General features: G+C 38.7%; 1 long non-coding RNA gene across 4 annotated transcripts; it reads right to left on the reverse strand.

The window, feature by feature from the left end:
- Positions 1-13040: 13040 nt before the first annotated feature.
- LOC128241558 (uncharacterized) lies at positions 13041-52319 on the reverse strand. Of its 4 annotated transcripts, none has more exons than XR_008262397.1 (8): positions 52147-52319; positions 48418-48498; positions 46439-46563; positions 38661-38754; positions 36636-36739; positions 34301-34460; positions 33675-33902; positions 13041-15600 (listed from the first exon to the last, which is right to left on the reverse strand). It is a non-coding gene; the product is annotated as an uncharacterized LOC128241558 (long non-coding RNA). The 4 variants fall into 4 exon arrangements; XR_008262394.1 differs by having other exon boundaries at positions 13041-15612; XR_008262396.1 differs by lacking the exon at positions 52147-52319 and adding an exon at positions 51446-51716 and having other exon boundaries at positions 13041-15612.
- Between the last annotated feature and the right edge of the window lie 19770 nt (positions 52320-72089).

Raw genomic sequence — 72089 nt, forward strand, 5'->3', positions numbered from 1 at the left:
ACACAGGGAGTGTGTATAGTGACAACACAATATCTTACACAGGGAGTTTGCATAGTGACAACGCAATATCAGACACAGGGAGTGTGTATAGTGACAAGGCAATATCTGACAAGGGAGTGTGTATAGTGACAACGCAATATCCGACACAGGGAGTGTGTATAGTCACAACGCAATATCCGACACAGGGAGTGTTTACTGACGACGCAATATCCGACACAGGCAGTGCTTTAACTGACAACGCAATATCCGACACAGGGAGTGTGCATAGTGACAACGCAATATCCGACACAGGGAGTGTGTATAGTGACAACGCAATATCCGACAGGAGTGTGTATAGTGACTTCGCAATATCTGACAAACGGAGTGTGTATAGTGAAACGCAATATCCGACATAGGGAGTGTGTATAGGACAACGCATATCCGACACAGGGAGTGTGTACAGTGACAACGCAGTATCAGACACAGGGAGTGTGTATAACGACAAAGCAATATCTTACACAGGGAGTGTGTATAGTGACAACGCAATATCTGACACAGGGAGTGTGTATAGCGACAACGCAATATCTTACACAGGGAGTGTGTATAGTGACAACGCAATATCAGACACAGGGAGTGTGTATAGTGATAACGCAATACCTTACACAGGGAGTGTGTACAGTGACAACGCAATATCCGACACAGGGAGTGTGTATAGTGACAACGCAATATCCGACAAAGGGAGTGTGTATAGTGACAACGCAATATCCGACACAGGGAGTGTGTATAGTGACAACGCAATATCCAACACAGAATGTGTATAGTGACAACACAATATCCGACACAGGGAGTGTATATAGTGACAACGCAATATCCGACACAGGGAGTGTGTATAGTGACAACGCAATATCCGACACAAGGAGTGTTATAGTGACAACGCAATAACCGACAGAGGGAATGTGTATAGTGACAACGCAATATCCGACACCGAGAGTGTGTATAGTGACAACGCAATATCCGACACAGAGAGTGTGTATAGTGACAACGCAATATCCGACACAGGGAGTGTGTATAGTAACAACGCAATATCCGACAATGAGTGTGTATAGTGACAACGCAATATCCGACACAGGGAGTGTGTATAGTGACAACGCAATATACGACACAGAGAGTGTGTATAGTGACAACGCAATATCCGACACAGGGAGTGTGCATAGTGACACCGCAATATCTTACACAGGGAGTGTGTATAGTGACAACGCAATATCCGACACAGGGAGTGTGTATAGTGACAACGCAATATCCGACACAGGGAGTGTGTATAGTGACAACGCAGTATCCGACACAGGGAGTGTGTATAGTGACAACGCATATATTACACAAAGAGTGTGTATAGTGACAACGCAATATCCGACACAGGGAGTGTGTATAGTGACATCGCAATTTCTTACACAGGGAGTGTGTATAGTGACAACGCAATATCCGACACAGGGAGTGTGAATAGTGACAACGCAATATCCGACACAGGGAGTGTGTATAGTGACAATGCAATAACCGACACAGGGAGTGTGTATAGTGACATTGCAATATCTTACACAGGGAGTGTGTATAGTGACAACGCAATATCTTACACAGGGAGTGTGTAAGTGACAACGCAATATCCGACACATGGAGGTGTATAGTGACAACGCAATATCCGACACAGGGAGTGTGTATAGTGACAACGCAATATCCGACACAGGGAATGTGTATAGTGACAACGCAATATCCCACACAGGGAGTGTGTATAGTGACAACGCAATATCCGACACAGGGACTGTGTATAAAGACAACGCAATATCTGACACAGGGAGTGTGTATAGTGACAACGCAATATCCGACACTGGGAGTGTGTATAGGGACAACGCAATATCCGACACAGGGAGTGTGTATAGTGACAACCCAATATCCGACACGGGAGTGTGTATAGTGACAACCAATATCTTACACAGGGAGTGTGTATAGTGACAACGTAATATCTTACACAGGGAGTGTGTATAGTGACAACGTAATATCTTACACAGGGAGTGTGTATAGTGACAGCGCAATATCCGACACAGGGAATGTGTATAGTGACATCGCAATATCTTACACAGGAAGTGTGTACAGTGACAACGCAATATCCGACACAGGGAGTGTGTATAGTGACAACGCAATATCCGACACAGGGAGTGTGTATAGTGACAACGCAATATCCAACACAGGGAGTGTGTATAGTGACAACGCAATATCCGAAACAGAATGTGTATAGTGACAACGCAATATCCGACACAGGGTGTATGTATAGTGACAACGCAATATCCGACACAGGGAGTGTGTATAGTGACAACGCATTATCCGACACAGAATGTGTATAGTGACAACGCAATATCCGACACAGGGAGTGGGTATAGTGAGAACGCAATGCATAGTGACAACGCAATATCCGACACAGGGAGTTTGTAAAGTACAACGCAATATCCGACACAGGGATTGTGTATAGTGACAACGTAATATCCGACACAGGGAGTGTGTATAGTCACAACGCAATATCCGACACAAGGAGTTGTATAGTGACAACGCAATATCTGACACAGGGAGTGTGTATAGTGACAACGCAATATCCGACACAGGGAGTGGTATAGTGACAACGCAATATCCGACACAGGGAGTGCTTTTACTGACAACGCAATATCCGACACAGGGTGTGTGTATAGTGACAACGCAATATCCGACACAGGGAGTGTGTATAGTGACAACGCAATATCCGACACAGGGAGTGTGTATAGTGGAACGCATATCCGACACAGAATGTGTATAGTGACAACGCAATATCCGACACAGGGAGTGTGTATAGTGACAACGCAATGTATAGTGACAACGCAATATCCGACACAGGGAGTTTGTAAGTGACAACGCAATATCCGACACAGGGATTGCGCATAGTGACAACGCAATATCCGACACAGGGAGTGTGTATAGACAACGCAATATCCGACACAGGGAGTGTGTATAGTGACAACGCAATATCTGACACAGGGAGTGTGTATAGTGACAACGCAATATCCGACACAGGGAGTGTGTATAGTGACAACGCAATATCCGACACAGGGAGTGTGTATAGTGACAACGCAATATCCGACACAGGGAGTGTGTATAGTCACAACGCAATATCCGACACAGGGAGTGCTTTTACTGACAACGCAATATCCGACACAGGGAGTGTGTATAGTGACAACGCAATATCCGACACAGGGAGTGTGTATAGTGACAACGCAATATCTGACACAGGGAGTGTGTATAGTGACAACGCAATATCCGACACAGGGAGTGTGTATAGTGACAACGCAATATCTGACACAGGGAATGTGTTTAGTGACATCGCAATATAGTGACAACGCAATATCTTACACAGGGAGTACGTATAGTGACAACGCAATATCTGACACAGGGAATGTGTATAGTGACAACGCAATATCCGACACAGAGAGTGTGTATAGTGACAACGCAATATCCGACACAGGGAGTGGTATAGTGACAGCGCAATATCTGACACAGGGAGTGTGTATAGTGACAACGCAATATCCGACACAGGGAGTGTGTATAGTGACAAAGCAATATCTGACACAGGGAGTGTGTATAGTGACATCGCAATATAGTGACAACGCAATATCTTACACAGGGAGTGTATAGTGACAACGCAATATCGACACAGGGATGCGTACAGTGACAACGCAATATCTGACACAGGGAGTGCGTACAGTGACAACGCAATATCCGACACAAGGAGTGTGTATAGTGACAACGCAATATCCAACACAGAATGTGTATAGTGACAACACAATATACACAGGGAGTGTGTATAGTGACAACGCAATATCCGACACAGGGAGTGTGTATAGTGACAACGCAATATCCGACAAGGAGTGTATAGTGACAACGCAATATCCAACACGGAGTGTGTATAGTGACAACGCAATATCCGACAAAGGGAGTGTGCATAGTGACAACGCAATATCCGACACAGGGAGTGTGTATAGGACAACGCAGTATCGACATAGGGAGTGTGTATAGTAACAACGCAATATCCGACACAGGGAGTGTGAATAGTGACAACGCAATATATACACGGGAGTGTGTATAGTGACAACGCAATATCTGACACAGGGAGTGTGAATAGTGATAAAAATATCTTACACAGGGAGTGTGTATAGTGACAACGCAATATCCGACCAGGGAGAGTGTATAGTGACATCGCAATATCTTACACAGGGAGTGTGTATAGTGACAACGCAATATCCGACACAGGGAGTGTGTATAGTGACAACGCAATATCCGACAAAGGGAGTGTGTATAGTGACATGCAATATCCGACACAGGGAGTGTGTATAGTGACAACGCAATGCAATATCCGACACAGAATGTGTATAGTGACAACGCAATATCCGACACAGGGAGTGTGTATAGTGACAACGCAATATCTTACACAGGGAGTGTGTATAGTGACAACGCAATATCCGGCACAGGGAGTGTGTATAGTGACAAAGCAGTATCCGACACAGGGAGTGTGTATAGTGACAACGCAATATCTGACACAGTGAGTGTGTATAGTGACATCGCAATATCTTACACAAAGAGTGTGCATAGTGACAACGCAATATCCGAGACAGGGAGTGTGTATAGTGACATCGCAATATCTTACACAGAGAGTGTGTATAGTGACAACGCAATATCCGACACAGGGAGTGTGTATAGTGACAACGCAATATCCGACACAGGGAGTGTGTATAGTGACAACGCAATATCCGACACAGGGAGTGTGTATAGTGACAACGCAGAATCCGACACAGGGAGTGTGTATAGTGACAACGCAATATCCAACACAGAATGTGTATAGTGACAACGGAGAATCCGACACAGGGAGTGTGTATAGTGACAACGCAATATCCAACACAGAATGTGTATAGTGACAACGCAATATCCGACACAGGGAGTGTGTATAGTGACAACGCAATATCCAACACAGGGAGTGTGTATAGTGACAACGCAGAATCCGACACAGGGAGTGTGTATAGTGACAACGCAATATCCGACACAGAATGTGTAAAGTGACAACGCAATATCCGACACAGGGAGTGTGTATAGTGACAACGCAATATCCAACACAGGGAGTGTGTATAGTGAAAACGCAATATCCGACACAGGGAGTGTGTATAGTGACAACGCAATATCTGACACAGGGAGTGTGTATAGTGACAACGCAATATCCGACACAGGGAGTGTGTATAGTGACAACGCAATATAGTGACAACGCAATATCTTACACAGGGAGTACGTATGGTGACAACGCAATATCTGACACAGGGAATGCGTACAGTGACAACGCAATATCTGACACAGGGAGTGCGTACAGTGACAACGCAATATCTGACACAGAGAGTGCGTACAGTGACAACGCAATATCTGACACAGGGAGTGCGTACAGTGACAACGCAATATCTGACACAGGGAGTGTGTACAGTGACAACGCAATATCAGACACAGCGAGTGTGTACAGTGACAACGCAATATCAGACCAGATGGAGTGGGTTTGAAATCATCCTCTTATAGAATGGCTTCATTATGTTTTTACATAACAAAGGACACGTGACTTCACAAGCTGTTAGTCGAATTCTGCAAAAAGCAATAAGAATCAGATACTACCCAGATAACGAGTATGCGCAAGTCAATTGTTACTAGCCCGGGGAATATCGGGGACTTTGATTTTCGGTCCTCCCGGATCGACGGGGCCAACTGGAAGGTAAAAACACGTCCGATTTCCCCGGATATCCTCTCGGACCTGTTGGGGGCATGGTAACGATTGACTGGTGCATTACGACCGCAGTACTTATAACCCTTTTTGGATATAAATTATTGTTTTTAATCACAATCGCAATATTGTCTTTTTATATGACCTGATAATAATAACGCTTCAAATATCACTTCATTAAAAAAACGCTATATGACCTGTCTGTGTTAAGATCGGAAACAGGATATGTCGTCATTATATATCATGCGCAGTCGCAACAGCTCGGCTAGTATCCAACAGAAGCTTGCCGGAATTGGTCGAGTTGTTACGAAGAATAGCATGCGGTTTCATGACACAGCTTTCGTCCCGGCCAAGGATTTCTTGGTCGATATGACATGATATTTCACAGTTAATAATTGCATATTGAACTACACCGATTAAAATTCGGTAAAATTTATCAAAAACTAAGGAATACAGTGCATGGACGTCCAAATGCGTTCGTGTTCGTGCGCTTTGCGCGACTGATATGGAAGGCATAGAAATGATAACCTTATAAAGAAATGACTACATATGGGCTGTGACAGTTCCAGGTCAACCTGGTGCATAACCTTCAAACTCATTGGTGATACGGGTATTACCTTTCAGAAGAACTCTGTAAAATATAAGTCAACGTCTTTAAATCTGCAGATTCATTCCATACACCCAGATTCGTCTGTGCACATCAGGACTTCCGTTGAGGGAAGTTTGGAAGTATAATACTCCCTAGAAAAGTACATTCGAGAGACTTCAAACTTTCAGTATTCATACATCCAGTTTCAAATACAAACAAGAGGGCCATGATGGCCCTAAATCGCTCACGTGAGTAAAAGAGTTTAACCTTTGTAATCAATATAGCTTAATATTTGTTCTCAAAGAATATTGGCTGGTCACTTTTCATTAAGTTAAATGGATGTTGCACTAATTAGTACGCCATTCAATATCTCTGTACGGTTCCATCAATATGCAAATATGAAAATAAAAGAGACCACACAAAATTATTTTAATACATTTGAGAGAAGTCTATGCAGGGGTGCTTCAGACCAAATTTGGTAAATATCCATCAAGAGGTTCACAAGAATAATCGTTTTTTACTCTATTTTTAGCTAAAAGGGGCCAAACAAAATTATGTGAACAAATTTAAGAGAGGTCCATGCAAGGACACTTCAAACCAAATTTGCTGAAGATCTATCAAGGGGTTCATGCGAAGAAAATGTTAAGTTTTTTTTACTAATTTTAGCTCTGGTGGCCCTTAAAAGGGGCCAAACAAAATTATTTGAAAAGACCTGACAGAGGCCCATGCTAGGATGCTTCAGACTTGAAGATCCATCAAGCAGTTAATAAGATCAAGTTGTTTAAAGGTTTTTCTATTTTTTGCTCTGGTGACCCCTAAAAGGGGCCAAACAAAACCATTTGAACAAAGTTGAGAGAGGACCATGTAAGGATGCTACATATCAAGTATGGAGTCATTCTGACCTTTGCTTTCAGAGGAAAAGATGTTTAAGTGACAAGACAATGTAAAAACAAATGACCCCTGAGCAAGGCCAATTTGACCCCGGGACAATAATTTGAATACCTTTGGTGTAGGTCCACTAGGTAACACTATATACCAAATATGAAAGCTCTAGGTCTTGTATTTTGGAGAAGAGGATTTTTAAAGTTTTATTATATAAGACTATATAAAAATATTGAAAACCTAAGCCTATGAACACGGGGCGTGGCCAATTTTGACCCCAGGGCTAAAGTTTGAACAATCTTAATAGTGGTCCGATAAACAATGCTTCATACCAAATATCTAAGGCCTTTGCCTTTTGGTTTCGGAGAAGAAGATTTTATAAGTTTTCATCATATACATATATAAGGAAACCCATGACCGCCCGGGTGGGGCCATGTTTTTACCCCAGGGCCAAAGATTGAACAATATTGGTACAAGTCAACTAGATGATATATCATGCCAAATATCTAAGCTCTTGTCACTACTTGATTTTACGTGTGTATCTATATATGTATATTTGTTATTAATTGTTGTATGTGGCCCATATTGAAAATTGGTATGTGTACTAAATATGTTATCCAGTTTAAATTAAGACGTTACTTGTCTTTATGAGTTCAGAGGAGAAGATTGTTCACTATAACACATATAGAGAAGTCCCTACCCCCCCTGGGCGGGGCCAATTTTGACCCCAAGGCCATAATTTGAACAATCTTTGTAGAGGTCCACTAGACGATGAATCAAGCCAAATATCTAAGCTCTAAGCAATGTAAGTTCAGAGGAGATTTTTTTTTTAATATAAACATATAGAGAAAACCCATGACCACCCAGGGGCGGGGCCAATTTTGACCACAGGGCCATAATTTGAACAATCTTTGTAGAGGTCCACTAGACGATGAATCATGCCAAATATCTAAGCTCTAAGCCACGTAAGTTCAGAGGAGATGATTTTTGAAGTTTTCACTATACACATATAGAGAAAACCCATGACCCCCGAAGGGGGTGGGGCCAATTTTGACCCCAAGGCCATAATTTGAACAATCTTTGTAGAGGTCCACTAGACGATGAATCATGCCAAATATCTAAGCTCTAGTCCAAGTAAGTTCAGAGGAGAAGATTTTTTTGAAGTTTTAACTATAAACATATAGAGAAGTCCCTACCCCCCCTGGGCGGGGCCAATTTTGACCCCAAGGCCATAATTTGAACAATCTTTGTAGAGGTCCACTAGACGATGAATCAAGCCAAATATCTAAGCTCTAAGCAATGTAAGTTCAGAGGAGATTTTTGATTTTTTTTAATATAAACATATAGAGAAAACCCATGACCACCCAGGGGCGGGGCCAATTTTGACCACAGGGCCATAATTTGAACAATCTTTGTAGAGGTCCACTAGACGATGAATCATGCCAAATATCTAAGCTCTAGTCCAAGTAAGTTAAGAGGAGAAGATTTTTGAAGTTTTAACTATAAACATATCAAGTATACCCATGACCCCCCGGGGCGGGGCCAATTTTGACCCCAAGGCCATAATTTGAACAATCTTTGTAGAGGTCCACTTGACGATAAAACATGCCAAATATTTAAGCTCTAGTCCAAGTAAGTTCAAAGGAGAAGATTTTTGAAGTTTTCACTATAAACATATAGAGAATACCCTAACCCCCCGGGGCGGGGCCAATTTTGACCCCAAGGCCATAATTTGAACAATCTTTGTAGAGGTCCACTAGACGATGAATCATGCCAAATATCTAAGCTCTAGTCCAAGTAAGTTAAGAGGAGAAGATTTTTGAAGTTTCAACTATAAACATATCAAGTATACCCATGACCCCCCGGGGCGGGGCCAATTTTGACCCCAAGGCCATAATTTGAACAATCTTTGTAGAGGTTCACTAGACGATGAATCATGCCAAATATCTAAGCTCTAGTCCAATTAATTTGATAGGAGAAGATTTTTGAAGTTTTCACTACAAACATATAGAGAAAACCCATGACCCCCCGGGGCGGAGCCAATTTTGACCCCAAGACCATAATTTGAACAATCTTTGTAAAGGTCCACTAGACGATGAATCATGCCAAATATCTAAGCTCTAGGCCAAGTAAGTTCAGAGGAGAAGATTTTTGAAGTTTTCACTATAAACATATAGAGAAAACCCATAACCCCCCGGGCAGGGCCAATTTTGACCCAAGGGCCATAATTTGAACAATCTTGGTAGAGGACCATTTGGTGATCCTACCTACCATATATCAACGGCCTAAGCCTTGTGGTTTGGGAGAAGAAGATTTTTAAAGTTTTTCCTTTCCATTGCCATGGCAACCAGAGTTCTGCATGGAATTCAATTCTTTGAACAATTTTCAAAGTGGACCACCCAAGGAACATTCCTGTGAAGTTTGGATGAAATTGGCTAAGCGGTTTATGAGGAGATGTCGTTTAAAGTAAAAGTTTACGGACGGACGGACGGACGGACGACGGACGGACGCCGGACAAATTGTGATCACAAAAGCTCACCTTGTCACTATGTGACAGGTGAGCTAAAAATGGAAGCTTTGCACATATTTCCCAAGCATTTCCTTGATAACAATTGGTCGTTTAAGTCTAGACTCGGACTCTTAATAATAAAAATACTTTTTTTGAAGAATAAACAAATCTTTAATCCATTTTCTATTACATATTAATATGTAATTTATAATAACACATTCAAATAGCAACATAATTCAGCAGCCTTGAACATTAGAAAAATTATTGTTCAAGTAGCACTCAAAACACGTAACATAAGGAAAGGATAAGCTAGCTAAACAAACAACATTAGAATGTGGTGCTGACTCGCAATTGAGTTCAGTCGAGCCCCGTTTGCAAACATCGCGGTCTGTGATTCGAACCAAACTAGAACGCTTAAAGCACATGTACATCAGATTGGCACAAAAAAGTTTTTGTAGGGAATCTCAGGAGAATTATTAGATTAAATGTTTTACTCTTTGATATCATAATTGTAAAAAACACCAAACTGATAAAAATCAAGTCGGGGACCGGGTTCAAACCGGTGTCGCCGAAATTGAAGCAAAGAGCTGTATCCACTGTGCTACGAAGGCTTACCATAAACTGTTGGAATATTTAAGCCATATACCTAACTTGGTAATCTCACGTGATAACATCGACTAACAAATCACGCATACGATATGAATTCTACTAGGTAGACATACATAGTAATCATTTAAATGGAAAAAAATATGAAAAAAACTGCGAAAAAAATAAAATAAATTATAAACCATGTGGTAGTTCAGTAAGTAAGTTTCAATGTATTGTAAACATCGATACCAAGATTATGTCAATTTTCGACAATTTTCTTTTTTTCGCTATTTCATCAGTATGAAGATATCGGTCCTTTACACCCACTTTGATGAAACGAGGAATTCGAGTCAAGCGAGTTCGAGCAATCGGGGTTCGACTGTATTTCAAAAGAAAATTGAAACAGTGACTGTCCCAATAGTTTCTCCAAGGCCGGTCCATACATATAAATAGTGCCGTGATGACGCGTTTTTAGAAACACTTAAAATGTTACATTAGTTCAATGTTTACCCCATACCGAATATTTCCTCACAGCACATTAAACTGAGCAAACCATTAAAGAAAGCCAGTTTCCCACATTTTTGCACAATCAAACAGGGTTGAAGTTTAGAACTTGAACCTATTGTTTTGAATAGGTCGACGTCTTTCCCATAATGCTATGTAACCTAAAAACTGTAATGCCACAGAAAGTCAATCATAGTACCGTTACTCTCAGTTAATGTTCACAGCAAAATTCTTGAACTATTTCCATGCCCACTTATAATGTATTTTAGGACACAGCAAAGGGAAGTAACGGCTATCACTACAGTATGCTGATTGCAAAGTAGTTACCTTCCTCAAATAACCACTAAATAGTTTCACCTATTGACTAGAATTTTTAGGAAATATGTGTAATTATTGACAATAAATGTGGTATTAACATAGTCGGAGTCAAAATTAATCAGTTCATCCAGTTCTGATAAATATCTAAGCTTTATAATATCCAAAATATATCGGTACTCTGGTTAAGTAGGAGTCATAGTTTCCCCGCGATTTTAAACCTGGGCAGACTTACCTGCTTTGCGTGGCTATATGCACAGTATTAGCAGTTTACTTTATCCTGCAGAGCCGTCTTCAGTCTTAAGTAACGATTCTTAATAAATACGAAACATTTTAAAAATCTAGCCCCCTGATTGGCTGACAATGTTGGGTAAACACTATCTTTGGGCTATAAAACTAGTCTTAGCTATAATGCCCAAACACATTCTGACAAACTATGTATACTTGTTTAAAAAGCTACAAGGGGCCATAACTCCTACATTATTTAAGTTGGATTATATAACTTGTACAAAAGAGCACATTGTTACTGTTCAGAACTTGAATTAATCAAGTTTGAATTTGAGATATTCAATGATTGTTAAACAATAAATGGATTGTATTTAAATTACATATGAAAAAACCTGTTTGATAAGATTTTGACCTAAGGTGACCGTTATTGACAACCGTTCAGAACAACATATTGGCCCGGTTGTTGGAACATTCGTTAAATACATAACGATAAAATTTAGCGTTAAAATGACTAAAATTGCTAAAAATTCCTTAAATACCTTCGTTTTATTTATTTCGCTAAATTTCGGTTGTTGGAAATTTTAACGATAACGAAACCGTTAAATCAGTCGTTAAGTTAACGAATCAGTTAATGAAAACCAAAATGGCTGCAGTAATTGGCCGTTTAGTAAATAATATTTACACCTCAACTTCCATTCCTTAAATGAACTGCCTTTCGGCAATTGCGTTCATCAATCGATGAACGCAACATCTTCGGATATGTTCGGATCGCAATTCATCGCATAACAATATACATGGAAACTATTGATCTTGTTATTGTTTGTATCGTGTCAGCAGGCCCCGTAAAATATGAATCAACATTTTAGAAAATGTTAAGTTATTATATTTTAAACGTTTTGTTGCCAAAAGTGTTTCAATTTTACGTTTAAAAGTGATTAAAGTGGTTGATCTTTTCCCGTTATTGTGACGTCATTTAAAAAAATGTTTCCGGTATCAGTCGGGTCGTCCTATTTACAGAATGGGTAAGAAAGGATTACTGAAAGATAATCCGAAATGAAATGAAGTACATTTTTAACGTTTCTTGAATAAAATAATGAACTATTAGTGTAAATATTAGGAATTAATTGCGGGGTTGATGTCATTATCGGGGATATGAACGCAATTGGGCTGGTCAAATTACACGTGGAGTCATTCGGACTCCTTAATTCCTTAATTGGACCACTTTTATCGAAATCTGGATAAGAACCACCCAAGGAACATTCCTGCGTAGTTTAATTGATCTTGTCGTAGTGGTAAAGTTGTTGTTACGATAAAATGTTGACGACGAACAATCCCTCTATCGCAAAAACTTAAGCTCAAAGAACTTTGCCAGATTTGCATTATATGCAATCCAGAGTGAGCAAACTGTATAAGGTTTCAAAACAATACATGGATTAGATGTTAGATTGAATTTCATATGCTAACAAGCAAAACCGTAAGCAAAATTATGACTGTTAGGGCGTCTTTTTTATAAAGTGTAGTACATGATGTAATTGCTGAGCTATTGAATTAAATGTGATAACATGCAAAACCTAAACCAGACGGAGGAAATTGAATAAAAAAGGAACAAACACTACTTAAAAGACAGTAGGGTACCTTTGTATTAAGTTTCAATGCAATTTATCAAGTATGCTATGTTTTCTTACATGCACAACTTAAACAATTTGTTTTGACGTACAAGCCATAATCAACCCAATAGAACTATAAAATTGGCCTAATCAGAGGTTGGATAGTTGAGTACAAATGTCACAAATAAACTTGGTTATTTGATTGGGATGAACGGTTGAGTATCATGGTATAAAGTCGAAATACAATCAATGCATCAACTAATGGCTGATATGTGTGCTTACATGCAAAACCTTAATCAGAATGTCCATGTCAACAGAAAAATGTCCATAATTTGCTTTGTTTTCCTATACGTATAATCAAACAGAATCATTAATAATTATTAAGTTATGTTGGGAACACATATAATTTTTTTCAATCAATACATGATATACTTGCTTAGATCTTGAATGTATTGTTGCTATTATGCAAATCCTTCAACAAACTGAGACACCAACCGGCGCTAGGGAAAGAAGTGAAGCATTCATTATTATTCTAATATTCCCTAAAACAGAGTTGTTAATTAAATTCCATCGAGTAGTATTTAAGTTTTCCGAACAAAAAAAGTGACAAAGGGCAGTAGCTCTGCACTGAGCTGAAATAGAGTTATGCTTTTCATACAGTGCATTTCCGCTCTTTGTGCTTTAAAAAATGTTTCATAAAGTTTCATCAAGTAGTTATGTTCCGGACAGGGGAATAATGCCATCTTTATAAGGTATAATAGTGCTATGTATACTTTACTTCCTATCACTGTGCTTTACAATTGTATGTAGTTTAATTAAGTTCTAACCATCACTGTGCTTTACAATTGAATGTAGTTTAATTAAGTTCTAACAAGTATTTTTAAGTTATGGACAAGGAAAAATGTCATACATGGCAATAACTGCGAAAAGCTTAACTTGACTAATAGTTCTTATATAATATACTTCTCTCATTCAATTCTATCATTGAATGAAGCTCCACTGAATTTGATCTAGAAATGTTAAAGAAATGCTCTGGCCCCGAATTCTCGAATCTTCTGAAGTCCCTTTAAACAGGATTAAGCTAAGCTCACTATTTTTGGATTACAATAAATTGCGTAATGTTTACTTCTTTAAGATATTTTATACTTGAGAAAGGAATTATCATCATGATTATCAGAAGAGGTTTTTATGATTTATCAAAATCTTGTTAAGCATATATTTTGGCATTTTGAAATAAGCTTCTTAAGCCTGTAAATCTTAAGTAGTTTCGAGAAATCGGAGCCAGTTGGTTATGAAAAATGTACAAAGGGCAAACGATCTGTTAGTAGCTTTAACAGTTTCTTGTACACTCTACTTATTCTCATTGTGCTTAACTGTGGTGTGTAGACAGTAGTTGAAATACATCCTGTAGTTTTCAAAAATGGTTCTGATCAAGAAATGTAACACAGGACAATAACTCAATTTGCTGAAAGGTCCTCAGGAATATGATATGGCTGTTTGTGTGTCACTAAATATTGAGATGTAAAGGTCTCCAGGAACATGATGTGGCTGTTTGTGTGTCCCTCTATGTTGAGATGTAAAGGTCCTCAGGAATTTGATGTGGCTGTTTGTGTGTCCCTCTACGTTGAGAGGTAAAGATCTTCAGGAATACGAAGTGGCTGTTTGTGTGTCCCTCTATTTTGACTTGTAAAGGTCCCCAGGAATATGATGTGGCTGTTTATGTGTTCCTCTATGTTGAGAAGTAAAGGTTTCAGGAATATGATGTGGCTGTTTGTGTGCCCCTCTATGTTGAGATGTAAAAGTTTTCAGGAATATGATGTGGCTGTTTGTGTGCCCCTCTATGTTGAGATGTAAAGGTTTTCAGGAATATGATGTGGCTGTTTGTGTGTCCCTCTATTTTGAGATGTAAAGATCCTCAGGAATATGATGTGGCCGTTTGTGTGTCCCTCCTTGTAGAGATGTAAAGGTCCTCAGGAATACGATGTGGCTGTTTGTGTGTCCCTCCTTGTAGAGATGTAAAGATCCTCAGGAATATGATGTGGCTGTTTCTGTGTCCCTCTATTTTGAGATGTAAAGGTCCTCAGGAATATGATGTGTCTGTTTGTGTGTCCCTCTATTTTGAGTTGTAAAGGTTCTCAGGAATATGACGAGATTGTTTCTGTGTCCCTCTATTTTGAGATGTAAAGGTCTTCAGGAATATGATGTGGCTGTTTGTGTGTCCCTCCTTGTAGAGATGTAAAGGTCCTCAGGAATATGATGTGGCTGTTTGTGTGTCCCTCCTTGTAGAGATGTAAAGGTCCTCAGGAATAAGATGTGGCTGTTTGTGTGTCCCTCCTTGTAGAGATGTAAAGGTCCTCAGGAATATGATGTGGCTGTTTGTGTGTCCCTCCTTGTAGAGATGTAAAGTTCCTCAGGAATATGATGTGGCTGTTTGTGTGTCCCTCCTTGTAGAGATGTAAAGGTCCTCAGGAATATGATGTGGCTGTTTGTGTGACCCTTTAGGTTGAGAAGTAAAGGTCCTCAGGAATATGATGTGGCTGTTTGCGTGTCCCTCTATGTAGAGATGTAGGGGATCCTGAGGAATATGCTTATGAAAGTATAAAACAGATGTATTATTGAATCATCAGAGGCAAATTAAGTGTTCACTTCGAATATACATTTTATCAACAATATTTAATTAATTACTTTTAGTTTGAAACAGAAGAAGACACAGTGTTTTTCTTAATATATAGAAGAAAAAACAACAACATATAAGTGAAGAAATTGTACCTTTTAATATTTTTTGTTAAACCAACCAAACGCCCATTTTTTCCAAATGTAAGAATGAACAAGAAATGCCGCAATGCGACGAAACCAGGGTTTTAATGATTGACAGAAGAACTTCAGCTTGTGTCTGTTTTCCTATTTTTAATAACAGTGACCTTGACCCTAGGGGCCCAAAATGCAATCGATTGAAAGGTATCCATAAACGCTTCCTTTATACCAAGTTGGGTCAGGATATGTCAACCCTAACTTATGTAATTCAGTTTCAACCATTTTTTCTATTTTTATAACAGTGACCTTGACCTTGAATCAAGGGACCCCAAACGCAATCCCATGAAAGGTATCCATAAACTCGTCCTTTATACCTGGTTTTGGTCAAGATATGTTAACCCTTACTAAAGTTATTCAGTTTCAACTGTTTTTCTATTTTTAGTAACAGTGATCTTGACCTTGACTCTAAGGAACCAAATGGCAATCCCATGAAAGGTATCCAAAAACTCTTTCTATAGACCAAGTTTGATCAAGATATATCAACCCTTACTAAAATTATTCAGTTTCAAATGTTTTCCTATTTTTAGTAACAGTGACCTTGACCTTGAACCTAGGGAACCCAAACGCAATCCAATGAAAGGTCTCCATAAATTCTTCCTATAGACCAAGTTTGATCAAGATATGTCATCCCTAACTAAAGTTATTCGGTTTCAACCGTTTTTCTATTTTTATTCTTTTTTTAGTAACAGTGACCTTGACCTTGACCATAGGGACCCCAAACGCAATCCCATGAAAGGTCTCCATAGACCAAGTTTAGTCAAGATATATCATCCCTAACTGATGTTATTCAGTTTCAACCATTTTTCTATTTTAATAACAGTGACCTTGAACCTAGGGACCCCAATCGCAATTCCATGAATGGTCTCCATAAACTCTTCCTATAGACAAAGTTTAGTCAAGATATGTTATCCCTTACTCAAGTTATTCAGTTTCAATCGTTTTCTATTTTCAGTAACAGTGACCTTGACCTTAGGGACCCCAAACGCAATCCCATGAAAGGTATCCATAAACTCCTCCCACAGACCAAGTTTAGTCAAGATAATTATGTCATCCCTAAGTTATTCAGTTTGAACAATTTTTTTATTTTTAGTAACAGTGACCTTGACCTTGATCCTATGGACCCTTAACGCAATTTCATGAAAGGTACCCATAAACTCTTTTTATAGACCAAGTTTGGTCAAGATATGTCAACCCTTACTAAAGTTATTCAGTTTCATAGGTGAGTTTGACGCCGCCCGGATGCCGGCCCGAACAACGACGTTCGTCATTCTAATAACCAGGTTTCACTATGTAAAAGCCCTGGCTATGAGAACAGTGATACAGTACCTAGACATGTAAAAGCCCTGGCTATGACAACAGTGACACAGATTCTAGATACTTTGAAACCCAGGCTATGATAAAAGTGACACAGTACCTAGACATGTAAAAGCCTTGGCTATGATACCGGGGGTAACAGTGACACAATACCTAGACATGTAAAAACCCATGCTATGGTAACAGTGAAACAGTACATGTCTAGTTAGTTATGTTGAAACCGAGGCTATGTAAACAGTGACACGGTAAATGTCTAGTTATAGGAAAAGAAGCTCAGAATTTGTTTATACAGATTTCAGATGCCATTCATGTTTTCAATGGGTACAACTCTGTATAAAAATGTTGCAATTAAAACAAATCTTTACTGATAATGATGCCTAAATTTATATTTGTGAAGGGTCATGCAATAAAGCTACCTGTATAGTTTATTAAATTTGGCCCGGTAGTTTCAGAGAATTTTTAAAGCAAAAAAGTCAGCAATTGTGTTGTTGTTTATGATCAATCTCAATGCCTTGTTGTATTTTTATAGAGTATGATGCAATGAAGCTTCCTGTAAAGTTCCAGTGAATATGGCCCTGTAGTTTAAGAAGAAAGATTTCTTTTAAAGCAAAACAAGAAGTTTGCCAGAATGTTGTTTGTATTTAATCAATCTCGAAACCTTAAATTTTTGTAGAAGGTTATCCAAAAAGGTTACCCTAGGAAGATTCCTGTATAGTTTCATTGAATTTGGACTGGTAGTTTTAAAGATGTTTTTTATAAAGCAAACAGGAAGTTGGTCATTTTGTAAATGTTGTTGGTGATCAATCGTGACTCTTTGTTGTATTGTTTGTAGAAGTTTTATTGAATTTGAAGTGTTAGTTTCAGGGGATATGCTTTTTTAAGCAAAACAGGAAATCAGCCATTTTGATGTTGTTGCTTTTGATGTTGTTGATAAATCATGATTCCTTGTTGTATTTTTGGGTCACCCAAGGAAACTTTCTGTAAGGTATAATTGAATTTGGAGTGTAAGTTTCAGAGGAGATGCTTTTAAAGTCAGTCATTTTGTTGTTGCTGTTGTTGTTGTTGTTTATCAATCGTGATCCCTTGTTGTATTTTTGTAGAGGGACACCCAAGGAAGCTTTTTGAAAATTTTAATAAATTTGGCCTGGAAATTTCAAAGGAGATTATTTTTTAAGCAATTGTTGATTTTGGACGGACAGACCACGGACAAAGACTGATCAGTGATCACAATAGCTCACCTTGGGCACTTGTGAGCTAAAAGGACTGGTATATCAATGGTTTCTTTTGAAATAGGTCTATCAACACAGCAAGTTATATAAGTGTGTGACATTATGATCTAGGAATATGCATGCAATTACTTGAATAAAGCCACAGCAGCACAAAGAAAGGACTTTTATATTTTAGGCTTTTCAGAGTGAAGTGAGAAAAACATGAGTTCACTATATTGTGAACTGAATTCTGAAATTCACACGATTAAGTTTAAATCTGTCGAAACTTTGTTATGACATACATTTATTTTATAAAAAGGCTCCAATCATCTAATGGATATTTTGGCTTTTCCCTACTCTCAACTCTAGTTGTGAAGATGTAGGTAGGATAATTATTTCACTTCCTTACTTCTTTATTTCACAATGACCAACACAATTAATTTAAGCATTGAACGTTATTTTCTGTTGGATGGTATAAGGCATACAACAAGAGCTGTCACAGAGACAGCGTGCTCGACAATTCCGCCGCTTTTCAGTGTAAGGATTGAAAAGTTTTGGCCAAACATGCATGGATCACTGTTAGATTAGATTTCAATGCAATTCATGATGTGCTGAGATAATAACATAAATGTGGTCACATGGAAAATTTCAACCACATTTTTTAAGTCTAATAATAAAGGGCAATTATTTGCAAAATACAGTTATATATCTTGGTTATTCAATTATGTTGAGTGGTTGAATACCATTCTATAAAGTCTCAATTCAATACATCGAGTAGTTGCTTAGAAATTAACCTGTGTGCTTACACGCAAAACCTTAACCAGAATTTCTATGTCGAATAATAAAGGGCAATTATTTGCATAAAATAAAACTAGAGTTATCTTACATGGTTAATTAAGTAGATTGGATGGTTGAGTACCATTGTATCGAGTCTCAATGCAATACATCAAGTACTTGCTTTGATATTGAAATAATGTGTGCTTGCACACAAAACCTTAACCAGAATTTCGAAGTCGAACAATAAAGGGCAATTATTTGCATTAAATGCAAAGTAGATTATCTAACTTGGTTAATTAATTAGGTTGGATGGTTGAGTACCATTGTATCAAGTCTCAATGCAATACCACAAGTAGTTGCAGAGATATTAACCTATGTGTGCTTGCACGCAAAACCTTAACCAGAATTTCCAAGTCGAATAATAAAGGCCTATTATTTGAATAAAATGCAAAGTAGAGTTATCTAACTCGGTTAATTGAATAGGTTGGAAGGTTGAGTACCAATGTATCAAGTCTCAATGCAATAACTCATGTAGTTGCTGAGATATTAATCTATGTGTGCTTGCACGCAAAACCTTAACCAGAATTTCTAAGTCGAATAATAAAGGCCTATTATTTGCATTAAATGCAAAGTAGAGTTATCTAACTTGGTTAATAAAGTAGGTTGGATGGTTGAGTACCATTGTATCAAGTCTCAATGCAATACCTCAACTAGTTGCTGAGATATTAACCTATGTGTGCTTGAACGCAAAACCTTAACCAGAATTTCTAAGTCAAATAATAAAGGCCTATTATTTGCATTAAAGGCAAACTAGAGTTATCTATCTTGGTTAATTGAGTATGTTGAATGGTTGAGTACCATTGTATAAAGTCTCAATGCAATACCTCAAGTAGTTGCTGAGATATTAACCTATGTGTGCTTGCACGCAAAACCTTAACCAAGGGGTGACGCCGACGCCGACACCGACGCTTTGGTGAGTAGTATAGCTCTCCATATTCTTCGAATAAGCGAGCTAAAAATGAACTTTTTAGTAAGGATTATATCTTTTTCAAAACAGGGTACTTGTATGTAGGCTTTTTTCAAATGAAATATTTCGTTTTCTATTATGCTTTATGTAAAAAAGTTATTATCAGCATTAGGTAAGAGTGTTCAAGTAACTTTAATGGTTTCAAACTATGTGTTTAAACACACTTATGAACAGGAGGCCAATAAGGGCCTATGCTCTAAGGGCATGGCTCTTGTGATAATTTTTAATCCAGAGCATGTATGCATGGGTAAAAGGCAACATACATATAGTTCACGTTATGTGTTTTGGTTACATAAAAATGTTGCACGATCAACATCTGAGGTCAGTTAGTGTTGTTAGCAGATCTCTATTTTTCTCTCTGCATAAACTATTTGAATATGTGCCAAGTAAAGGTCATCTGACAAAAAATTGCTTAATATTACTGTATTCATGGTCAAATTTTCTGTAGTTTTAAAAATAAGAAGTTGGTCAAAAGGTCAATTATTAAGTGCATTCGAGGACAACATTGGTTCTCATTTGCAAAACTGTAGACATGGTCTAAAGATCATTGCTGTAGCTTTAAAAATTAAAAAAATCAAAAGGGGTGGGGCCAGCTTTAGCTCAATGGGCATATTTTCAAATGCTTTGCTTGACAGTCATCATATGATGCTCCACAACAAATATCAAAGGTACGAGCTTTGTGGTTTGAAACAAGAGGATTTTGAAAATTTTCTTAAATAAGTTTCTAGAAAAATTGTGACCCCAGGGGGCAGTGCCAGCTTTGACCCAATGGTCATAATTTGAACAACCCTGGTAGCAGATCACTAAATTGTGCCTTATTCAAAATAGCAAGTCCAAACCTTTGAACACGTTGGATGACCAGTTATAACCCCAGTGGCATAATTTGAACAAACATTCACAGGCAATTATGCTGAGATGGATGCGCGAAAACACGAACAGTTTTTCAACATTTCCCAAATTAAGTGTACAAACTTGTGAACACTTGGTGTGGGCAGTACTGACCCCGGGTGCATAATTTGAACAATTTGCGCGAAATACAGACAATAGAGCTAATAAATTGGCCTTATGGCTTTCAGCAAGAACAAGGCGGAGTAATTGACAAAATCAACTGCAGAACCAAAAAGCAAGTTGTCTCCCTTTAATCCTAGACCTGACTTTACATGTTAACATGGCTACAAATAGAATTCGCTCATGCAGACCTGACTTAAACTAGGTTAGCTAAAATAGCATTTTTTTAAACTATCAAGGGCAATACTCTTGGCATTGTTTTGAAAGGAACCAAGCTCAAATATATATTTAAACACTGTACAAGTTTCATAGAAATACAAGCAAAACTGAAGATTGTATCGTGTTCACAAGCAATTGTTTACAGACGCATATACTACGTAAACATAACCATCTCATAAGCTCTTTGGCCAGTAGATCTAAAAACAACAAAGTATAAAAAGGGAAAGGTCAGTGCCTATTTGGTATGTTGGGTTGGGTAGGCAAAACTAATGGGTTGGGTTGCCAAAACTAAATGTTTTTTTTTGTTTTTTTCCGAGGCCTAATTGGTCAGGAATTCTTGTGGGCTTATTTGTTTTTAAATAATAAGCAGGGATTTTTATATGTTTTGTGGCCAAGCTGACAGAAAATGTTCTAGTAGAAGAGAATGTGTAGTAGACATATATAGGACTGCAGGGACACACCCACTACATGGAAGACACACGTTAAATGCAATCCAATTACCTTTTAGTTCTTGAAAGAAAATCTAAATATATAAAGTGTTCTTTTCTAATGGAGAAATATAAGTTAAAGCAGAATGGTTGCAAAATCACTCAATATATGTTTCAAAAACTAGGACAAAAAACCCCAAAAATATGGCAGTGATTAAAAATATATTAACAAATTACATAGACCATGGTTGCCAGAGACTATTAATATTAACTAATGCTTAAAAGTCACTCAACTGCAAAAATGTAAAGAGATATAGCTTGTTACCTATAACATAAAACAAACAAAACAATGTCATATAAATCATGACTCCAAACCAAATAATAAGAATAGCAAAAAGAACAGGCTTCAAACAAATAACAGAACTACCAAACAGAGCCAAAATCAAACCTTAAAACACTGACTTCACGCATTTAACATGTCATACATAAAAGAGCTAAAACCAAACTAAAAATATACCAGCCTTCATATTTACAGCATGGTTGCCATGGGGAGCCAAAAACAAACTAACAATACAACAGACTTCACATTTATAACAGGGCTGCCACGAAGAAACAATAAAATCTAACAATACAAATGGCTTTAAAACCATATGAATTTTACAACAAAAAGAGAAAAACAAATTAACAATACACAATAATCCATACATATAGCAAGACAACCATAAAAAACAGCAACATACAATCTTGCAATACACCAAACCATACATATAGCAATCGAGGCTACCTAAAAACCAAAACCAAACTAACAACACAACAGTCTTCATACATATAACAAGAATTAACTAAAACAATCAAATTACTTTAAACATATAAAAAGTTAACAAGCAGACCATTAAAACACTCTAACAATACAACAGAACGTGTGTATAAAGCATGGATTCTGTAAAGAGCAAAAAGCAAAAACAAATACTTCATAAATTATATGGCATGGCTATTTTACGATTACAAACACAAATCAGCCTACGATTCCATAACATGACAACCTTAGAAAAATAACAAAGAAACAAACAAAAACAATACAGAGCCAAAAGAAGACAAAAAGTTCAACAAACTACATACAAATAGCATTGCTATAATTAAAGACTTATATTACCAGATTTCATACAACTAGAATGGCGCACTACTCTAAAACAACACTTAAAAATAGTTACAATTTCAACACACTTCATACCCATCATGGGTACCATAACAGACAAAAACAAACTAATATTACTATATGCTCTTAACAAGGAAGCTTACCATAAAAAAAACATAATAAAAGTACCAACACATTTTACCCGACACATGTGGCCATAAAAGGGGAAAAAACAAACTAAAAAATCACAATACACATACATATAAAAAGACTTCTATTTCATGATCAGATTAACAATACAGTGTCACACACAATAAGGTACAACAGACCTTATGCATGAAACATGGTTTTAATAATGTAACACCAATTAACTAACAATATATTAGACTTTATACTATTTGCATGGCTTCTTCAAAGAAAACAAACACTAAAATACACACAACTTCATATATAATTGTTTTAAACAAAACATGACAATTTAACATATCAAATACATAATTATGGCTTTGCTTCTAATAAACCCCAAAACAAAGCTATCATAAAAAAGACAAATAAGCAATTCTCAAGACTTCTTTCAAATAGCATGGCTGAAATAAAGAGCCAAAACAAACTTACAACACAGCATACTTCATATATACAGCATGGATATAATAATAAGAATAAGAATAAACAACAACAATTCAACACAAATCATACACACACAGGAAAGCTTTCACAAAAATAGCAACACAACAGATTAAATACATGTTACATGGCTACGAAAAAGACACTAAAACAAACTAACACTACACCAAACTCCATACACAGAAACTGGCTTTCATAAAATACAAACAATATAAAAATACAACATATTTAACCCATGTTACAATGAAGCATGGCCACTATAAAGATAAAAAGATAACAATACATAAGCCTTCATATGTTTAGCATGGCCACAATGAAGAGCCAATAAGATAACAACAATACACATATTGCAAAAATAGGGCATGCTACAAGATGGAGCCAAAAATAAACAAACAACAAAATCAATACATGTAGCCTGGTTATCATAAAAAATAAAAACCTAACAATGCACCATCCTCCATACATATAGCATGGCTGACATAAACTGACAATAATCAAACAGACAATACACAAGATTTTATACATAAAGCATGTATACAATAAAGAGCAAAAACTATTCAAACAGTATTCCAGACTTCATACATATAGCCATAAAAATCAAACCAACAATACACAGGCACTTATATAAATATATAATTGTTATTATATATTAAAACACAAAATAACTAACAACACAACAGATAACAAAGCATGGCTACCATAAAGAGCCAAAACAAGCTAACAAGGCTATAATAAAGAGATAAATATACAATACACGAACAATATACCATACTTCATACATTTGATGTAGCATGCCTACAGTGAAAGGTCAAGCACAACCTATCAATACACCATACTTCATATATATATATATAACATGGTTATATATAAGAACCTAAAACAACCTAACAGTACACCAGACTTCATTCATTTAATATGGTTACAATAAAGAACCAAATACATGTACATCCTAACAATACCTAAGACTTCATACAGGTAACATGGCTACCATAAAGAGCCAAACATAATCTATCAATACAACATATTTCATACATAGAGGAAGACTATAATAAAGAGCCCAAAACAATCTCATATTGCCCCAGACTGAATACATGTTGCATGGCTTTAATAAAAAGCCAAAACAAACAATACACCAGGTTTAATAAATAAAAACGATAACATTCTAATAATACAATATTATAATACTTCATACATATAGCATGGCTGCAATAACATGACAATTGTAGTCAAACTTGCACTACAACAGACGTTATATGCATAGCATGGCTACAATTCATAGTTTTTAAAACTTAAAAAAACAAAAAACACCAAACTTTAAACATGTAGGATGGCTACCATATAAAGCCCAAACAACAAACAATATGCCAGAATCTATACATAGATATTGCATGGCTACAATGATAGTACAAAAGCAAACTTACAAGACAACATACTCCATCCATTTGATATGGTATTAAGGTAAAAATAAAAAAAAAACTGGGAGGGAGTTTTAAATAATCAACATAAATCAAAACATATACCATAAAATATGAAGATCTAAAACATCAGTATGGAGCCAAATCAAACGTAAGAATAATGTGTATAGGTTGTAATGGCCTATAAGAAGATGCAAAGAAAAACTTACAGTACATCATACTAAATGCATAAAGCTTGGCTTTACAAAGAGTAAAAACAAACTTAAGAGTTCAACAGACTTCATACATATGGCATGGCTTCAACGAGTAAAGCCAAACTTACGATAAAACAGACTTCAAACAAGCATCCGCTTAACAAAGAGTAAAAACAGACCAACAATACAATAGGATTCATAAATATACATGGCTAAACAAATGGAAAAAACAACAAATTTACAAAACAGCAGATTTCATAAACACAGCATGGCTTTACAAAAGGAAAAACAAACTTACAATACAACAGACTTATACAAACAGCATGGCTTAACAAACAGTAAAAACAAACTACAATGCAAAAGATTTCATACATACAGCATGGCTTTACTAAACAAACTTACAATACAACAGACTACATACAAACAACATGGCTTTACAAACAGTAAAAAACAAACTTACAATGCAAAAAAATCATACATACAGCATGGCTTAACAAAGAATAAAGAGAGTAAACTTACAATACAAAAGACTTACAATACAAGAGCCTTAATACATACTTAACATACAACATGGCTTTACAAAGAGTAACTAGAAATGTGTCCATAGGACACGGATGCCCCCACTTCGATTTTTTGTCACAGAAAATAAGCCATAATGATTATTCAGGATAATCTGCACAAGGGCAAATCCTTTTCAAAAATTAGATCGGATAAGATATTTTTTAAGTATTGTTGGGAAATAAAGGGCCCTAACTCCTAAATGATTAAAGCGATTTCCATGGCTATCGAACTTGATCAAGGTATTATGGTCACAAACATGTGTTAAAAGTTTGGTGAGGATTGGACAAACAGTTTTCAAGAATTAGATCGGAAACAATCTTCGGGACGTATTTTTCAAGTCTTTTTTTGCAAATAAAGGGCCGTAACTCCTAAATGACAAAAGCGATTTCCATGGCTATCGAACTTGATCAAGATATTATGGTCACAATCATGTATGTAAAGTTTGGTGAGGATTGGACACATACTTTTCAAGAATTAGATTGGAAACATATATTTTTGAAGTATTTTTGGCAAAAAAGGGCCGTAACTCCTAAATGACTAAAGCGATTTCCATGACTATCGAACTTGATCAAGATATTATGGTCACAAACATGTGTTTAAAGTTTGGTGAGGATTGGACAAACGGTTTTCAAGAATTAGATCGGAACAATCTTCGGGACGTACGTACGTACAGACAGACAGCCGTACGTACGGACAAGGGCAACCCTATATGCCGCCACTTTGTGGGGGCATAAAAACAACTTATAATACATCATACTTCATACATACAGCATGCCTTATCAAAGACTTTACAAGGAGTAAAAACAAACTCACAATACAACAGACTTCATACATACAGCACTACATACATATATACTTCATTCATACTATTTACATTTATAATATACAATAAATTAAACGAGTACACTAAGCTAACATTACAGCATGGCATCACATACAGTAAAAACAAACTTACAATACAATAGGCTTCATAAATAAACATGGCTTTACAACAAGTAAAAACAAACTTACAATAAAACATTGTTCTAACATAGAGCATGGCTTAACAGAGTAAAAATCAATCTCACAAAAATACTACAAATGTTATACATACAGCATGGGTTAACAAAGAGTAAAAAAACAATCTTCTAAAAATACTACAAATGTTATACATACAGCATGGCTTAACAAAGAGTAAAAAACAATCTTCCAAAAATATTACAAATGTTATACATTCAGCATGGCTTAACAAAGAGTAAAAAACAATCTTACAAAAATACTACAAATGTTATACATACAGCATGGCTTAACAAATTGTTAAAAAAAATCTTACAAAAATACTACAAATGTTATACATACAGCATGGCTTAACAAAGAGTAAAAAACAATCTTACAAAAATACTACAAATGTTATACATACAGCATGGCTTCACAAAGAGTAAAAAACAATCTTACAAAAACACTACAGATGTTATACATACAGTATGGCTTAACAAATAGAAACAAACAATCTTACAAAAATACTACAAATGTTATACATAGAGCATGGCTTAACAAAGAGTAAAAACAATCTTACAAAAATACTACAAATGTTATACATACAGCATGGCTTAACAAAGAGTGAAAACAATCTTACAAAAATACTACAAATGTTATACATACAGCATGGCTTAACAAAAAGTAAAAAACAATCTTACAAAAATACTACAAATGTTATACATACAGCATGGCTTAACAAAGAGTAAAAAACAATCTTACAAAAATACTACAGATGTTATACATACAGCATGGCTTAACAAAGAGTAACAAAAAATCTTACAAAAATACTACAGATGTTATACATACAGCATGGCTTAACAAAGAGTAAAAAACAATCTTACAAAAATACTACAGATGTTATACATACAGCATGGTTTAACAAAGAGTAACAAACAATCTTACAAAAATACTACAAATGTTATACATACAGCATGGCTTAATAAAGAGTAAAAACAATCTTACAAAAATACTACAAATGTTATACATACAGCATGGGTTAACAAAGAGTAAAAAACAATCTTACAAAAATACTACAAATGTTATACATACAGCATTGGTTTAACAAAGAGTAAAAAAACAATCTTACAAAAATACTACACATGTTATACATACAGCATTAGTTTACATAGAGTAAAAAACAATCTTACAAAAATACTACAAATGTTATACATACAGCATTGGTTTACATAGAGTAAAAAACAATCTTACAAAAATACTACAAATGTTATACATACAGCATTGGTTTACAAAGAGTAAAGACAAACTTACAGTAAAAGTTATGCAAAGGACTTCTTATATATACCATGGCTTTAAATATAGGAAAATCAACCTTACAATACAACATTTTCTTTACTTACAGCATGGCTTTACTAACAGTAAAAACAAACTTACAATACAACATATTACATACATACAGCATTGCTTTACAAACAGTAAAAACAAATTACAATTCAATAAGCCTCATACATACAACATGACTTTACAAGAAGTAGAAACAATCTTACAACACAACATACTTCATAAATACAGCAGTTCTTTGAAAGCAGTAAAAACAAACTAACAATAAAACAGGCATCATACAAACATACATCATGCCTTTATAAACAATAAGGAACAACTTTACAATGCAACAGACTTCATATTTACAGCATGACTTCACAAACAATAAAAACATTTTACAATATAAAGGACTACATAAATATAGAATAGCTTCACAAACAGTAAAATCAAACTTACAACACAACAGACTACATACATACAGCATGGCTTCACAAACAGTAAAATCAAACTTACAATACAACAGACTACATACATACAGCATGGCTTTTCAAAGAGTAAAATCAAACTTACAATACAACAGACTACATACATACAGCATGGCTTCACAAACAGTAAAATCAAACTTACAATACAACAGACTACATACATACAGCATGGCTTCACAAACAGTAAAATCAAACTTACAATACAACAGACTACATACATACAGCATGGCTTTTCAAAGAGTAAAAACAAACTTACAATACAATAGGCCTAATGCATACAGCATAGCTTCCAAACAGTAAACACAAACGTACCATACAACAGACTCCTTAAATACAGCATGGCTTTACAAACAGTCAAAATAAACTTACAATACAACCAACTTCATAAATACAGCATTGATTTACAAACAGTGTATCATCCATGCAATACAACAGACAACATGCGTGAAGCATGGATTCACAAACAGTAAAACAAACTTACAATACAAATGACTAACAATACAAAAGCCTTCATGCATACTTAACACACATCATGGCTTCACATGAGTAAAAACAAATTTACAATACAACAGACTTCTTACATACAGCATGGCTTTACAAACAGTAAAAACAAACCTACAACACAAAAGACGTATATCATATAGCATGGCTTTACAAACAGAAAAAAACAACAAATTACAATACAACATAATGCACACATGCAGCATGGCTTTACAAACAGTAAAAACAAATAATGATACAACAGACTTCTTACATGGTTTACAAACTGAAAAACACTTACAATACAAAATACTTCATACATATAGCAGTGCTTTACAAACAGTTAAAACAAACTAGCATTATAACATACTTCATACCTATAGCATGGTTAAACAAACAGTAAAAACAAACTTACAATACAACATACTTCTTACATATAGCATGGCTTTACCAACTGTAAACAAGAGGCCCAAAAGGGCATATGCTCTACTGACATGGCTCTTGTGGTCATTTCAATCCACAGCATGTATGTATGGGTAAAAGGCAACAGACATATAGTTCACATTTTGTGTTTGGGTTACCTGAAAACATTGCACGTTCAACATCTGAGCCCAGAAAGAATTGTAAGCAGAATAGTTGCATGAACTATTTTAATATGTGCCAAGTAAAAGTCATCTGACAAAAAAAATGCTTTCAAAACTGTACTCATGGTATTTTTTTTGGTAGTTTTATAAATTTAAATGAGTTGGTCAAAAGGTCAAAGTCAAGGGCATCCGAGGACAACATTGATCAATTTGAACAAAGATTCACAAGCAATTCTGCTGAAATGGATGCAAAAACACACAAAAAGATTTTCAAACCTATCCCAATTTAATTTTACCAAAACTGTGAACCCTGGGTGCGGCCAGTAATGACCCCAGGTGCATAACTTGAACAAACATTCACAAACAATTTTGTTAAGATGAATGTGCAAACTACAGACACTTAGAGCTAAAAAAATGGCCTTTTGGCTTTCAACAAGAACAGGGCAGAGTAATTGACAAAATCAACTGCAGTACAAAAAGCAAATTCTCTCCCTTAGTCCTAAACTTGAGTTTACACATGTTAACTTGGTTAAAAATAGAATTCGCTCATGCAGACCTGGCTAAAACTAGGTTAGCTAAAAATAGCATTTCTTTAATTTAAAACTTTCAAGGCCCTTTATCTAGGCATGCATATCCGGATATAGCCGATTTTCGAAAGGAACCAAGCTCTAATTGATATCTAAATACTGTACAAGTTTCATCGAGATACAATCAAAACTGAAGACTGTATCGCGTTAACAAAAAAATGTTTACAAGAAATTGTTTACAGACGCACTAACACACGGACGCACGCACGGATGCACATACTACGTACACATTACCATCACATAAGCTCTTCTTGCCTTTGGCCAGTAGAGCTAAAAGCTAACGTACAACAGACTTCATACATACAGCGAGGCTTTATAAACAGTTAAAAGAAACTTACAATACAACAGACTGCATACACACAGCACGGCTTCACAAACAGTTAAAACAAACTAACAATACAACAGACTTCATTCATACAGCGCGGCTTCACACACAGCTAAAACAAACTAACAATACAACAGACTTAATTAACCAAGCTGATATTAAAATGCAATTCACTGCATAAGCCAAAAACAAATTTACAATATACTTCCTCAGATAATAGAACATAGACTATTGCTGCCTAAATGAGCCAAAGCATTCAATATCACTTGATACATGGCTTCTTGATGCAGGAATTATGGCTTTAAAGAAACCAAAAACAAACCAACAACACTAACACAAAGATTTCAAGTTTAACACAAAACACTGGAAAAACAAGACAATATATGACACAAACTAACCAAAAGTGCTATTTAGAGGAGCCAAAACAACCTGACGTAACATTAACAACATAAGCTTAAAGCTTCATTTAATGTGGCTATTATAAATAAACAAAAAATAAATAAAGCCAAAACACCACACTAAAAATCATGATATAAAGAAACTGAGGCTTCCAAAACAGAACTTAGAATACATAAAAAACTTAAGACACTTGAGCACAATCATGTCATACACTAACATTGGCTACCATAAAAATAGCTAAAAACACAGCAAATATAAAACATTTTTTTCCGATATAGATCTTGCTATAAATGAGCATAAAAACACAATTAAGACAACATCATTCAAGTCACTCAATACAAGTACTGTGGCTACAATACAGGCACAAGTTTAAAAATAAACAACACTACTCTAATAGTATGCATAGCATAAACCAAAGTTGAGTAAAAATATTTTTCATCAAAGCATAATACATTTACCATGACTAACATTAAAATTACAATAAAATCCTGAAAAACATATATCATGGCTCAAATCAGAAAGGCAAAGTAGTTCTAACAATACAAAGAAGAGTAGAATGTTACTTTGCATGTTTATGAATGTTGTTGCACCTACTTTTTGAACATACACAATCCCCATGAAAAAAGAATGTGAGTAAACAATAATATATTTATAGGTCTGTTGATTGTGAAGTTTTTGGCCTTTGATAATGAAATATATTTAGATTTAGTTTCAAAGAACTTACTTTATACTTTGTAAGATTGAGATTTTCTGTACACCTTTTGAGAATACAAACAGGACGTTATGCACTAATAATGTACCTCGTAATAATATACCTCGTAATGAAAGATATTGTTTATGTTGTAATCGTAGGGACATAGAGGATGAATATCACCTCATAAGTATTTGTCCATGATATCATCAGTTACATGTAACTTATTTAAAACAATGCTGTTTATAATGTATATATTCCATCTGTATTCAAATTCCATCAGTTATTGGAATCATGTAATAAAAGGATGCTATGAATGTTTGTAAATATATTAAAGAATCAAGTGTTATACTCAACTCACTTAATAATTTAACTTGATATAGTAGCTCTGAAACATACCCTCACTGCCAAAGTTAACATATTACTTATTTGGTATTCAATTTACATAGTATGTTTGCTTATTTCATATTTCATTATATTCTGTTTGTAAGTTTAGACATGTGGAATGTTTATATGTATAACTATATGTATTATGACATGTACACTTGTAAAAGTCTTGTAGATCCTTCTTTGAATAAAGTTTTAGACTTCTTGTAGATCCTTTCTTGAATGAAGATCTTTAATACTTTGAGGTCATTTCAAAATGAAGATCTTTGCTTCTTAAAGGTTCTTTCTTGAATGAAGTTCTTGACTTCTTGTTATGGTTTCTTTCCTGAATGAAGTTAATCGTTTCTTGTACATGTAGTACCTTTCTTGATTAAAGTTCTTGACTACTTGAAAGTCTTTCCTTGAATTAAGTTCTTGACTTCTTGTATGTATGTCCTTGAATAAAGTTCTTTCAAGAATTAGGTTATTACATACTTTAAATTCCTTTCTTGAAAGAAGGTAGTCACTACCTGCGTGTGATCTTTTGTTATTTTAATTGTTTCAACTCTAATCCCAACCAGGGGTTTGACTATGGTCTCAAAGAAATATTAAATTACTGCAAACATTAATGTATACACAAATTTATTAATACAGACTCACCTTAAGACCACAATAAACAATACACCAAAGGCTACCAATTAAAGAATAAGGTTTTAGTGGCAGGTTTGCGGTTTGGTACTGGGCTTGTCCATGCAGTTTTCAGCATTAGAAGAAGAGAAGAAATGGTGCCAGAAGAAAGCGGATGATTGAAATATCCTTTGATTGATGTATAGTGACTGTGTAACATCGGGAAGGACACACACACACATATGTTGAATGTGGTTATATTTGGAAGGACAACGAAATAAAGTGGTTGTGGTTTTGTTTAAAAGGACACAGTCATATTGAGACTGTGGATTTGTCTTGAAAGACACAGACATAAGGTGACTGTGGTTATATCTTTAAGGACATAGACATATGGTGACTATGGTTACATCTGGAAGGACACAGCACTATATATTCAAATGAAACTACTAATGGCCAGACATGATTTTTGCTAGAAAATAAAAAATAGGGCTAAAAATTAAAATAGGGCTAAAACACTAACCCAAATTACTTTATCTATGATATACTAATACATCTATTTATGCATCATCTATGATTCTTTTAAAATGTATACAAAAATTACCTATGGTCATTCACGGCAGGGTATCACAACTTCAAATGATGGTTAATGAAGCTTATTTGCGGGGTTTCTGAGCAATTGATACTATTCATTATGTTTCATTTTTGTTAGTCTATTTTAGTTCTTAATACATTTCTATTGATTCTAAAATTTCAAATTCCATCAAGTTAACAGAGCCCTGAAGGCCCTGTATCGCTCACCTGATCCAGATTCGAACTTGGCCTAAAGCTAAGCAATATAAACATTCTGACTAAGTTTCATGAACATACAGTCACGAATGTTACCTCTAGAGTGCTAACAAGCTTTTCCTATAACTTGACATAATGAACTAGTTTTTAACCACACATAACCCGGATTAAATATTGGCTTAGAAATTATTAATATAAACATTCTGACCAACTTTCATGAAGATACAGTTATAAATGTGATCAATAGAGTGTTATCAAGCTTTTCCTTTTCTTATTAACGTGACTGGTGCCTCCTACCTTGAACTCGTTCCTGCATTATTTACTGCCTTTGGTCAATTCTTCAATTCTTTCACTGCCCATGGTAAGTTATGATATTGTCCAATGTTGGTTATATCGGCTTATACAGTAGGTTCTATCAGCATCCATGGTTGTTTCTATCAACATCCAGGGTTGGTTTTACCAGTGTCCATGCTTGGTTCTATCAGCCTCCAGTATCCATGGTTAGTTTTCAGTACGCATGAAAGACTAAAAACAGAACATTTTGGTCATGCCATCTAGTTTTCCATATACCATGCTATGTCCTATCTTATCATACAAGTTCCTTTCTACATTATGCAACTCAAAGTCAACCTTTTAAGTTTAAACCACTTGTCCCCTAAGCACTTCCATGAAAGGCCAAGTTAAAAACAAAACACATGGCCTGAAAGAGTTTTATAAGGCCACCTTAGGAGCACTTCTGTTAAACAATCTGGCATGTTGTTAGTGGAGAGTAGATTACATTGATTTATCGTTATATAGTGAAACTAGCCCTGCATAATGTTGGCAAAGGTTAAAGCAATCCAACATAGCTTGAACAAAAAATATAAAGGACCTTTAAGTTGTAATTTATATATATACTGTATACAATTACTGCATTGATTTACCTTTATCTTTTACTTAAGTGTATGCTGACCATCCCTGACTGTCACTGCCACCTATGGCCATCCAACCACAATTATTCTAAACCTTTCAAAACCTAAGGTTATTCTAACTAAAGATTGCTTTTTTGAAAATGCGCTTGTCCCCGCTATTGTGTGTTGGTATCTGAGAAAAAATAAATGATGAACATGAAATTTGTAATTTTGGACTGGAGATGAACCAACAGTGAAGTTTATTCAACCGTATTATATATTTAAGCGAAAAAGAGTTGTTGATTAATCCTGGAAAATGTAAACAAATTTTGCATTGTTTGAAGTTCCTGGGCGCAAGCGTTATTCAATTATTGAATGGAAACCATTTTTTCAGCTCAATATAATCATGACCTTGACCTTTGACCTACTGATCATAACATCAATAGGGGTTAAAGTGTTCTCGAGTTACTGAGCGGTAATCGTTTCTTCACATCAATGTCACAGCAACCTTGACCTTTGGCCTATTGATCTCAAAATCAATAGGAGTCATCTACTAGTCATGACCGACTAGCATACCAAGTATGAATTTCCTGGGTGCAAGCATTTTTTATTTATTGAGCGGAAACAAAGTGTGATTTTCAGACTGACGGTATTAAGTCAAGTATTAAGTTCCTGGGTACAAGAGTTCTTTAGTTATTGAGCATAAATCATTTTTAAGCTAAATGTCACCACCAAAATATCATTTTTTACTTGAAGATAATCTTGAACATTAAACTTTTGATCTCAAAATCACTAGGGTTCATCTTCTAGTCATGATCAACTAGCATACCAAGTATGAAATTCCTGGTTGCCAGTGTTTTTTTTAGTTATTGAGTGGGAACCGTTTCTTCAACTGAAGGTCATGGTGACCTTGACCTTTGACCTACTGATCTCAAAGTCAAAAGGAGTCATCTTCTAGTCGTGAACAACTAGCATACCAAGTATGAAGTCCCTTGGTACAAGCTTTTTTTTAGTTATTGAGCAGAAACCATGTTTAAGCTTAAGGTCACTGCCAACATATCCTTTTTTTCCTGAAAGTAACATTGACCTTTGACCTTTCCATCTCAAAATCATGCACAACTAGCATACCAAGAATGCATTTCCTTGACTCGAAGGATATAAATTTATAGAGCGGAAACCATTTCTTCACCTCAAGGTCACGGAGACCTTAACCTTTGACTTTGTGACCCCAAAATCAATAGTGGACGTCTTCTAGTCACGACCAATTAGCATAACAAGCGTTCTATAGTTCTTGAGTGGAAACAAAGTGTGATGTACTGACTGACCTACGGACCGATGGACTGACATTCTGACTGATGGACAGAGCAAAAACAATTTGTCTCCACATGAATGGGGGAGACATAAATATTAACTGTGAGCTTGATGAGGCTATTTGGCACATTTTATTGTCACTGTTGAAATGGGAGGTCAATATGGGGGTTTCTCTCAAATGCACAATGATATAAAACCACTTACTTCTTGCAATGCCTTAAGAGCTAATGCTACATAAGGTCATTAATTGGTTCTATAAACTTATTTATCTATAGGTTCACACATGCATTCTGGAAATTAAAGACACATTTGTGCTAAATGATAAAAAATAATGTTGTTTTCCATTGGCAATCACATTTATGACAAATTTGCAAAAGTGGTACCAATCTGAAAAAGGCTATATTTCGGAGATAATTTTTTAAAACATTTTCTTAATTTGATATTAGCAGAGCACTAAAACTTTTAGGCTGATTTGGTATGTCAATTTTAAATTCAAATTTTAAATTCAAATTTTTATAAGAGTTTGAAATGATACAGTCATATTGCTGGCTATTTACCAACAATTCTGTGTAACCGAGTAATTGTAATTATCACAATAAACTATAGTTTTTGAAACATCAGAATACAAATAATTATTGTCTTATTGCCTTTTCTTCGACTTAACCATCTTTATTAATCCGCTGACCGTTTTCAAGCCATTCCCTAACAAATCAGCTAGATATGACCTGATGATCTCTTTATTTCATATCGTGTTAGACTTGTATTGATCTTTATGCGCGTAGCTTTATTAAAAAAACGATTATTAGGAAAATTGCTATCAAATATTCGCGACACCTTTGCCGTTTCTAGCCAGAATATTGGGTCGCGGTCGCCCCCGCTCCTACATGACTACAATGGCACGATGGTATATAATCACTAGTAAAAATGTCAACTTGCCTTGTCAACGTTTACCAAAGTACATCAGTTATTATTTTGGAAAAGTCTTGCATCCTTTTGTAAAACAAACAAAACAAAGCTTAGGCAAAGGAAGTCTGGAAATTAATATGCAAAAGCTTACCATGCTGCTCAGGAAAATTATTTCTGGCTAGAGATGTTGCATTCACAGCTCTGCTGGTAAATCAGACTGATGCTTCAGAAGTCCATGTACACCCACAGCAGTATCTGCAAGAGGAGCGTAAAAATCTAGATAACTGCATACAGGGTAATTTATTTAAGAAGGTTTTATCTAGCATTGAGATATTCACAGTTTTGGTAAAGAAGAGGCCGATAAGGGCCTATGCTCTACTGGCATGGCTCTTGTGGTCATTTTTAATCAAGAGCATGTATGTATGGGTAAAAGGCAACAGACATAAATATTACATTTTGTGTTTGGGTTACCTGAAAACGTTGCACGTTCAACATCTCAGGACAGAAAGTATTGTAAGTAGATCTCTCTGCATAAACTATTTTACTATGTGCCAAGTAAAGGTCATCAAAAAATGCTTTAAAACTGTACTCATGGTCGAAATGTATGTAGTTTAAAAAAAAAAATTGGTCAAAGACACGGATATCAGAGGACAGCAATCAAAATCAATGTTTAACATTAATGCTCATTTTGAACTGTGTTGCTTGTCATTGCATTTTAGTAACAGTTACTTTGACCTTAGGGACCCTAAACGCAATCTCATGAAAGGTATCAATAATATCTTCCTTCATACCAAGATTGATTAAGATATGTCAACCTTTTAATGTAATACTAAAGTTATTCAGCTTCAACTTTTTTCTATTTTTAGAAACAGTGACCCTGACCTTGTATCTAAGGACCCCAAACGCAAACCTATGAAAGGTGTCCATAAACATTTCCTTAATACCAAGTTTGGTATGTCAACCTTAACTAATACTTTAGTTTCAACCGTTTTACTATTTTAGTAACAGTGACTTTGACTCTAATTAGGACCCCAAACACAAGCCATGAAAGATATCCATTAACTCTTCCTTAATTTCAAGCTGGTTCAAGATATGTCAACCTTTACCAAAGTTATTTAGTTAAAACTTTATTTTTTATTTTTAGAACCAGTGACCTTGACCTTTGAAACCCAAAACGCAATCCAATGAAAGGCTTCTTTAAAGTCTTCCTTTATATCATGTTTACTCAAGGTATGTCAACCCTAACAAAAGTAAATCTGTTTTAACTGTTTTTTTAAGTAACAATGACCTTGACCTTAACTCTAGGAACACCAAATACAACCCCATGAAAGGTATACATGAAATCTTCCTAAAGGTCAAGATATGTCTACTATTACTGAAATCGTTCAGTTTCATATGTGAGTTTGACGCCGCCTTTCTGCCCGCCCCAATACCGTCATTTGTCGTCACATAGTGAAACCTAGTTAAAAAGGATATATTTTCAACGTTTACAATTTATTAATTTGACGTTTAATAATCAGTGCATGACAATATTCTGTAAAACATGCATTTAAAATAAATGTGTATTTAAATTGGCGAGCACACATGCATTTGAAATATAAATGCAGTAAAAAACACTTTAACTTTGATGATTAGTTGAATATTTCCATATTAAAAAACAAAGTTTAGTTATTATTCAAACACAAATGATTTCATGCTAATTGTCTATTTTTATTGTAAGGTGATTAGACACTCATAAATGTTTGTGGCCGAATGAATCAGATATTATCATCACTTACAAAATATGCACAAAAGGGCATGTTTACCTAGATAAATGTCTTAGGCCTAGAAAATATGCAATGAAAACGGTAGAATTGTATATTTTTTTGACAATGCCGATATACAGCCATGTGTGTGTTCTCAATACGGAATTTAAATTACTTTCACGTAATCGGACAATTTATTTTTTATGTGGCTGCCAAAAACATGGACTTTTGCATTAAAATAGTATTGTTTCACGTATCTTTGTTTTGAATATGAAATGCAAGAGTGATATTACCTGAAGGTGAATGTGAAATTTTAGCAAAATGTTCTTCTTGATATGCTTTTTTATTATGACTACGGTTACAATATTGAAAAGAAACCTCACTCAGGTAGAGATACATGTACATGTGGGTTGAATACATCTTCAATGTACCTTTAACATATCGAAGACTACCGCTGTTGAAACTTCCTTCTGTGTTATCATCTGTGTTTTAATATATCAGTCTACTCGATTCCATATTGTGAATCTGCAATGAAGGACAGCATGAAATGGTTAGACTATGCATAGAAGTGAAAGAACCATATACTCTAGGAGAACTAGCTTGTGCATCTTAAATCACACTGTCTTATGGGAGAGTGGGTACATCTATGCAGCATTATTGCAATTGTATTAGTATTGGAGGATAGATCATGCCAACTCGAGTATGTGTTTACCACCATTTTGGTGGTAGTTTTTGGATATTTGAAGCAAAATGAACACAACAGAACTACCAAGAAAGATTCATAATTATATGGATTGAAATTTTATGATACTGCCACAATTTAAGAAATACAGTGTTTCTTTTACGCTATATAAATGTATATAGAAATCTTGTTTTTGTTTAACAAAGGTTGTAAGGCTAATTTCTCCACGTGAAAGGAAGTGATTAACAATACCCCTTTGAATACTCTTTTTTTCATACTTATGAAGTGCGGTCCAGATTTTCTTTTTCCCTGAAATCACACCTTTCACCACGGTTTTTCTTATGGGTAAACTCAAAACGGAAGTATTTTAACTGAATTCCTGTTATTTGACCTTTTAAGTGTACCCAGTTATTAAAAATAACAAGAGCTGTCACAATATGTGACGAATGCCCCCGATTGTGACATTGACCTATGAACAAGGTCAGTACATGAAAACTTGATCTTGCCTTTACATGTCAAACACATATGGCAAGTTATTTTAAATTGCCTCTAGACATAAAAAATACCACCCATACTTGACAACCGACACTGTTATGTCCTTATATATGCAGCATTCCATTGTGAATAAACACCCAAGTGTGACCCTGACCTTAGAGATAGGGACACGGGTCTGTCATGCGACACATCGTCTTGGTATGTGGAACACATGTGGCAAGTTATTTTAAAATCTGTCCATACAAGGGAAAGTTACAGCCCCGACACGACAACTTATACTCTATGTCCTTATATGCAACACTCCGTTGTGAATTAACACCTAAGTGTGACCTTGACCTTAGAGGTAGGGACACAGGTCTTGCACGCGACACGTCATCTTGGTATGTGGAACACATGTAGCAAGTTATTTTAAAATCTGTCCATACAAGGGAAAGTTACAGCCCGGACATGACAACCTATACACTATATCATTATATGCAGCACTCCGTTGTGAATAAGCACTTAAGTGTGACCTTGACCTAAGAGGTAGGGACACGGGTCGTGCACGCGACACGTCGTCTTGGTATATGGAACACATGTGGCAAGTTATTTTAAAATCTGTCCATACAAGGGAAAGTTACAGCCCGGACAAAACAACTTATAATCTATGTCCTTATATGCAGCATTCCGTTATGAATAAACACTAAGTGTGACCTTGACCTTAGAGGTAGGGACACGGTTCTTGCACCCGACACGTCGTCTTGGTATGTGGAACACATGTGGCAAGTTATTTTAAAATCTGTCCATACAAGGGAAAGTGACAGCCCGGACACGACAACTTATACTCTATGTCCTTATATGCAGCACTCCATTGTGAATAAACACCCAAGTGTGACCTTGACCTTAGAGGTAGGGACACGGGTCGTGCACGCGACACGTCATCTTGGTATGTGGAACACATGTGGCAAGTTATTTTAAAATCTGTCCATACATGGGAAAGTTACAGCCCGGACACGACAACCTATACTCTATGTCCTAAATGCAGCACTCCGTTGTGAATAAACTCTAAGTGTGACCTTGACCTAAGAGGTAGAGGCATGGTTCTTGCAAGCGACACGTCGTCTTGGTATGTGGAACACATGTGGCAAGTTATTTTAAAATCTGTCCATACAAGGGAATGTTACAGAACGGACACGACAACCTATACTCTATGTCCTATATGCAGCACTCCATTGTGAATAAAGACTAAGTGTGACCTTGACCTTTGAGGTAGGGACACGGGTCTTGCACATGACACGTTGTCTTTGTATGTGGAACAAATGTGGCAAGTTATTTTAAAATCTGTCCATACAAGGGAAAGTTACAGCCCGGACACGAGTTATTGAGCCGGACACACGGACGGACGGACGGACGGTGCGATTTTAATATGCCCACCTTCGGGGGCATAAAAATGATTTTAAATAAACAAGAGGGCCCTGAAAGCGCTGTTTCGCTCACCTGATCCAATAAAGATCATAAAGAATAACATTCAGATCAAGTTCCATCAATATATGGTCATAAATGTGACCTTAAGAGTGTCAACATGCTTTTCCTCAATTTGGCCTGGTGACCTAGTTTTTGACCGCACATGACCCAGATTCGAACCTGAGCCAGAGATTATTAATATTAACAACCTCTCTAGTGTTAACAAGCTTTTCCTTTAATTTGACCTGGTGACCTAGATTTTAACCCCAGATGACCCCATATCAAACTCGTCCAAGATTTTATTGAGGATAACATTCTGACAAAGTTTCATTAAGATTGTGCCAAATTTGTGACCTCTAGAGTGTTAACAGTTAAATTGTTGACGATGGACGATTGACGGCAGACGACGACGGACGACGGACACAGGGCGATCACAATAGCTCACCTTAAGCACTTCGTGCTCAGGTGAGCTAACAATCATCCTGCACACTGAGAGGACTTGTCGATCGCCTGCTTACTCGCAGTATTTCATTCAGTTGCCTGCACACTGACAGGACTTGATGATTGACTGCAAACTGACTGAATTTGATTCTCATACCTGCACACTGACAGGACTTGGGATGATTTACTGGACACTGACAGAATTTGATTCTCATATTTGCACACTGACGGGACTAAGGTTTGGAATCGTACAGAAGAAATACTATCGATAATCGTTCAATGATCGATTATTACAGTGGCGGATCTACCGGGGGGCACATAGGGCCCGTGCCCCCCCCCCCCCAGCGGCCGGCAAGTTATGTTTTTTTGAGGGCACACATTTATTGAATTAACTGTACAAACAAGTTGTTTTGCCACAATTTAAATTTTATGTAAGCATTTGAGCAAATAAACAGTATGATTATGGAGTGTATTTTAGTATAGGAAACGACAGTCTTTTTAAAAATGACATCGGGGCCCGATCATTTTATAAAAAAATCAGCGCCATTTTACACAGACAGCTGATCAAAAGTACACAATTATTGCTGCAGTTATACGGGTAAGTTGCTTTTCATAATGTCATTGTGTGCCAATAAGATGTGTGTGCATGACGTGCATTTAACAAAGTTTAAATTCAAAAAGTTTCCGCTTTGAAACTTTCTATTTCGTCCTTTATTATCGTATAGTTATCTAAAAAATATGCTAGAGCCCTTGTAAGTAAATACATAACAATTTATTTGAAACAACTTTTTTGAATTTGTTGTCAAGTTGTTTTTACTTCAGATAACTTAAATTTATAATAATGACATTCAAAGTACCTACAGTACCGTTGAGTGCAATCAATATACTTTGTGAAGGTTTATATAGCACTAATTTTTAAGTATGGGTGTCTGAGGTGGACGAGTGGTTAATGACTTAGCCTGTTAGTCCGTCAACCCTAGTTCGATTCCCCAGAACGGTTAGATATCTTTGTAGTTTTTTGAAAGGTTTATCTCAGTAAATGATATCTTTTTAATTCAATTTATCTGCCAAACATCATTGACAGAGAAGACAAATGTTTATTCCATGTCATTATACGATTAAACTAATACATTCAAAAAAAGTTTGATATGTTTATAATTAATTGTGCCCCCCCCCATTTAGACAGTCCTGGAGGCGCCCCTGTATTAATCGATTAAATTATAATTTGAATCTTCATATTAAGGTCAATGTGAGGTCTTGGCTGCAAATTAACTTGTGCCTAACATAGCCTAAATCGCAGTGATGATATAAACACCATGTGCAACAATAATGTTGTGACATACAACCATGTGCTTTAAAAGGTTTTCCATGTTTCGTTACAATGTTCGAGCATTGAAATACAAATGTATATATATATATAATATAGCGTTTTAGGATACATTTTCTATAACGTTGTTCATAAGATGAGTCAAATCAATCTTTGTTTTCATATTATTATTTTACTTAGTTCCCGAGTTAGTTTGGGTTTTCCATAGTTATATTTAGTTAATTAAGAGGTCAATCTCAGAACGAGGCTGCTCATCCTAAGTAAGGCCCTTCTTTGGTGCAAACACTATTTGACTAGTAATCCATCTAATTTCACATTGTTTAAAAATATAAAGGCTACGGAATTGAAATGATTCCGTATTTGTTTATAATGTATTGCTTTTTTTTCTTCCTGATAATGAAAAACAAGAGGCCCAAAAGGTCCTATGCTCTACTGGCTGGTTTTGTGTGGTCAACATCACTGTTTTTGAAAAAGAACCAACCCCTTATGGGTAACTGAATACTCAAAACTGAAGACTGTATCATGTTCGCAAGCATTGATTACAAAATAGCATTTTTATACTATCAAGGTCCATAATCTAATAATTTCAAGGCCCATAATCTAGGCATGCATGGGCAGATCCAGCTGGTTTTCAAAAGGAACCGAGCTCGTATGGATATGTAGATACTGTACAAGTTTCATCGAGAAACAATCAAAACTAAAGGCTGTATCATGTTAACGAGCAATTGTTTACTGACATACTGATTATTTTATACCATCAAGGGCCATAATCTAGGCATACATGGGCGGATCTGGCTTGTTTTCGAAGGAATCGAGCTCTTATGGATATGTAGATACTGTACAAGTTTCATCGAGATACAATCAAAACTGAAGTCTGTATTGTGTTAACGAGCAATTGTTAACAGGATTTTTATACTATCAAGGCCCATAATCTTGGCATGCATGGGCGGATCTGGCTGGTTTTCGAAAGGAACCAAGCTCTAATGGATATATGATCATGATCAGGTTTCATCAAGATACAATCAAAACTGAAGACTGTATCGTATGAACATGAATTGTTTACAGACGCACGGATGCTCATACTACGTACAAATAACTATCGCGTAAGCTCTTCTGACCTTTGGCCAATAGAGCAAAAATCAAAAGCTCATTTGGGGAAAATCGGTATCTGCAGCACTTACTCTGGGCTATGACAAACTAGGGTAAAAATGTCCCAGCTAATACTTTAGCGAATAATCAAAGTAGTTTTAAAACAACATCTTCTAAAATATGTACTTTGGTAATCGAATATTCGATCGAAAGAATTACTGAATATTCGAATATCAGTTTTGCCATTCGTTTGCATCCCTTATAGATACACAAACAATAAACAGTGTACCGTCCAATCAAATCAATATACTGCCTTAAACTCTAAATATCAAACATCAGAACACCTTCAGCACCTTCCACTAATATCATCACTTCTCTACAATCTAGGTCAACATCACCTTCCTTCACATGTTCAAACTCAAATGTTTCTTTTAATAAATTCATTAAGGCTTATTCACTATCCACAAATAAGATAAGATTGTAGCTTAAAATAATCTACATGAATCTTCAATGGAAAAGTCAAATTATTTAATTTATCATTAATAAAGAAAAAAAATTCTTCTAAAGAATAAAGTGTATTAGAATTATTTGAATCTAAGAACCTAAAAAAAGAACAATAATTACCTTAAAAGGATTATGTTGAAGACTTAATTTGTTTAAATCTATTCCCTTGTTCCAAAAAAATAGAAAGTAGAGAAATCTCCAACAAAAAGGGAGACCATGAAGCAATACTTGCTGCCCTTGCTTCAAGAGTTACTGTTACATATCATACAGATTTTAACATTTTATCAATTTTGTTGTTTTTGTTGTTGTTGTTGTTGATCAATCATGTTCTTTGGTGTATTTTTGTAGAGGGTCACCCAAAGAAGCTTACTGTAAAGTTTAATGGAAATTGGAGTAGTAGTTTTAGAGGAGAAAGTAAAATAGGAAGTTGGCCATTTTGTTGTTGTTGCTATTGTTGTTGTTGTTGTTGTTGTTGATCAATCGTGACCCCTTAATGTATTTTTGTAGAGGGTCACCCAAAGGGGCTTCCTGTTAAGTATCATTGAATTGAGAGTGGTGGTTTCAGAGAAGATGTTTTTTTAAAGCAAAACAGGAAGTCAGCAATTTTGTTGTTGATTGTTTTAATATAAACCCAGTCTCAGGAGATAAATTAATTTTCTGTTTTATTTCAGGTTGTAATAGACAAGTTTATCTATAATGAATTTATTTCAGTGCTCTTATTTTATTTATTTGATCGTATATATATATAATGTAAGTTTAGTTATCTGAACTTGTAATTGCATTCAATGGTGTTTTAAAAAAGATTCTTGTTTTGCGACTCAGATATGTGCACATGCATATATTTGTCACATTGTTTAGTATTTGTATGTTTCTTTCTTTTTGATGAGGCATTTAACATTTTATACGGTGCTAGGGAGACAACTTAAATAACATTTTTGATTGGTGTGATGAATATCGGATAACGGTACCTTAAATTTGTTTGATTAATATATTTTGCATAAATTATTCTCGTATTACATTTATTTTAGAATTGGAGGACAAACTTTCCCTTATGGGTGAAGTGTAATGGGGTGTTTTATTCATATGTTCATGTTAATTTATCATTGCCTGCTTGCGTTTAGATTGCGCGTACATTATTATATAGTGTGTGAGAGGGTGGTCAGTGTGTATGTATTTAAGTGGTCATTTTAACAACTATCATTTGGATAATATTAGAATTCATTCATACATGTAATTACCCGTAACATTCTATCTCTCAGGCATTGCTGTCCTGACACTTATTGAATTCGCATCTGAAAAATGTTTTCTACTTTTTTGCATTGTTGTTAAATAATACTTATTACACTGCTGGCCTTTTTCTTTTTTTAATTGGAAATAAAGAATATAAACGGACTGACCCATAATACTTGTATACCCAGACTACAGTTAAAATATACATCAGCTATTAAAGGAATCCTTTGGACTGAGTGGTGAAGGCATCAGTTTTCTTTTTTTCTTGCCTGTTCTGCAGTGGGTTTGCACCCCAATACAGCCAGCTTATTTTAAATACTTTAATTGTTGCTGTTTTTCTGCAATTTTGGTTTCAAAGAGTCAAATAATTATAAAATAAGTCTTCAGGTACATTTAAATTGATCCAAAAGCATAAGTGAGTCCCTTAAAGTACTTTAATACTACAAAAACTTTGTAAAAGTTTGAAAAAAAAAAACAAATTAAGAAAATGTAATCAAATTGGAATTTTAAACGTAACTTTAATGGACAAAATTTAAAATATTTCCCACACATTAAAGTTTTCTTGTCTTAATACAATAACCATACAGGCATATTTGCTACCAATAGACAGAGCTTCAACTAAGCAATAACTAACTATTCAATTATTTGTATGGTTGGTTTGATTTCTTCGGCACATTTGAGTTTGGTTGGCCCTCAACTACAGACTCTCTCTCAACATCATTCCAAGAGAGCAAACTTGTAACTACAGACTCTCTCTCAACATCATTCCAAGAAAGCGAACTTGTACAATTTAATAAAACTTCCTTCACAATTATTGTAGAATAATAAATTTTAACTTGAGCATGCTCAATCTTCTAACATTGTGCACAAAACAGTTATTTCACCGAAAATCCTTGTTATTGAGATAATCTTCTGTGCAGTGTTTTATTTCAATAGCTCAGAGACTGGTTACAGACAGTGACAAAAAACCCGATAAGAATTATAAAACAAGAATGTACCTTGTTGTGTTTTTTGACTTTGGTCTTGCATGCTGGTCTCAATCTCAGTGGAAGTTTTGTGAAACTCAAGTAGGCCACTGCCATCATAATTTCCACTTTTAATTTGCCGCAGCTGTAGCTCCAGCCTGTAATACATTTTAAAACAAATTAATAAAATCCTAAAACAAATAAAAATGGAGGTGCATTAAACCTAAAGGTAAGTGATCAAGAAGCTTGAGTGAAAAATACTCATTTTTAAAGCTGCAGTCTCACAGGTTGACAACATATTTCACTTTTTGTCTTGGAATGAGCCAATTTCGGCACATTGTCTGAAAACCAGTGATACAGAGCTGCTGACAAAAAAAAAGTTGGTACATTGTAAGTAGTGTAAGTATTATGTACAAGGAATGTCGTATAGTGTAAGTATTATGTACGAGGAATGTCGTATAGTGTAAGTATTGTGTACCAGGAATGTCGGTACAGTGTAAGTATTATGTACGAGGAATGTCGGTACAGTGTAAGTATTATGTACCAGGTTTGTTGATTAACTGTGTAGACAATTTAGAAGTTTAAAAGCTGCACTCTCACAGATTGATTTTTTTGACAACTTTGATTATATTTGGTCATTAACATACATAGGGACATACATCAATATTGTCTAAGTTTAATATAGTTTTAAATTAGTTTTGTTCAACACAAAGAAAATGATTTACAATGAACAGACCCATGTGAGTGGGGCAGGTCATATTCATGCATCTGAAGAGGATGACCTTTCAAAATTTGGCAATTAAAGTGTCTGCTATTTAATAAAGCTAAAGTGACATCCCTCAAAAATTAAACATTCAAGACATGTTGTAAAAACTACACAAGCCTATAAGCCTTGCACTGGTGAACTGCTTTCTTGGTTTTATTAAATTCAAATTTTATATAGACAGGCTTGTTCAAATAATGTGATGCTAAGCACAGGTGTACACATAATAATTTGGTATTGTTTCATGAAGGAAAGAGCTTCTGGCATAAATCATTATCTGCATGTTTTGGAGAGTGTAAAGGCTTCCGTTAAAGTTTAAAGTATATTACTCCCTAGATTAGATATTGGCTCATACTTCCAAAATTGATTCTTTGGATGTACAGAAACTTCCATAATTTTGAAGAAAACTTCCACAGTTGAGAGCTTGGAATTTAAAAATATCAACACCTGGTGTCAATATTACTTTGATGGTCACAATTTGAATCAGGCTTCAAGAAGTATGTATTTTAATAATATAAATCTCTGATTATGGCAACTTGCAAATTATTTGATTTTTTACTACAAGCTGAAAACTGCGAGAGACCTAAACTTCCATTTTTCAGTAAAAACTTCAAGTAATGATTGACAGGAAGTTAATACTTCCAGTTTCAAAGTCTTAAATATACACTCTTTAATACTCCCAAATTAGATTTACTACAATTAATTCTTTGTTTTAATATCCACAAAGGATGAATAAATGTTGAAAACAATTGTTCTTAAGAAGGATACGGAGTTTAATTTGTAATAAATGTGCATAAAATTAAAATACTGTATTTCTACCCTATGCCACTATAGTAGATCACAGTAAATCTTTTAACTATCACCAATCATTTAATATTTTTGCAATTTTCTGTTATAAAATACAGGGTTACAAACTTACTTATCAGTTTTAAATATTGTACATAAATGCATTTTTTAGTAAGTCGTTAAAGGTTTATCAGTAAAAATATATGTTTGTTTACATGTGTATATATTGATTTTGATTAAGAGTGTCACTTTAATGAAAGCCCTGGAGCGTTATCTAGAGAAATCACAGGAGTGGTATGGATCATGCATGTCAGAAAACAAAAACATAATTTAAAAATATTCAAAAGTGGATGTTATTTACTTGGCACTTAATATCACTATTTTCAATTCTTGCTTATCAACATATACTGCAGAATGAAAAAGAGAAGATAAATCATAAAGAATCACAATAATCGTTACATACTTTTGAATATCGAGTTCTCTGCATCTGTATCCCAATAGGAGGGAGCATCAGTTTTCTCCTCCACCAATACAGGAAATGGTCCTGTTAAAAAGGAAAAAAAAGGGTTAACATAATTATATATCAAACTGACTGAAAAAAGTTGACTTAAAACAAGCACAGCACACAGGAGCTTGTAATGTTATACAGTCATTCGGTCTTAGTCAGCAATATACAACCAGGTTTCTGTTACAAAATCAAGCTTCTTTATTGTGGTTTTGCTCTGAAAACACATATACAAGACAACTAGATTTAGCCACTCAGATATATTTTTTTACATTTAGTAAATATTTTCAATACTTTTTTCAAATATAATTATGTGAAAAGTGTCGGTCGGGTCAAGAAGCTTAAAATTCCAGTTGTAATGAAGTATGATGGCACAGGAAAAGTCCGGAAACAGACAGTGATATATCGGACAACTCATTTTTTATACAACGGCTGACATGGCGTTATTTGTACTTAACACTTAAATTTTGGTGTTGTTATAAATATTCCTTTTCAAAAAAAATCCGAAAAGAAAAATGCAAGAATCTGTTGATGGAGAATATATTGCGCCATATATATTTGACAGTTTTAATGCTTTCTACACAAGGATAGTCCATTTTGCAACCAAACACTCACAATTAATAAATATGACTTAATAAAAATGAAAAAACCAATATACACTTAAAAATGTCAATACGACAAAACAAACATGAATAATCCGATATACTCTTTAAAAATTGTCATCCAGCACCACATTCATGAACTCATTTCTACAATGAAAGCTTTGCTAACAATCAATCATTTTAAGCTTTAGGGCCATGGGTGCAGGCTATGTCAAGTTATCACACAGACAAGCTTTTTGCGTTCAAGGTAACTGTGACATTGACCTTTGACCCGATGACCCCTTCCACATATATTAAAAGGTGTCATCTACAGTTAAGGCCCAACCCCCAAGTCAAATGTGATGATCATAGGTCCAGGCTTTGTTGAGATATCTCTGGGAGAAGCTTTGTTAACCTTTTTGTGATCTTTGACCCAATATAATCAAAATCAAGAGGAATCATGAGACTGCTGGTCAGGCCCAACCTTCATGCCAATTTGATGGTCCATGAATTGTTGTGTTTGACTTCAAGGTCACTGTGACCTTTGACCTTTGACTTGAAGACCCCCAAAATCAATAGGGGTCATCTACTGGTCAGACCCCACCTCCAAGTCAAGATTGAGGGCCATGGGTGCAGGCATTGTCAAATTGCCAATCGGACAACCATGTATCATTAAAGGTCACTGTGACCTTAACCTTTGACCCGATGACCCCAGCCTCCATGTAAATTTTGACGACCATAGGTCTAGGCATTGTTGATTAATCACTCGGACAAGCTTTAAAATCCTTTTACCATTTAAGGTCACTGTGACCTTGACCTTTGACCCGATGACCTCATATTCCTCTACTGGTCATGCCCTATCTCCATGTCAAGTTTGATGACCATATGTCAAGGAATTGTTGAGTTATCACCCCGACAAGCTTTGGTCTACCGACGGACGGACGGACGGATCGACCGACCGACCGACATGTTCAAAGCAATATATATATACCCCTCTTATTCGAAGGGGGGCATAAATATCAATGAGTAGGTGTGCAAACTAAATTGTTTGAAGTCAGTTATTAAGCTAAGTGTGAACTGACTAATATTGTGCAAACTTAATTATTTGAAGTCAGTAATTAAGCTAAGTGTGAACCCTTTGAAGTCAGTTATTAAGATAAGTATGAACCCACTTTAATCTTTCTACGAAGGATTATTGCACAATGTGATAATTTAGATGCCCTATCATCTCTAATTAATAAGTCTTTAATATGTGCAAATTATATTTTATATTTTAAAACATTTTAATTATCAACAAATGCTGTTGTTTGATTAGCAATTACTGGGTATGTAAATTTCATACAAATATCTTAAAAATATTATAACTTACCTTCAAATATACATTTAAATAAAAAGGAGTGGTGGCTATTTGACCAAATTGGGGCGTTTTGACCAAATTGGGGGCGTTTTAACCATTTTTTTCCAAGTGAGGGCTATTGACCAAAATGGGGCCTATTTGGCTCAATGGTCCAAGTAATTGTATGACGGAATTTTTTTACGATTTTTGATATGGCAAATCCTTCACGTACAAATTCTTTTGTATGTATGAAAAGTGGGTAGTTATTTGGGATTCCGGGTTAAGGCATATTGCGTCTATAAATTATCATAAAAACAAGAAATATTACCAGATAATGTTAATTTTAATTAGTTCCGTACACAAAAAATATCCAACGAATAATTATGAGTTTGAACGGTTTTCTTCATTTCATTCTGTCAAAACATAGCAATATATACATGAAGGGCACCTGCAAGGCTTTAGGGCACAATTTTAAAACAATCGGATTCCGATGGCCAAGTTGTTATGATTGTACATGTATTTGTGAGGTCTATTTGAAGCTTGTCGGTGGTGGCAGCGTTATTACGATTGGGTTAAGTTGTTCCGCTTGGCATAATTGTTGTGTGTGTCAGTCAACCTACGTTTTATTTGAAAGGTAAATAATGTGTTAAAATCATGACATTTGTGTTTTAATGCATTAAATGCTTGTTTTGTGCAAAATAACTCTTCACTTACATGGTAAAATATGAATATAAACCTTTATGATCAATTTCAGCCATAAAACTCCACTTAATACACTTTCAGTATTTTTCAAAACACCCTTGTTTTTTTTGTACCAACCAGTTTAGACGTACGGGATTGGAAGAATCCTGTATAACATGTCTATTATTTTAGACTATTTGCCTTAAAATGGCTAGTTGACCAGGTAGCTACAATAATGAGCGATCAGGGATACTTTTTTATTATTTTGACATTTCATGTGTATCCCTGTAACGCTACAACTCTCTACCATTTAACACTGGGCGAAACAATATATAGTAATATTATGCATCGATGTTGAATAATAATGATATAATTGTTCGAAATGTACCTGACAGTGATCTTAACTGGGTTGGATTTGTCGTTAGAGTCGTTATTTTCACATAAATATACTCTGGGTCACGAAATGAGCGTAGCAGTCCACCATTTTTATACATGTTGATTTTTATCGAATAAATTTGTACCCATCCGTCAATGATTGTTAACCCTGTGCGCAGTCACAGTTATCCTCGCTTTTCTATGTATTGTGCAGAGCAACGCAACAGTGTTCAAAAATGGTGATACCTAATCATCATCATCATCATCATCATCACGAACATCATCATCATCATCATCATCATTCTGCAGTAGCATCAACAATATAACCATGTACATGAAAATTTCCTATGCTATATGAACTCTTTCTTTTTAACGTGTCCTTATATATACTTCAACTATAACAATAACTTGAAAGATGTTTTAATAGTTATAAGATAAGTCTCAATGAAAAACGTACATACAAAAAAGTAATGGTTATCAGTCTGCCATAGTCTAAAAATCGTCAAAAATTGGTTGCCGGCCATTTAGGTGGACTAGTTGACCAGGTACCGTTTTAATACAATGATTTTAATTCAGTTAGGGTTAGGGTTGAGGTTTTTATTTTTACGCATGTATAGAATTGAGATGTCAATATATTGTTTTGCATTAATTTGAGACGCGACACTATCACAAGATCATGATATCCGAATCTTTGTTCATCCGATCTCTAGGTACCTCTGCTCATGGTGTTTAAATAGGCAAGGTTTTGCTAAACATGATCATTGAACCGAATGTTTCGTTGATGCCTTTTAAATCACGTTCATCCACCCATGCGATATATTAGTAAGGTCTGCACACGCCAACAATTATTCTTCGTCTTTTGCTGTTTTTGTTGTGTTTGGCATATGTTGCAGGCAACTACTTAGCAGTCCCGTGGTAGCAGGCAACAGTTTACGGCGTTGGAAATGATCGTTTTACAATAAAAATATTTTGTATGCCCAGGTCGGGGATCCCAAATTTATTTATATACCATTTTCATACAAACTATTTTGACACCTGTGCTTCTTGAGTGACAATGTACTTACTTATGTAATAAACGCCAGAAAACGTTAACGATACAAACGGTTATAGAATACTACAAAACAAGATATGCCACCCCGCAGATCCTGATAAATCGGCGACCACTATCTTAGACATTCAATATGGAAGGCGACGTGCGCGTGACGTAGGGTATGGTGAGACGTAAATTTCAATACCAGAACCAAGCTCCTATCACTCTTGGTTCCGAAGATACCTTCGAGATTAGCTCCCCCTTAGTAGCTATATGGGAGCGCGTTTTGTGTACGAAATGTCGCGAATTTGCGCGTACTTTGACGCTGTTGAAACCAGTCAAAAACTATCATCCCGCACACCCCAAGGGGTGCATCTTGAAGGGTTTAGCGTCCCCTACATGGAAAAATTGGTCCCAGCCTGATCACGTGTAGGGATGCTGAGATATCTTCGAGATTGCCAACCCCATTTTACGGCATTTTGTGCTGCATTTTAGTGTATAAAATAACGTTATAGGCGAATGGAAACGGTCACGTAATAACGACAGCGACGCACCGACGTGCGCGTGACGTAGGGTATGGTGAGACGTAAATTTCAATACCAGAACCAAGCTCCTATCACTCTTGGTTCCGAAGATACCTTCGAGATTAGCTCCCCCTTAGTAGCTATATGGGAGCGCGTTTTGTGTACGAAATGTCGCGAATTTGCGCGTACTTTGACGCTGTTGAAACCAGTCAAAAACTATCATCCCGCACACCCCAAGGGGTGCATCTTGAAGGGTTTAGCGTCCCCTACATGGAAAAATTGGTCCCAGCCTGATCACGTGTAGGGATGCTGAGATATCTTCGAGATTGCCAACCCCATTTTACGGCATTTTGTGCTGCATTTTAGTGTATAAAATAACGTTATAGGCGAATGGAAACGGTCACGTAATAACGACAGCGACGCACCGACGTGCGCGTGACGTAGGGTATGGTGAGACGTAAATTTCAATACCAGAACCAAGCTCCTATCACTCTTGGTTCCGAAGATACCTTCGAGATTAGCTCCCCCTTAGTAGCTATATGGGAGCGCGTTTTGTGTACGAAATGTCGCGAATTTGCGCGTACTTTGACGCTGTTGAAACCAGTCAAAAACTATCATCCCGCACACCCCAAGGGGTGCATCTTGAAGGGTTTAGCGTCCCCTACATGGAAAAATTGGTCCCAGCCTGATCACGTGTAGGGATGCTGAGATATCTTCGAGATTGCCAACCCCATTTTACGGCATTTTGTGCTGCATTTTAGTGTATAAAATAACGTTATAGGCGAATGGAAACGGTCACGTAATAACGACAGCGACGCACCGACGTGCGCGTGACGTAGGGTATGGTGAGACGTAAATTTCAATACCAGAACCAAGCTCCTATCACTCTTGGTTCCGAAGATACCTTCGAGATTAGCTCCCCCTTAGTAGCTATATGGGAGCGCGTTTTGTGTACGAAATGTCGCGAATTTGCGCGTACTTTGACGCTGTTGAAACCAGTCAAAAACTATCATCCCGCACACCCCAAGGGGTGCATCTTGAAGGGTTTAGCGTCCCCTACATGGAAAAATTGGTCCCAGCCTGATCACGTGTAGGGATGCTGAGATATCTTCGAGATTGCCAACCCCATTTTACGGCATTTTGTGCTGCATTTTAGTGTATAAAATAACGTTATAGGCGAATGGAAACGGTCACGTAATAACGACAGCGACGCACCGACGTGCGCGTGACGTAGGGTATGGTGAGACGTAAATTTCAATACCAGAACCAAGCTCCTATCACTCTTGGTTCCGAAGATACCTTCGAGATTAGCTCCCCCTTAGTAGCTATATGGGAGCGCGTTTTGTGTACGAAATGTCGCGAATTTGCGCGTACTTTGACGCTGTTGAAACCAGTCAAAAACTATCATCCCGCACACCCCAAGGGGTGCATCTTGAAGGGTTTAGCGTCCCCTACATGGAAAAATTGGTCCCAGCCTGATCACGTGTAGGGATGCTGAGATATCTTCGAGATTGCCAACCCCATTTTACGGCATTTTGTGCTGCATTTTAGTGTATAAAATAACGTTATAGGCGAATGGAAACGGTCACGTAATAACGACAGCGACGCACCGACGTGCGCGTGACGTAGGGTATGGTGAGACGTAAATTTCAATACCAGAACCAAGCTCCTATCACTCTTGGTTCCGAAGATACCTTCGAGATTAGCTCCCCCTTAGTAGCTATATGGGAGCGCGTTTTGTGTACGAAATGTCGCGAATTTGCGCGTACTTTGACGCTGTTGAAACCAGTCAAAAACTATCATCCCGCACACCCCAAGGGGTGCATCTTGAAGGGTTTAGCGTCCCCTACATGGAAAAATTGGTCCCAGCCTGATCACGTGTAGGGATGCTGAGATATCTTCGAGATTGCCAACCCCATTTTACGGCATTTTGTGCTGCATTTTAGTGTATAAAATAACGTTATAGGCGAATGGAAACGGTCACGTAATAACGACAGCGACGCACCGACGTGCGCGTGACGTAGGGTATGGTGAGACGTAAATTTCAATACCAGAACCAAGCTCCTATCACTCTTGGTTCCGAAGATACCTTCGAGATTAGCTCCCCCTTAGTAGCTATATGGGAGCGCGTTTTGTGTACGAAATGTCGCGAATTTGCGCGTACTTTGACGCTGTTGAAACCAGTCAAAAACTATCATCCCGCACACCCCAAGGGGTGCATCTTGAAGGGTTTAGCGTCCCCTACATGGAAAAATTGGTCCCAGCCTGATCACGTGTAGGGATGCTGAGATATCTTCGAGATTGCCAACCCCATTTTACGGCATTTTGTGCTGCATTTTAGTGTATAAAATAACGTTATAGGCGAATGGAAACGGTCACGTAATAACGACAGCGACGCACCGACGTGCGCGTGACGTAGGGTATGGTGAGACGTAAATTTCAATACCAGAACCAAGCTCCTATCACTCTTGGTTCCGAAGATACCTTCGAGATTAGCTCCCCCTTAGTAGCTATATGGGAGCGCGTTTTGTGTACGAAATGTCGCGAATTTGCGCGTACTTTGACGCTGTTGAAACCAGTCAAAAACTATCATCCCGCACACCCCAAGGGGTGCATCTTGAAGGGTTTAGCGTCCCCTACATGGAAAAATTGGTCCCAGCCTGATCACGTGTAGGGATGCTGAGATATCTTCGAGATTGCCAACCCCATTTTACGGCATTTTGTGCTGCATTTTAGTGTATAAAATAACGTTATAGGCGAATGGAAACGGTCACGTAATAACGACAGCGACGCACCGACGTGCGCGTGACGTAGGGTATGGTGAGACGTAAATTTCAATACCAGAACCAAGCTCCTATCACTCTTGGTTCCGAAGATACCTTCGAGATTAGCTCCCCCTTAGTAGCTATATGGGAGCGCGTTTTGTGTACGAAATGTCGCGAATTTGCGCGTACTTTGACGCTGTTGAAACCAGTCAAAAACTATCATCCCGCACACCCCAAGGGGTGCATCTTGAAGGGTTTAGCGTCCCCTACATGGAAAAATTGGTCCCAGCCTGATCACGTGTAGGGATGCTGAGATATCTTCGAGATTGCCAACCCCATTTTACGGCATTTTGTGCTGCATTTTAGTGTATAAAATAACGTTATAGGCGAATGGAAACGGTCACGTAATAACGACAGCGACGCACCGACGTGCGCGTGACGTAGGGTATGGTGAGACGTAAATTTCAATACCAGAACCAAGCTCCTATCACTCTTGGTTCCGAAGATACCTTCGAGATTAGCTCCCCCTTAGTAGCTATATGGGAGCGCGTTTTGTGTACGAAATGTCGCGAATTTGCGCGTACTTTGACGCTGTTGAAACCAGTCAAAAACTATCATCCCGCACACCCCAAGGGGTGCATCTTGAAGGGTTTAGCGTCCCCTACATGGAAAAATTGGTCCCAGCCTGATCACGTGTAGGGATGCTGAGATATCTTCGAGATTGCCAACCCCATTTTACGGCATTTTGTGCTGCATTTTAGTGTATAAAATAACGTTATAGGCGAATGGAAACGGTCACGTAATAACGCCAGCGATGCACCGACGTGCGCGTGACGTAGGGTATGGTGAGACGTAAATTTCAATACCAGAACCAAGCTCCTATCACTCTTGGTTCCGAAGATACCTTCGAGATTAGCTCCCCCTTAGTAGCTATATGGGAGCGCGTTTTGTGTACGAAATGTCGCGAATTTGCGCGTACTTTGACGCTGTTGAAACCAGTCAAAAACTATCATCCCGCACACCCCAAGGGGTGCATCTTGAAGGGTTTAGCGTCCCCTACATGGAAAAATTGGTCCCAGCCTGATCACGTGTAGGGATGCTGAGATATCTTCGAGATTGCCAACCCCATTTTACGGCATTTTGTGCTGCATTTTAGTGTATAAAATAACGTTATAGGCGAATGGAAACGGTCACGTAATAACGACAGCGACGCACCGACGTGCGCGTGACGTAGGGTATGGTGAGACGTAAATTTCAATACCAGAACCAAGCTCCTATCACTCTTGGTTCCGAAGATACCTTCGAGATTAGCTCCCCCTTAGTAGCTATATGGGAGCGCGTTTTGTGTACGAAATGTCGCGAATTTGCGCGTACTTTGACGCTGTTGAAACCAGTCAAAAACTATCATCCCGCACACCCCAAGGGGTGCATCTTGAAGGGTTTAGCGTCCCCTACATGGAAAAATTGGTCCCAGCCTGATCACGTGTAGGGATGCTGAGATATCTTCGAGATTGCCAACCCCATTTTACGGCATTTTGTGCTGCATTTTAGTGTATAAAATAACGTTATAGGCGAATGGAAACGGTCACGTAATAACGACAGCGACGCACCGACGTGCGCGTGACGTAGGGTATGGTGAGACGTAAATTTCAATACCAGAACCAAGCTCCTATCACTCTTGGTTCCGAAGATACCTTCGAGATTAGCTCCCCCTTAGTAGCTATATGGGAGCGCGTTTTGTGTACGAAATGTCGCGAATTTGCGCGTACTTTGACGCTGTTGAAACCAGTCAAAAACTATCATCCCGCACACCCCAAGGGGTGCATCTTGAAGGGTTTAGCGTCCCCTACATGGAAAAATTGGTCCCAGCCTGATCACGTGTAGGGATGCTGAGATATCTTCGAGATTGCCAACCCCATTTTACGGCATTTTGTGCTGCATTTTAGTGTATAAAATAACGTTATAGGCGAATGGAAACGGTCACGTAATAACGACAGCGACGCACCGACGTGCGCGTGACGTAGGGTATGGTGAGACGTAAATTTCAATACCAGAACCAAGCTCCTATCACTCTTGGTTCCGAAGATACCTTCGAGATTAGCTCCCCCTTAGTAGCTATATGGGAGCGCGTTTTGTGTACGAAATGTCGCGAATTTGCGCGTACTTTGACGCTGTTGAAACCAGTCAAAAACTATCATCCCGCACACCCCAAGGGGTGCATCTTGAAGGGTTTAGCGTCCCCTACATGGAAAAATTGGTCCCAGCCTGATCACGTGTAGGGATGCTGAGATATCTTCGAGATTGCCAACCCCATTTTACGGCATTTTGTGCTGCATTTTAGTGTATAAAATAACGTTATAGGCGAATGGAAACGCTCACGTAATAACGCCAGCGATGCACCGACGTGCGCGTGACGTAGGGTATGGTGAGACGTAAATTTCAATACCAGAACCAAGCTCCTATCACTCTTGGTTCCGAAGATACCTTCGAGATTAGCTCCCCCTTAGTAGCTATATGGGAGCGCGTTTTGTGTACGAAATGTCGCGAATTTGCGCGTACTTTGACGCTGTTGAAACCAGTCAAAAACTATCATCCCGCACACCCCAAGGGGTGCATCTTGAAGGGTTTAGCGTCCCCTACATGGAAAAATTGGTCCCAGCCTGATCACGTGTAGGGATGCTGAGATATCTTCGAGATTGCCAACCCCATTTTACGGCATTTTGTGCTGCATTTTAGTGTATAAAATAACGTTATAGGCGAATGGAAACGGTCACGTAATAACGACAGCGACGCACCGACGTGCGCGTGACGTAGGGTATGGTGAGACGTAAATTTCAATACCAGAACCAAGCTCCTATCACTCTTGGTTCCGAAGATACCTTCGAGATTAGCTCCCCCTTAGTAGCTATATGGGAGCGCGTTTTGTGTACGAAATGTCGCGAATTTGCGCGTACTTTGACGCTGTTGAAACCAGTCAAAAACTATCATCCCGCACACCCCAAGGGGTGCATCTTGAAGGGTTTAGCGTCCCCTACATGGAAAAATTGGTCCCAGCCTGATCACGTGTAGGGATGCTGAGATATCTTCGAGATTGCCAACCCCATTTTACGGCATTTTGTGCTGCATTTTAGTGTATAAAATAACGTTATAGGCGAATGGAAACGGTCACGTAATAACGACAGCGACGCACCGACGTGCGCGTGACGTAGGGTATGGTGAGACGTAAATTTCAATACCAGAACCAAGCTCCTATCACTCTTGGTTCCGAAGATACCTTCGAGATTAGCTCCCCCTTAGTAGCTATATGGGAGCGCGTTTTGTGTACGAAATGTCGCGAATTTGCGCGTACTTTGACGCTGTTGAAACCAGTCAAAAACTATCATCCCGCACACCCCAAGGGGTGCATCTTGAAGGGTTTAGCGTCCCCTACATGGAAAAATTGGTCCCAGCCTGATCACGTGTAGGGATGCTGAGATATCTTCGAGATTGCCAACCCCATTTTACGGCATTTTGTGCTGCATTTTAGTGTATAAAATAACGTTATAGGCGAATGGAAACGGTCACGTAATAACGACAGCGACGCACCGACGTGCGCGTGACGTAGGGTATGGTGAGACGTAAATTTCAATACCAGAACCAAGCTCCTATCACTCTTGGTTCCGAAGATACCTTCGAGATTAGCTCCCCCTTAGTAGCTATATGGGAGCGCGTTTTGTGTACGAAATGTCGCGAATTTGCGCGTACTTTGACGCTGTTGAAACCAGTCAAAAACTATCATCCCGCACACCCCAAGGGGTGCATCTTGAAGGGTTTAGCGTCCCCTACATGGAAAAATTGGTCCCAGCCTGATCACGTGTAGGGATGCTGAGATATCTTCGAGATTGCCAACCCCATTTTACGGCATTTTGTGCTGCATTTTAGTGTATAAAATAACGTTATAGGCGAATGGAAACGGTCACGTAATAACGACAGCGACGCACCGACGTGCGCGTGACGTAGGGTATGGTGAGACGTAAATTTCAATACCAGAACCAAGCTCCTATCACTCTTGGTTCCGAAGATACCTTCGAGATTAGCTCCCCCTTAGTAGCTATATGGGAGCGCGTTTTGTGTACGAAATGTCGCGAATTTGCGCGTACTTTGACGCTGTTGAAACCAGTCAAAAACTATCATCCCGCACACCCCAAGGGGTGCATCTTGAAGGGTTTTAGCGTCCCCTACATGGAAAAATTGGTCCCAGCCTGATCACGTGTAGGGATGCTGAGATATCTTCGAGATTGCCAACCCCATTTTACGGCATTTTGTGCTGCATTTTAGTGTATAAAATAACGTTATAGGCGAATGGAAACGGTCACGTAATAACGACAGCGACGCACCGACGTGCGCGTGACGTAGGGTATGGTGAGACGTAAATTTCAATACCAGAACCAAGCTCCTATCACTCTTGGTTCCGAAGATACCTTCGAGATTAGCTCCCCCTTAGTAGCTATATGGGAGCGCGTTTTGTGTACGAAATGTCGCGAATTTGCGCGTACTTTGACGCTGTTGAAACCAGTCAAAAACTATCATCCCGCACACCCCAAGGGGTGCATCTTGAAGGGTTTAGCGTCCCCTACATGGAAAAATTGGTCCCAGCCTGATCACGTGTAGGGATGCTGAGATATCTTCGAGATTGCCAACCCCATTTTACGGCATTTTGTGCTGCATTTTAGTGTATAAAATAACGTTATAGGCGAATGGAAACGGTCACGTAATAACGACAGCGACGCACCGACGTGCGCGTGACGTAGGGTATGGTGAGACGTAAATTTCAATACCAGAACCAAGCTCCTATCACTCTTGGTTCCGAAGATACCTTCGAGATTAGCTCCCCCTTAGTAGCTATATGGGAGCGCGTTTTGTGTACGAAATGTCGCGAATTTGCGCGTACTTTGACGCTGTTGAAACCAGTCAAAAACTATCATCCCGCACACCCCAAGGGGTGCATCTTGAAGGGTTTAGCGTCCCCTACATGGAAAAATTGGTCCCAGCCTGATCACGTGTAGGGATGCTGAGATATCTTCGAGATTGCCAACCCCATTTTACGGCATTTTGTGCTGCATTTTAGTGTATAAAATAACGTTATAGGCGAATGGAAACGGTCACGTAATAACGACAGCGACGCACCGACGTGCGCGTGACGTAGGGTATGGTGAGACGTAAATTTCAATACCAGAACCAAGCTCCTATCACTCTTGGTTCCGAAGATACCTTCGAGATTAGCTCCCCCTTAGTAGCTATATGGGAGCGCGTTTTGTGTACGAAATGTCGCGAATTTGCGCGTACTTTGACGCTGTTGAAACCAGTCAAAAACTATCATCCCGCACACCCCAAGGGGTGCATCTTGAAGGGTTTAGCGTCCCCTACATGGAAAAATTGGTCCCAGCCTGATCACGTGTAGGGATGCTGAGATATCTTCGAGATTGCCAACCCCATTTTACGGCATTTTGTGCTGCATTTTAGTGTATAAAATAACGTTATAGGCGAATGGAAACGGTCACGTAATAACGACAGCGACGCACCGACGTGCGCGTGACGTAGGGTATGGTGAGACGTAAATTTCAATACCAGAACCAAGCTCCTATCACTCTTGGTTCCGAAGATACCTTCGAGATTAGCTCCCCCTTAGTAGCTATATGGGAGCGCGTTTTGTGTACGAAATGTCGCGAATTTGCGCGTACTTTGACGCTGTTGAAACCAGTCAAAAACTATCATCCCGCACACCCCAAGGGGTGCATCTTGAAGGGTTTAGCGTCCCCTACATGGAAAAATTGGTCCCAGCCTGATCACGTGTAGGGATGCTGAGATATCTTCGAGATTGCCAACCCCATTTTACGGCATTTTGTGCTGCATTTTAGTGTATAAAATAACGTTATAGGCGAATGGAAACGGTCACGTAATAACGACAGCGACGCACCGACGTGCGCGTGACGTAGGGTATGGTGAGACGTAAATTTCAATACCAGAACCAAGCTCCTATCACTCTTGGTTCCGAAGATACCTTCGAGATTAGCTCCCCCTTAGTAGCTATATGGGAGCGCGTTTTGTGTACGAAATGTCGCGAATTTGCGCGTACTTTGACGCTGTTGAAACCAGTCAAAAACTATCATCCCGCACACCCCAAGGGGTGCATCTTGAAGGGTTTAGCGTCCCCTACATGGAAAAATTGGTCCCAGCCTGATCACGTGTAGGGATGCTGAGATATCTTCGAGATTGCCAACCCCATTTTACGGCATTTTGTGCTGCATTTTAGTGTATAAAATAACGTTATAGGCGAATGGAAACGGTCACGTAATAACGACAGCGACGCACCGACGTGCGCGTGACGTAGGGTATGGTGAGACGTAAATTTCAATACCAGAACCAAGCTCCTATCACTCTTGGTTCCGAAGATACCTTCGAGATTAGCTCCCCCTTAGTAGCTATATGGGAGCGCGTTTTGTGTACGAAATGTCGCTAATTTGCGCATACTTTGACGCTGTTGAAACCAGTCAAAAACTATCATCCCGCACACCCCAAGGGGTGCATCTTGAAGGGTTTAGCGTCCCCTACATGGAAAAATTGGTCCCAGCCTGATCACGTGTAGGGATGCTGAGATATCTTCGAGATTGCCAACCCCATTTTACGGCATTTTGTGCTGCATTTTAGTGTATAAAATAACGTTATAGGCGAATGGAAACGGTCACGTAATAACGACAGCGACGCACCGACGTGCGCGTGACGTAGGGTATGGTGAGACGTAAATTTCAATACCAGAACCAAGCTCCTATCACTCTTGGTTCCGAAGATACCTTCGAGATTAGCTCCCCCTTAGTAGCTATATGGGAGCGCGTTTTGTGTACGAAATGTCGCGAATTTGCGCGTACTTTGACGCTGTTGAAACCAGTCAAAAACTATCATCCCGCACACCCCAAGGGGTGCATCTTGAAGGGTTTAGCGTCCCCTACATGGAAAAATTGGTCCCAGCCTGATCACGTGTAGGGATGCTGAGATATCTTCGAGATTGCCAACCCCATTTTACGGCATTTTGTGCTGCATTTTAGTGTATAAAATAACGTTATAGGCGAATGGAAACGGTCACGTAATAACGACAGCGACGCACCGACGTGCGCGTGACGTAGGGTATGGTGAGACGTAAATTTCAATACCAGAACCAAGCTCCTATCACTCTTGGTTCCGAAGATACCTTCGAGATTAGCTCCCCCTTAGTAGCTATATGGGAGCGCGTTTTGTGTACGAAATGTCGCGAATTTGCGCGTACTTTGACGCTGTTGAAACCAGTCAAAAACTATCATCCCGCACACCCCAAGGGGTGCATCTTGAAGGGTTTAGCGTCCCCTACATGGAAAAATTGGTCCCAGCCTGATCACGTGTAGGGATGCTGAGATATCTTCGAGATTGCCAACCCCATTTTACGGCATTTTGTGCTGCATTTTAGTGTATAAAATAACGTTATAGGCGAATGGAAACGGTCACGTAATAACGACAGCGACGCACCGACGTGCGCGTGACGTAGGGTATGGTGAGACGTAAATTTCAATACCAGAACCAAGCTCCTATCACTCTTGGTTCCGAAGATACCTTCGAGATTAGCTCCCCCTTAGTAGCTATATGGGAGCGCGTTTTGTGTACGAAATGTCGCGAATTTGCGCGTACTTTGACGCTGTTGAAACCAGTCAAAAACTATCATCCCGCACACCCCAAGGGGTGCATCTTGAAGGGTTTAGCGTCCCCTACATGGAAAAATTGGTCCCAGCCTGATCACGTGTAGGGATGCTGAGATATCTTCGAGATTGCCAACCCCATTTTACGGCATTTTGTGCTGCATTTTAGTGTATAAAATAACGTTATAGGCGAATGGAAACGGTCACGTAATAACGACAGCGACGCACCGACGTGCGCGTGACGTAGGGTATGGTGAGACGTAAATTTCAATACCAGAACCAAGCTCCTATCACTCTTGGTTCCGAAGATACCTTCGAGATTAGCTCCCCCTTAGTAGCTATATGGGAGCGCGTTTTGTGTACGAAATGTCGCGAATTTGCGCGTACTTTGACGCTGTTGAAACCAGTCAAAAACTATCATCCCGCACACCCCAAGGGGTGCATCTTGAAGGGTTTAGCGTCCCCTACATGGAAAAATTGGTCCCAGCCTGATCACGTGTAGGGATGCTGAGATATCTTCGAGATTGCCAACCCCATTTTACGGCATTTTGTGCTGCATTTTAGTGTATAAAATAACGTTATAGGCGAATGGAAACGGTCACGTAATAACGACAGCGACGCACCGACGTGCGCGTGACGTAGGGTATGGTGAGACGTAAATTTCAATACCAGAACCAAGCTCCTATCACTCTTGGTTCCGAAGATACCTTCGAGATTAGCTCCCCCTTAGTAGCTATATGGGAGCGCGTTTTGTGTACGAAATGTCGCGAATTTGCGCGTACTTTGACGCTGTTGAAACCAGTCAAAAACTATCATCCCGCACACCCCAAGGGGTGCATCTTGAAGGGTTTAGCGTCCCCTACATGGAAAAATTGGTCCCAGCCTGATCACGTGTAGGGATGCTGAGATATCTTCGAGATTGCCAACCCCATTTTACGGCATTTTGTGCTGCATTTTAGTGTATAAAATAACGTTATAGGCGAATGGAAACGGTCACGTAATAACGACAGCGACGCACCGACGTGCGCGTGACGTAGGGTATGGTGAGACGTAAATTTCAATACCAGAACCAAGCTCCTATCACTCTTGGTTCCGAAGATACCTTCGAGATTAGCTCCCCCTTAGTAGCTATATGGGAGCGCGTTTTGTGTACGAAATGTCGCGAATTTGCGCGTACTTTGACGCTGTTGAAACCAGTCAAAAACTATCATCCCGCACACCCCAAGGGGTGCATCTTGAAGGGTTTAGCGTCCCCTACATGGAAAAATTGGTCCCAGCCTGATCACGTGTAGGGATGCTGAGATATCTTCGAGATTGCCAACCCCATTTTACGGCATTTTGTGCTGCATTTTAGTGTATAAAATAACGTTATAGGCGAATGGAAACGGTCACGTAATAACGACAGCGACGCACCGACGTGCGCGTGACGTAGGGTATGGTGAGACGTAAATTTCAATACCAGAACCAAGCTCCTATCACTCTTGGTTCCGAAGATACCTTCGAGATTAGCTCCCCCTTAGTAGCTATATGGGAGCGCGTTTTGTGTACGAAATGTCGCGAATTTGCGCGTACTTTGACGCTGTTGAAACCAGTCAAAAACTATCATCCCGCACACCCCAAGGGGTGCATCTTGAAGGGTTTAGCGTCCCCTACATGGAAAAATTGGTCCCAGCCTGATCACGTGTAGGGATGCTGAGATATCTTCGAGATTGCCAACCCCATTTTACGGCATTTTGTGCTGCATTTTAGTGTATAAAATAACGTTATAGGCGAATGGAAACGGTCACGTAATAACGACAGCGACGCACCGACGTGCGCGTGACGTAGGGTATGGTGAGACGTAAATTTCAATACCAGAACCAAGCTCCTATCACTCTTGGTTCCGAAGATACCTTCGAGATTAGCTCCCCCTTAGTAGCTATATGGGAGCGCGTTTTGTGTACGAAATGTCGCGAATTTGCGCGTACTTTGACGCTGTTGAAACCAGTCAAAAACTATCATCCCGCACACCCCAAGGGGTGCATCTTGAAGGGTTTAGCGTCCCCTACATGGAAAAATTGGTCCCAGCCTGATCACGTGTAGGGATGCTGAGATATCTTCGAGATTGCCAACCCCATTTTACGGCATTTTGTGCTGCATTTTAGTGTATAAAATAACGTTATAGGCGAATGGAAACGGTCACGTAATAACGACAGCGACGCACCGACGTGCGCGTGACGTAGGGTATGGTGAGACGTAAATTTCAATACCAGAACCAAGCTCCTATCACTCTTGGTTCCGAAGATACCTTCGAGATTAGCTCCCCCTTAGTAGCTATATGGGAGCGCGTTTTGTGTACGAAATGTCGCGAATTTGCGCGTACTTTGACGCTGTTGAAACCAGTCAAAAACTATCATCCCGCACACCCCAAGGGGTGCATCTTGAAGGGTTTAGCGTCCCCTACATGGAAAAATTGGTCCCAGCCTGATCACGTGTAGGGATGCTGAGATATCTTCGAGATTGCCAACCCCATTTTACGGCATTTTGTGCTGCATTTTAGTGTATAAAATAACGTTATAGGCGAATGGAAACGGTCACGTAATAACGACAGCGACGCACCGACGTGCGCGTGACGTAGGGTATGGTGAGACGTAAATTTCAATACCAGAACCAAGCTCCTATCACTCTTGGTTCCGAAGATACCTTCGAGATTAGCTCCCCCTTAGTAGCTATATGGGAGCGCGTTTTGTGTACGAAATGTCGCGAATTTGCGCGTACTTTGACGCTGTTGAAACCAGTCAAAAACTATCATCCCGCACACCCCAAGGGGTGCATCTTGAAGGGTTTAGCGTCCCCTACATGGAAAAATTGGTCCCAGCCTGATCACGTGTAGGGATGCTGAGATATCTTCGAGATTGCCAACCCCATTTTACGGCATTTTGTGCTGCATTTTAGTGTATAAAATAACGTTATAGGCGAATGGAAACGGTCACGTAATAACGACAGCGACGCACCGACGTGCGCGTGACGTAGGGTATGGTGAGACGTAAATTTCAATACCAGAACCAAGCTCCTATCACTCTTGGTTCCGAAGATACCTTCGAGATTAGCTCCCCCTTAGTAGCTATATGGGAGCGCGTTTTGTGTACGAAATGTCGCGAATTTGCGCGTACTTTGACGCTGTTGAAACCAGTCAAAAACTATCATCCCGCACACCCCAAGGGGTGCATCTTGAAGGGTTTAGCGTCCCCTACATGGAAAAATTGGTCCCAGCCTGATCACGTGTAGGGATGCTGAGATATCTTCGAGATTGCCAACCCCATTTTACGGCATTTTGTGCTGCATTTTAGTGTATAAAATAACGTTATAGGCGAATGGAAACGGTCACGTAATAACGACAGCGACGCACCGACGTGCGCGTGACGTAGGGTATGGTGAGACGTAAATTTCAATACCAGAACCAAGCTCCTATCACTCTTGGTTCCGAAGATACCTTCGAGATTAGCTCCCCCTTAGTAGCTATATGGGAGCGCGTTTTGTGTACGAAATGTCGCGAATTTGCGCGTACTTTGACGCTGTTGAAACCAGTCAAAAACTATCATCCCGCACACCCCAAGGGGTGCATCTTGAAGGGTTTAGCGTCCCCTACATGGAAAAATTGGTCCCAGCCTGATCACGTGTAGGGATGCTGAGATATCTTCGAGATTGCCAACCCCATTTTACGGCATTTTGTGCTGCATTTTAGTGTATAAAATAACGTTATAGGCGAATGGAAACGGTCACGTAATAACGACAGCGACGCACCGACGTGCGCGTGACGTAGGGTATGGTGAGACGTAAATTTCAATACCAGAACCAAGCTCCTATCACTCTTGGTTCCGAAGATACCTTCGAGATTAGCTCCCCCTTAGTAGCTATATGGGAGCGCGTTTTGTGTACGAAATGTCGCGAATTTGCGCGTACTTTGACGCTGTTGAAACCAGTCAAAAACTATCATCCCGCACACCCCAAGGGGTGCATCTTGAAGGGTTTAGCGTCCCCTACATGGAAAAATTGGTCCCAGCCTGATCACGTGTAGGGATGCTGAGATATCTTCGAGATTGCCAACCCCATTTTACGGCATTTTGTGCTGCATTTTAGTGTATAAAATAACGTTATAGGCGAATGGAAACGGTCACGTAATAACGACAGCGACGCACCGACGTGCGCGTGACGTAGGGTATGGTGAGACGTAAATTTCAATACCAGAACCAAGCTCCTATCACTCTTGGTTCCGAAGATACCTTCGAGATTAGCTCCCCCTTAGTAGCTATATGGGAGCGCGTTTTGTGTACGAAATGTCGCGAATTTGCGCGTACTTTGACGCTGTTTGAAACCAGTCAAAAACTATCATCCCGCACACCCCAAGGGGTGCATCTTGAAGGGTTTAGCGTCCCCTACATGGAAAAATTGGTCCCAGCCTGATCACGTGTAGGGATGCTGAGATATCTTCGAGATTGCCAACCCCATTTTACGGCATTTTGTGCTGCATTTTAGTGTATAAAATAACGTTATAGGCGAATGGAAACGGTCACGTAATAACGACAGCGACGCACCGACGTGCGCGTGACGTAGGGTATGGTGAGACGTAAATTTCAATACCAGAACCAAGCTCCTATCACTCTTGGTTCCGAAGATACCTTCGAGATTAGCTCCCCCTTAGTAGCTATATGGGAGCGCGTTTTGTGTACGAAATGTCGCGAATTTGCGCGTACTTTGACGCTGTTGAAACCAGTCAAAAACTATCATCCCGCACACCCCAAGGGGTGCATCTTGAAGGGTTTAGCGTCCCCTACATGGAAAAATTGGTCCCAGCCTGATCACGTGTAGGGATGCTGAGATATCTTCGAGATTGCCAACCCCATTTTACGGCATTTTGTGCTGCATTTTAGTGTATAAAATAACGTTATAGGCGAATGGAAACGGTCACGTAATAACGACAGCGACGCACCGACGTGCGCGTGACGTAGGGTATGGTGAGACGTAAATTTCAATACCAGAACCAAGCTCCTATCACTCTTGGTTCCGAAGATACCTTCGAGATTAGCTCCCCCTTAGTAGCTATATGGGAGCGCGTTTTGTGTACGAAATGTCGCGAATTTGCGCGTACTTTGACGCTGTTGAAACCAGTCAAAAACTATCATCCCGCACACCCCAAGGGGTGCATCTTGAAGGGTTTAGCGTCCCCTACATGGAAAAATTGGTCCCAGCCTGATCACGTGTAGGGATGCTGAGATATCTTCGAGATTGCCAACCCCATTTTACGGCATTTTGTGCTGCATTTTAGTGTATAAAATAACGTTATAGGCGAATGGAAACGGTCACGTAATAACGACAGCGACGCACCGACGTGCGCGTGACGTAGGGTATGGTGAGACGTAAATTTCAATACCAGAACCAAGCTCCTATCACTCTTGGTTCCGAAGATACCTTCGAGATTAGCTCCCCCTTAGTAGCTATATGGGAGCGCGTTTTGTGTACGAAATGTCGCGAATTTGCGCGTACTTTGACGCTGTTGAAACCAGTCAAAAACTATCATCCCGCACACCCCAAGGGGTGCATCTTGAAGGGTTTAGCGTCCCCTACATGGAAAAATTGGTCCCAGCCTGATCACGTGTAGGGATGCTGAGATATCTTCGAGATTGCCAACCCCATTTTACGGCATTTTGTGCTGCATTTTAGTGTATAAAATAACGTTATAGGCGAATGGAAACGGTCACGTAATAACGACAGCGACGCACCGACGTGCGCGTGACGTAGGGTATGGTGAGACGTAAATTTCAATACCAGAACCAAGCTCCTATCACTCTTGGTTCCGAAGATACCTTCGAGATTAGCTCCCCCTTAGTAGCTATATGGGAGCGCGTTTTGTGTACGAAATGTCGCGAATTTGCGCGTACTTTGACGCTGTTGAAACCAGTCAAAAACTATCATCCCGCACACCCCAAGGGGTGCATCTTGAAGGGTTTAGCGTCCCCTACATGGAAAAATTGGTCCCAGCCTGATCACGTGTAGGGATGCTGAGATATCTTCGAGATTGCCAACCCCATTTTACGGCATTTTGTGCTGCATTTTAGTGTATAAAATAACGTTATAGGCGAATGGAAACGGTCACGTAATAACGACAGCGACGCACCGACGTGCGCGTGACGTAGGGTATGGTGAGACGTAAATTTCAATACCAGAACCAAGCTCCTATCACTCTTGGTTCCGAAGATACCTTCGAGATTAGCTCCCCCTTAGTAGCTATATGGGAGCGCGTTTTGTGTACGAAATGTCGCGAATTTGCGCGTACTTTGACGCTGTTGAAACCAGTCAAAAACTATCATCCCGCACACCCCAAGGGGTGCATCTTGAAGGGTTTAGCGTCCCCTACATGGAAAAATTGGTCCCAGCCTGATCACGTGTAGGGATGCTGAGATATCTTCGAGATTGCCAACCCCATTTTACGGCATTTTGTGCTGCATTTTAGTGTATAAAATAACGTTATAGGCGAATGGAAACGGTCACGTAATAACGACAGCGACGCACCGACGTGCGCGTGACGTAGGGTATGGTGAGACGTAAATTTCAATACCAGAACCAAGCTCCTATCACTCTTGGTTCCGAAGATACCTTCGAGATTAGCTCCCCCTTAGTAGCTATATGGGAGCGCGTTTTGTGTACGAAATGTCGCGAATTTGCGCGTACTTTGACGCTGTTGAAACCAGTCAAAAACTATCATCCCGCACACCCCAAGGGGTGCATCTTGAAGGGTTTAGCGTCCCCTACATGGAAAAATTGGTCCCAGCCTGATCACGTGTAGGGATGCTGAGATATCTTCGAGATTGCCAACCCCATTTTACGGCATTTTGTGCTGCATTTTAGTGTATAAAATAACGTTATAGGCGAATGGAAACGGTCACGTAATAACGACAGCGACGCACCGACGTGCGCGTGACGTAGGGTATGGTGAGACGTAAATTTCAATACCAGAACCAAGCTCCTATCACTCTTGGTTCCGAAGATACCTTCGAGATTAGCTCCCCCTTAGTAGCTATATGGGAGCGCGTTTTGTGTACGAAATGTCGCGAATTTGCGCGTACTTTGACGCTGTTGAAACCAGTCAAAAACTATCATCCCGCACACCCCAAGGGGTGCATCTTGAAGGGTTTAGCGTCCCCTACATGGAAAAATTGGTCCCAGCCTGATCACGTGTAGGGATGCTGAGATATCTTCGAGATTGCCAACCCCATTTTACGGCATTTTGTGCTGCATTTTAGTGTATAAAATAACGTTATAGGCGAATGGAAACGGTCACGTAATAACGACAGCGACGCACCGACGTGCGCGTGACGTAGGGTATGGTGAGACGTAAATTTCAATACCAGAACCAAGCTCCTATCACTCTTGGTTCCGAAGATACCTTCGAGATTAGCTCCCCCTTAGTAGCTATATGGGAGCGCGTTTTGTGTACGAAATGTCGCGAATTTGCGCGTACTTTGACGCTGTTGAAACCAGTCAAAAACTATCATCCCGCACACCCCAAGGGGTGCATCTTGAAGGGTTTAGCGTCCCCTACATGGAAAAATTGGTCCCAGCCTGATCACGTGTAGGGATGCTGAGATATCTTCGAGATTGCCAACCCCATTTTACGGCATTTTGTGCTGCATTTTAGTGTATAAAATAACGTTATAGGCGAATGGAAACGGTCACGTAATAACGACAGCGACGCACCGACGTGCGCGTGACGTAGGGTATGGTGAGACGTAAATTTCAATACCAGAACCAAGCTCCTATCACTCTTGGTTCCGAAGATACCTTCGAGATTAGCTCCCCCTTAGTAGCTATATGGGAGCGCGTTTTGTGTACGAAATGTCGCGAATTTGCGCGTACTTTGACGCTGTTGAAACCAGTCAAAAACTATCATCCCGCACACCCCAAGGGGTGCATCTTGAAGGGTTTAGCGTCCCCTACATGGAAAAATTGGTCCCAGCCTGATCACGTGTAGGGATGCTGAGATATCTTCGAGATTGCCAACCCCATTTTACGGCATTTTGTGCTGCATTTTAGTGTATAAAATAACGTTATAGGCGAATGGAAACGGTCACGTAATAACGACAGCGACGCACCGACGTGCGCGTGACGTAGGGTATGGTGAGACGTAAATTTCAATACCAGAACCAAGCTCCTATCACTCTTGGTTCCGAAGATACCTTCGAGATTAGCTCCCCCTTAGTAGCTATATGGGAGCGCGTTTTGTGTACGAAATGTCGCGAATTTGCGCGTACTTTGACGCTGTTGAAACCAGTCAAAAACTATCATCCCGCACACCCCAAGGGGTGCATCTTGAAGGGTTTAGCGTCCCCTACATGGAAAAATTGGTCCCAGCCTGATCACGTGTAGGGATGCTGAGATATCTTCGAGATTGCCAACCCCATTTTACGGCATTTTGTGCTGCATTTTAGTGTATAAAATAACGTTATAGGCGAATGGAAACGGTCACGTAATAACGACAGCGACGCACCGACGTGCGCGTGACGTAGGGTATGGTGAGACGTAAATTTCAATACCAGAACCAAGCTCCTATCACTCTTGGTTCCGAAGATACCTTCGAGATTAGCTCCCCCTTAGTAGC

The sequence above is a fragment of the Mya arenaria genome, chromosome 7, assembly GCF_026914265.1.
Source record: "Mya arenaria isolate MELC-2E11 chromosome 7, ASM2691426v1".
NCBI classification, from domain to species: domain Eukaryota; kingdom Metazoa; phylum Mollusca; class Bivalvia; order Myida; family Myidae; genus Mya; species Mya arenaria.